This window comes from Urocitellus parryii, chromosome 11 (genome assembly GCF_045843805.1).
Source record: "Urocitellus parryii isolate mUroPar1 chromosome 11, mUroPar1.hap1, whole genome shotgun sequence".
NCBI classification, from domain to species: Eukaryota; Metazoa; Chordata; class Mammalia; order Rodentia; family Sciuridae; genus Urocitellus; species Urocitellus parryii.
Genome location: NC_135541.1, coordinates 124,889,192 through 124,959,598, shown reverse-complemented (window position 1 = coordinate 124,959,598; position 70,407 = coordinate 124,889,192). Strand labels below are relative to the sequence as shown.

Below are 70,407 nucleotides of genomic sequence, written 5' to 3'. Positions count from 1 at the left end.
GCTAGTAATAGAATAGAGTGGTTTTGATTGAGACATCTTCAAAGGGGAAAAAAACCTGATGTTTATTTATTTGGGGACATCTATGAAGTAGTGAATTTTTGAGTTTCTAAAAATCCTTTAACAGTTCTCTCCTAAGTTTCTACTTTGGGTTCTAGTTTTTTCTTATGTTCCCATTTTATGGAGCTCAGTGTAGACCACTTGTTTGCTCTGTGTTATGCCTGGGTTTCCTTGGATGCCAAAAAACTGTTTATCTTTGGCAGCAGCAGCTGCCTGCCTACCAGGCCTGTAGCCAAGGCATGTTCTGAAATAGAGGCCTCCTGGATATAGTTGTTTATAACCTTTCACCTTATAACCTGGTATTCTGATAGATATCTGTCTCCTAATTCTTCTTTTTCAGTTTTTGAGTCAAAGAAAAATATCTTGTAAATTCCTATCTTAAAGACAGGGTACGAACACTAGAGTAGAGTTTGAAGAAAAGGACAGACCCAGGAGGAACATAAAAGTAGGGCTCAGTCCATAGTTTTTAAAGTTAGGTCATATTTTACCTGCCCCTTCCTCACCCTCTTTATCCCAGTGCCAATAGGGAACTAAGTGGTGACTGTCATTCGTTGGCTTTACTGTAGATGACAGAGCCAAAGTTTTCAGGGAGGATAGTGCCTGTTGGCAGATAGAAACAAGGCCCTGATTGCCTTCTCTTCTCTTTAACCTCTGGCCTGACAAACATTTAGGACTCTAAAAACTGAGTTCCCAAAGCAAAAGAAATCCCTTCCTTTGTCCTTTTAATCACTTGTGTCACCTCCACTCCTAAACTTTTCTTTATCCTTACACACTTTCAAGTAAGTTTTGAATGAAAATGTGGGATTGAAAATTATAACTGTGTATATGGCCCCAAATCATAGATAAATAAGAATACACTAATAATTGTACAGCATCTTAGAGTAAAAAGTGACTTTAAGTAATTGTCATTTTTAAGCACCAATAAAGAACCCAGTTCTTTAGCTATTTATGTCAATATTATTTATAAATTATTTATCATTTTGTTCCAGAAAATATTTAAGGTTAGGTTATTTCATTTAACTCTCACAATAACCCTGTGACTCCATATAAATTTATTCAGGCTCAGAATGGTGAAGTAATTTGCCTGAGGTCACAGATTTTGTAAGTAGAGTAAGATCTTGAACCCAGGTCTGTTCAGTTAAAGTATGTTCTATGTTCCTTTTTTTTTTTTTTTTTTTTAGAATTTTTTTAATATTTATTTTTTAGTTCTCGGCGGACACAACATCATTGTTGGTATGTGGTGCTGAGGATCGAACCCGGGCCACACGCATGCCAGGCAAGCGCGCTACCGCTGAGCCACATCTCCAGCCCCCTATGTTCCTTTTTTTAAAATATTTTTTTTTTAGTTATGGATGGACCTTTATTTTATGTGGTGCTGAGAATTGAATCCAGTATCTCACACATGCTAGGCAAGTGTTCCACCACTGAGCTACAACTCCAACCTCATCTGTGTTCTTTTTAATGTGTTGTCCTGGCTCTCAGTGGTTTGACATGTAGTATCTTGTTTGATCTTCATATGGTTTTATAAAGGATTCAGGGCAAGACTCAGAGAATGGGGATTTTAGTAGATTGTTTTTGTTTTTAAAATCATTTCCCTTATTTTGGTTAAGTAACTTGTTTTAGGATACAGCTAGCATCTGGTGGAGCTACTCTTCAAACCCAGGATTGATTTTTTTATTTTTATTTTTTGAGTACCGGGGATTAGTCTCAGGGGCACTTTACCACTAAGCCACATCTCCAGTCCTATTTTGTATTTTATTTAGAGACAGTATCTCAGTGAGTTGCTTAGCACCTCTGTGTTGCTAAGGCTGGCTTTGAACTTGAGATCCTCCTGCCTCAGCCTCCTAAGCGATTGGGATTACAGGTGTGTACCACCATGCCAGCCTGGATTCTTAGTACTAGAATTCTTATCTCTAGGATGCCTTGTGAGTGCTCTTTGATGTTTAAATTTATCTTTAATTATAGTAGTCCCCCTTATTCAGGGGGAATATATTCCAGTACCCAAGTGGATGCCAAACTAGATCATACTGAACCCCATATATATTGTTTTTTTCTTATACATACCTATGATAAAGTTTAATAAAAAATTAGGTAAAGTAAGAGATTAACAATAATCATACATAGAACAATTAGAATGGTAATATACTGTGACAAAAGTTACATGAAAGTGATATTTCTCTGTTTCAAGATACCTTATGGTGCTGGCACCCACCATTCTTGTAATGATGAGATGATACAATGCTTAAATGAGAAGAAGTGGGGTGAATGACAGAGGCACAATAACCACAGCATTAGGCTACTATTGACCAGTGACTGTACTTATTTCAGACCACAGCATGGTTGTTGGTGGGTAACTGAAATTAGGACTAGTAAAGCAGGTCTATTGCATTAAAAATACCTCATTTGGAAGTCCACATTTCAGATTTAATTGAGGTTCTTTTGGGTTGTGTGGGGCAGGGGACAATGGTTGAATTCAGGGTTGCTTTCCACGGATCTATATCTTCAGAAGGGTCTGTTTTTTATTTTGAGAAAAGTTCTTGCTAAGTTACTGAGGCTAGCTTTGAACTTGGGCACCTCCTGCCTCAGCTTCAGAAGCTGGGATTACAGGAATATGAGATGGTGTCAACTATTGTCAAATTTCTACAAGAATAACCTATACCAGCTTTCTCTGTTGACTAAACTTATTTTTTATACTCTGGCTTCTGTTACCCCTAAAAGGTTTTCTCCAAACTTTGGAGTTTTTTTTTTTTTTTTTAAGGCCTTGTTCTCTTTTACTCCTGTATAATTTGAAAACTACCATCTTTAAAAAATTTAGACAGACATCTTTGCTTTTGTACTTCATGCTTTCCTTCTGTGCTAGCAGTTTTCTCCTTCCTCTTCTACTCTTCTCCTTCCTCTCCCTCCTTCACCTCTTCCTCCTCCTCCTAGCTTTTCTCAAGGGCTTCTCCTTAGCCCTCCCCTTTTCTTTCTTTTTTTTTTTTAAGTTTTACTCTTCATTTTACCCATCACTGTGTATAAATAACATTAAAATATATACAGGGCTGGGGATGTGGCTCAAGTGGTAGCGCGCTCGCCTGGCATGCGTGCGACCCGGGTTCGATCCTCAGCACCACATACCAACAAAGATGTTGTGTCCGCCGAGAACTAAAAAATAAATATTAAAAATTCTCTCTCTCTCTCTCTCTCTCCTCTCTCACTCTCTCTTTAAAAAAAAAAATATATATATATATATATATATATATATATATATATATACAATATCTTTAGCCTGTTTCCAAAGTTCCAGCTAGCATCTCAAATTCAATGTGTCCAGTAATTAATTCACAAATATTTCCCCTGTCCTCAAACTCATTTCTTTTCCTTTAAGAAAAAAAATAGAATTCCCCTAGTCATCAAGTTAAAATCCAGAAATTGCCTTTGATTCCATCCTCTTTGATATTTGCCCACCCAATCAACTGCCAATTTCTTTCTTTTTTTTTTTTTAAGAGAGAGAGAGAGAGAGAATTTTTTTAATATTTATTTTTTGGTGGATACAACATCTTTGTATGTGGTGCTGAGGACCTGGGCCCTACACGTGCCAGGCGAGCGCGCTATCGCTTGAGCCACATCCCCAGCCCCCAATTTCTTGTAGAGGAGGTCTTTCTAGAATCTATCTCCTGTTTCTTATTCCACAACCACTACTCTTTATTACTTTTGCTTAGATTATCTTTTTTTTTTTTCTTTTTGATACCAAGAATTTAACCCAGGAGCTCTCAACCACTGAGCCACATCCCCAGCCCTTTTTATTAGTTTAATTTTTTATTTTGAGACAGGGTCTGAGTTGCTTAGGACCTCACTAAATTGCTGAGGTTGGCTTTGAACTTGTGATCCTCTTGCCTTCAGCCTCCCAGACTGCTGGGATTATAGGCATGTACCACTGTGCCCACCTCTAGATTACCTTAATAGCTTTTGACTCATCTTTCTGTTATAATCTATAGACTATACCTAGATTAGTCTAACACAATTTTATTCCTGTCTGCTCCTGTGATACCACAAAAATCCCTTACTTACTGAATCCTATTCAAATGCTTCAACCTGGCATTTAAAGCCTTCACAAAATGACCTCAACCAAAATTTCCAGCATCATTTTCTACTACTTCCTCATGTATGTACCCTATACCTCAGCCAAACCTGAGTACTGAGTATTCCCCTAATATATCCTTCTCTGCCTTTGTGTCTTTGCTTATTCTTTTCTCTCTTCCTGGAATACCTGTCCTTCCTTCCACAGCTCTGCTTTTAGAAATCCTATACCTGCTTCTGAAGATAGCCAAATGACTTTTCCTCCATCAAATCTTTTTTTTTTTTTTAAGTTGTAGATGGACAAATACTTTTGTTTATTTTTATATGGTGCTGAGGATCGACCAGGGCCCCACACGTGCTAGGCAAGCAAGCACTCTACCACTAAGCCATAATCTCAGTCCCGAATCTTTTTTTTTTTTAATATTTTATTAGTTGTTGGTTATTTATTTTTTATTAGTTGTTGTTATTTATTTTTATTTGGTGCTGAGAACTGAACCCAGTGCCTCACACATGCTAGACAAATGCTTTACCGCTGAACCACAACCCTAGCCCCTCTGTCAAATCTTGATTCCCAGACTTTTAATCTTTTACTTCACAACTAAATATGATTGCATTCTCTCCTTCTTTTCTCTCTTTTTTGGTATTGGGTATTGAACCCAGGGGCACTTTGCCACTGAGCTACATTTCTAGCCTTTTTAATTTTTTTTAATACCTTTATTTTATTTATTTATTTTTACGTGGTGCTGAGGATCGAACCCAGGGCCTCGCACATGCTAGGTAAGCGCTCTACCGCTGAGCCACGACCCCAGCCCCGCCCCTTTTAATTTTTAATTTTGAGCCAGGGTCTCACTAAGTTACTCAGGTCCAATCCATGTTGTCTAATGGCATGAACTTGTGATATTCTGGTCTCAGCTTCCTGAGTCAGTGGCATTATAGGTGTGTACCACAGTGTCTGGCTGATTCAACCTTTTTTGAATATTTCATAGCATGTTATTTATATTTCTCATATAGCACTTACATATAAGTTGCATTTTCTTTCTAGACAATGAATTCCTAGAGAGTAGGAGCTATGTCCTTTTTTATTTTTGTGTTCTAGCACCTATTAAAGTACATTTCACAGAGTAAATATACATTGAATTAATAGGTGTCTTTGGAGTACAGTATGTCACTAACTCAGAACCTAGAATTGTTTTGTGTTAGTGTTGGGCTTTAAACCCCAGTTTCAGTTCCTTCTACTATACCGTAACATGTATAACCAGTTCTCTTCAAAGCCAATTGCCCAATTATGTATCAGAGTTAAGGGGCAGTAAGAGAAGATGGTTTGTTTTTCTACGAAGGGAAATTGGACTGTGTTGATGTTTATAAGTGTGAGGGACATTGCGTACTCAGCCCAACTTCCCCTTTTCTGAGAAATTCTTTCTCCATCAGTTTAGGAATCCAGTTGGCTCAGCCCTGCCACTCAGTGGGTGGTTTAATGTACTGTCAAGATCCTTGTCCAAGAATTTTCTCAAACACACAAGCTTTTCTGAAGACTGGTAAAGATGATTCTTAATTATAAGAAGATACTGATGAAGGAAATATAGTACTCATAACTGAGAGAAAGAAACTATATATTAAAACAGCTTTCTATTTTTTAAAAAATCCAGAATAACAATCTACAGTACTTTCTTTGTTTACTCTCTTTTTCTCAGTTATAAAGCAATTGCACAAATATTTGATTCTCACTAAGGGACCAAGATAGTTTGCAGAAAGAAATGCAAATGCTTAAGTGACTCACGCAGCTTGAACAAAATCCTATCTGACTTATGGTTCAAAGCTCTTTCCACTAGTGCATTTCTGATTCTTGAGGGGGTGGGGAGATCCTCTCTTTTGTAAAGCTTTCTGTGATTTCTTCAAGCACATATAATTCCCACCTTCTTTGTATTCTGACAGCATGTTGTACACACTTCTGTTTATCATATTGTCTTGTGTTTACCTGTTTCTTCACATTAAACTGAACTCTTCAAAGATAGGATCTTTGTCTTATGACCTGGCATAATTTAGGGGCTTCAAAAATTCTAAAGAAATGTCAAAATTAATCAATAAAATTATTTTTAGTTTGACCAGCTAATGTGTTAGTTATATAGCCTATCCCCTTGCTCATCCTGATGGTGGTTTTCTCTCCAACCCTGTTGGTATTCACCCCAGGCTGTAGGCTTGGTTGTGATAGATAGAGGGCTGTACATTGCCCCATAAAGAGAAAATAAAACCATGACAGAAACTTTCTGTTTCAGAGGCTGTAGTTTTAGCAAAGAGCCTTTCAGTTTTGGGCTGGAGTGAGATGAGGTGGGAGGGCAGGATGGAGAGACTTATTAACCTAATTAAAAATATATATATATAGATAGATAGATAGATAGATAGATATGACTTAAATATCTAACAGTAGGAATAGAAGTTCTGTATCAAAGACACACCACATGAAACCCTTGCTATTAAAGACATTTGTTCTGGGGCTGGAGTTGTGGCTCAGTGGCAGAGCGCTTGCCTCACACATTGAGGCACTGGGTTTGATCCTCAGCACCACATAAAAATAAATAAACAAAACAAAGATATTATGTCCATGTATAGCTAGAAAAATATATATAAAAAATGTTGGTTCTAGTCTAGTCTTATGCCTTAACAAGAGCAGTTTCAAAATAAAATTTACAAAGGGCTGGGGAGGTCCCTTTTCTTTCTGAGAAGAACCACCCTCTCCCTTGAGAGTGTCCCCTTTCCCTTTTCCTGTCCCTTCAGTAAATTCATGCTTGTTACGAAAGAAAGAAAGAAAGAAAGAAAGAAAGAAAGAAAGAAAGAAAGAAAGAAAGAAAGAAAGAAAGAAAGAAAGAAAAGAGAAGAGAAGAGAAGAGGGCTGGGGATTCAGGAATGTAGCTCAGTGGGAGAGCACTTGCCTACCCCTGAGTTCATTTCCCATTTTGGGTTGTGGTTGGGGTTGGGGAAATCATTCCATGAACCAATAGCAGAGAATGATTCCACAATAGCTTTGATGGTAGAAGCAGAATCTAGTTATCCTTCCTGATTTCTCTTTCGCTTTCTCAAAGCCCACCCTCCATTTATAACCAGTTTTATCTCAGGAAACATATGTAATGTATTCCTTCCTACTAATTGTTGTGCAGATGGTGAATAATTTGGTTTGGAATTAGGCAAAAAAAAAATGAGAAACGCCTTTTACTTTCTAATGTTCTGCCTTTTTTCCCTTCCTTAGTTCTGGTAGTTTTCTGGCACTGGTTTTTAGAATTGTAATTGCTGGGCCATGGATATTATCTCTGTTTCCTTAAGAAGAAACGAGGGAAGGAACTTGCCATGAAAGTATGAAGAGCTGGGTGGAGTGGGGAGGGAGGTGTTTGGTTGATCTGAGAAATGGTGGAGGTAGAAGTAAGTTTAAGAAGTTAAGGGGAGGATCAGGGATGCCACTCAGTGGTAGAGCAGTGGTGGGAGGCCCTGAGTTTGATCCCCAGCACTTAAACAAACGAACAAACAAAAACATTAAAGAGAAAAGTTCAGACCAAGGTAGAAATGCCTCACCCCCTTTTTTATCAAAATAATTTAAAGTAATAAAAAATTACACAATGTTAAGTGTTTATACAAAACAATGCAGTTCTCAAACCCTTCTACTGAGATTCTCTTCTAGTTTGTTCAGCTTTTCCTCCCTTGTTCAGACATTTTATTTGAATTTGATAATGATGGTTAGTGATTTGATTGAGATGCCTTATAGAGAAGTAACCTCTCTTTCAGCTTTTTCATATGGTGTTTGCTTCATATTTCAAAGTAAAAAGTTTTCTTTCTTTTTTTCTTTTGAAACAGGGTCTTGCTAGGTGCCTTGGGGCCTTGCTAAATTGTCTAGGCTGACATGGAACTTGGGATTTTTCGTGCCTCAACTCCTGAGTAGTTGGGATTGCGGACCTATGCCATCCTCTTTAAAAAAAAAAAAAAAATTAGGAATATTGGACATATCTACCATATTTTGATTATAGACTGAAATTTTAACATTTCTTTTTTTCTTTAATTCTTTTTTTTTTTTTTTGGTAATCCTAGGGGTCAAGTCCAGGGCCTCTTACATGCCAGGCAACTGTTCTACCACTGACCTTATCTCATCTTCCCAATGGAGTTATACCATAGTTTTTGTTAGGCCAGTAGTGGCTGTTCATATTATTTTCACTGTGTAAATAATATTCGGTGTGATGTCAAGTAGTGAATTTTGATTGTTTCATGTCTTGAACAGCCCTTTGTTTTTTATGAAGTTATAATAATTAATTTAGTTTACTATGCACCAATTCTATCAAATGCCTATTAATACTTTCTCTCAAATGGCCAACGTATCAAATAATCTTTTTTAAAATATTTTTTTTTTGTAGATGGACACAATATCATTATTTATTTTTATGTGGTGCTGGGGATCAAACCCAGTGCCTCACACATGCTAGGCAAGTGCTCAACCCCAGCCCTCAAATAATCTTTTTTTTTTTTTTTGGCATTTATTTATTTTTATTTATTTTATTTTATTTATTTTTTTTTATTGTTGGTAGTTCAAAACATTACACAGTTCTTAATATATCATATTTCACAGTTTGATTCAAGTGGGTTATGAACTCCCATTTTTACCCCGTATACAGATTGCTGTATCACATCAGTTACACTTCCATTGATTTACATATTGCCATTCTAGTGTCTGATGTATTCTGCTGTCTATCCTATTCTCTACTATCCCCCCTCAAATAATCTTAAGAAATTAATTATCCTTCTGGGGGCTTGTCCCAGTGCTCTACTAAATAACTTTTAGTAACCAGCGCCATCTGCTGACTATTGATGAAGTAGAAAAATCAGAATTAAGAGTCACATGGTTAGCCTTTGGGGGAAGTGGAGAAGGCCTTGTAATCCCATAGACCTGGAAGGCTGAGGTAGGAGGAGGATGGCAAGTTCAAAGCCAGACTCAGTAATTTAGCAAGGCCTGAAGCAACTTAGAGAGGCCCTGTCTCAAATAAAAAAAAAAGGAGTTGGGGATGTGGCTCAGTAGTGCTTAAGCACCTCTGGGTTCAATCCCTGGTACCAAAAACAAGTCACAGGGTTGGTGTTTTAACTGGTAAATATCATGGTTTCTGACCTTCTAAATGACATTCTGGAGAAAGGGATATGGACCTTATGTTAGGACTAGAGAGGAAAATATAAAAATAATTAAATATTCTTTCTTCCCCTTGCCTTATCATTGTACTCTGTTTTCCTAGAAAGAAAGTCTGTGTTCAGATATTTCTTTTCTAAGCCTTCTGTCTGATCTACCAAAGGAATAAGGAAAGGTGGGCTACCATTTTTTAAAAATTACATTTTTATTTTCATATACTCAATATATGATAGATTATACATATTTAAAGGGTATAATTTCATTGGTTATCCGTGAAATGACTGCACAATCAAGATAATAAACATTTCTGTCCCTCCCCAAAGTTCCTTTTGCCTTCCATTCATTTTCTCCCCCCCTCCTTCTTCTTCTTTATAACTTAGGTGCATTTTATTAGTTTTCTTCCAAAATCCTATGAAAGAGCAAAGTTAATCGGGGTGCGGTGATGCATGCCTATAATCCCAGCAGCTCAGGAGGCTGAGGCAGGAGGATCACAATTTCAAAGTCAGCCTCAGCAAAAGTGAGGTGCTAAATCATTTCAGGGAGACCCTGTCTCTCAATAAAAAATACAAAATAGGGCTGGGGATATGGCTCAGTGATTGAGTGCCCCATTCAATTCCCAGTACCAAAAAAAAAAAAAAAAAAAAGAACAAAGTTTAAAACCAAGACACTGGCAAGCAGATGAGAATCCTTCCTCACCCCAGAAGCTGTCCCCCATTCCCGTGTCCCCTAGTTGTGTCACTGCTGTAGTTCACAGGGGTGAAGCACTTGCTACTTTTGCCCATCATCAAACCCCACAGGGGAAAGAACTACTACCCATTTTCTTCATCCCAGCTCCACAAGCTGATCCAGGTGCAGAAAACATGGTAAGAACTATTGAGATCTAGCAGGAGTTCTGAACCCCAGAGGGCCAGAGTCAGGGCATAATCTGTGAAGAAAAGCACATCCTCCTCTGGCTTGGTGGCCCCTAAGAATAATGCTGGGCCTAGTACCTCACTCCCAGAAACCAGTTGAACACTGTTAGGTCAAAGAGGACCAGAGGCTGGGGTTCACTGGAAGCTGGTATAGATAGATGCAGTCAGATTTGAAAGGGCAACGGCCACTCACCTTCCCCCATCCCCCATGAAGAACCGGCAGCCGATCTGGCTGTTCTGAGCCTTGAAATTTCTATTGAGCTGCTCCTTCTTGATTCTCCCCACCCCAGAGCTTGTGGGGAACTATGTAGCTGGAATGGACTTGGCCCTGGGGACATGACACTGACTTGATGATATCTAGTGGGAAGTCCTGAAGGTTCTTCTGCCAGGTACGTAGGCAGCCCAGGCAGTGAGCATGGGTACAGCTGAGCAGGATGCCAAACACCATCTGAGCTTCTGGCTTGTCCCATACTTTATCCATGCAGATGGCACACACCACATCCCAACTGCCCTGCTTTCTCTGCCACTCCTCAAGGCTCAGGCTCTGAAGTGAGGCTGTCAGCTCCCAGACAAAGTCAGACTGTGGCTGAGATTACTGGAAGTGGCTGTGATGCTCATCAGCAGATGATAGAGACGGGCTTCCTGGAACTGCCACTAACCTCCTGTAGACCAGGCTCCATGTCCCAGCAGGTCCCAGCCCAGGCCCAACCTACAGCCATAATCATGGAAGGCAGGTAGGTGGACTTGGAGCCCCTGGGGGTGATGGGGTGGCTCTGAATGGCAGAGCCTTCCAGCTGGGGCTCTGGTGGGGTGATGTGTGGCTCTGAATGGCAGCGGTCCTATTCTGGGGGATTAGGTGGCCTTAGGTGCTGACAGCTGCTTTGGTCTCCATGGAAGCAGAAGCCCCGCTGGAAGTACCTGCAGACCTGGGGCACCTTTCTGTCATAAGCATGGCAACTTGACCCCCAGTGATCATCCCTGAATGGCAGCTGGGAACGGGGCTTGCTCTCCCTACCATGACTGTAGTCATCCTACCCTGCAGCATCCATCCCAGCTGCAGGTCCCTGTGAGCCTCCATTCGTTTTCAAACACCCATTGATCAGTTTGCATTTTATGTGATTTTATATATATAGAAACATACAGCATGTTCTCTGTTTTGGTTTGGCTTTGCTGTATGGTTTGGATGTGGCTTGTCCCCAAGAGTTCATATATTGAAGGCTTGGGTCCTTAGTGTGGCAGTGGTGAAACAGTGGGACTTTGTAGAGGTAGGGCCTTGTGGAGTGTCTTTAGGTTATTGGGGCTTTGCCACAAGAGGGATTAAAGTAGTTTTCCTGAGACCTGAGTTAGTTCTAACTAGAGCAAATCACTCTAAGAGAGACCAACCTGGAATCTCTCTCTGGCTTCCTATGTCTCTCCATGTGATCTTGCCCTCTCATATTGCACTCTCAGCATTGTGATGCCCTCTGCCACAAGTTCCTCACCAGAACCAAGCCAATGCAGGTGCCAGACCCTTGAACCTTCAAAATTGTGTTAAATAAACCTCTTTTCTTTATGAAGTTATCTAGTCTCTTGAATCTCACTAGAGTAACAGAAACAGAATACTACATGGTTTCTTTCACTGTGTTATTACTTTGAGATTCGTCCATGTTGTTGTGTGTGTCAGGAGTTTATTATATTTTATTGCCAAGTATTATTCTGTTGTACAGATTTATAACAATTGGTGTATTCTTCACTTGTTCATGAACATTAGGGGTGTTTCCAGGTTTTGGTTATTACATATAAAACTATTATAGACATTTGTGTACAAGTTTTTGTGCAGACACACATTATCATTATTTCCGAGTCAAAACCCAGGAGTGGAATGTCTAGATCGTATGATAAATTTCCACTTACCAAACTGTTTTGAAAATAACTGCCAAACTGTTTTATGAAGTGCTTGTGCCATTTTACATTCCCACCCTAGTGTGTGAAAGCTGTACATCTTGCCAACATGTGATATTGTCAGTTTTTTTATTGTAATTTTTAAGTTTACAGTGTTTTTTTCATTATAGTTTTAATTGGATTTGCATTTCCCTAGTGACTACTGATGTTGAACATCTTTTCATGTGCTTTTTTTGAGCTATCTGTTTTAAAGTACTTCCTAGGTAATAGGGCTAATGCTTAATTCTCAGTGAAGGATGAGTGTTACACAACAAGTGCCATGAAAAAAATCTCATTCACCAGTTGACTATGACATTTTAAAAAATTCACTTGAAATTCCCATACCTGAGGGATACAGTTACTCTTGAATTAAGAGCTCCAATACAAGAAGTTCTTTGAAATAAGTTTTGCATTAAAATGTGTATATTATCCCTAAATTAAGGGTCAGCCCAGAATAGAGTACTCCCTCTTCCCCATTTTCTTCCATTAGAACAGACTGTTTTCTAGATTTGCTAAAGGTTATTTCAGAAAACACAGAATCTGTGCTTTAAGGGAATGGCTGAGGTCCTTAGAGAAGGATAAGTAGGGGATGAGGAATTGCACAGGAAAATGGAAATAGCAAACTTGTTAGGACACTTGTCTGGTAAACAATGGGAAAGTGTTCAGGGACGTATTGTCAGGCAGATGGGACTGAGAGAAGGTGGGGAGGATAGTGATGAATACATGCTTAGATCCCTGAGAGCAGGCCCCAGATGAAAGAGGACCTGAAGGGGCAACAGGAGATCAGTCACTCAGTAAGATACTAACTATACAAGTAACTTCTTCATAATTTTGTGCAGAGAAGCAGCATTCTTAGAATACCTGCATGATGGGCTGGGGATGTGGCTCAAGCGGTAGCACGTTCGCCTGGAATGCGTGCGCCCTGAGGTTCGATCCTCAGCACCACATACAAACAAAGATGTGTCCGCTGAGAACTAAAAAATAAATATTAAAAGTTCTCTCTCTCTCTCCTCCCTCACTCTCTCTTAAAAAAAAAAAAAATACCTGCACGATGACGGCTTCTCTTCTCAGTCTTTTTCTAGGAACTAGATTCCCCCCACATTGGGCTTTTTCTCCTTTCCCAATTCTTGTTTTTTTGGATTCATATGAAAAAAAAAAAAAAAAGAATGGCTTTTGTCATGGCCTCCACTGCCTGAGCTCTCTTTTTCTGTCCACCTCCACAACCAACATTTTTAACTGTTCTGTTTCCTTATTTGGTGTAGTGGTTGATAGTTAAGTTTCTGAGCTGGGTTCAGTGGCTCCGATGTGTAATCTCAGCAATTTGGGAGGCTGAGGTAGGACAATCACAAGTTTAAGTCTAGCTTGGCAAGACTTTCTCAAAATTAAAAAAGGGGGGATTTGGGGGGCAACTGGGGATGTAGCTCAGTGGTAGAGCAGTCCTGTGTTCAATCCTAGTACTGCAAAAAAGGAAGAAAAAGTTAAGTTTCTGGATTCTAACTGCCTGGATTAGTTTCTGGCTCTGCTATTTATTAGCCATGTAGCTGAGGGAAAGTCAATCATCTGTATCTCTATTTCCTTATGTAAAAATTGAGAAAAGAGCCAGGTGTGGTGGTGCACGCCCATAATCTCAGCAGCTGAGGAGGTTGAGGCAGGAGGATTTCGAGTTCAAAGCCAGCCTCAGCAACTTAGCAAGGAAGGCCCTAAGCAAGTCAGTGAGAACCTGTATCTAAATTTAAAAATTTTTAAAAAGGGGTGGTGGCTGGGGATGTGGCTCAGGGGTTAAAATGCACCCTTGGGCTCAATACCCAGTACAAAAAAATAAAAATTGAGAAAATACTACTACTTTCCTTAGAGAGTTATGTGAATTTTGTTATTATTTTTGCAGTGCTTTGGTTGGAACCCAGCGACTCATACATATTACATATTAGATAATACCCTAACACTGAGCTTCATTCCCAGAACTAAATGAATTAATATTTTTAAAGTGTTTAGAACATTGCCTGGCAGAGTTTCAAGCTCTCAGTAAATTTTAGCTATTAGTCAGATTTTAACTGTTTGACCCCACTTTCTTTTCTTTTTTTGGTACTGGGGATTGAACTCAGGGGCACTCAATCACTGAGCCACATCCCCAGCCCTATTTTGTATTTTATTTTAGAGACAGGATCTCACTGAGTTGCTCAGTGCCTCGCTAAATTGCTGAGGCTGGCTTTGAACTTAAGATTCTCCTGCCTCAGCCTCCATCGGCATGTACCATTGCACCCTCTTTGACCCCACTTTCAAGGTGCTTCATAACCTCTATCTAAACTTCTATCCCATTACTCCTGTCTACTTCACTTGAATTTTACTGTTTTCCTCACCAAACCATGAACCTATGCATAACTTCAAGTGGAAAGCCCTCAACAATTCAAATCCTACGCAGTCTTCAATGCTGTCTTTATAAGCCATCTCCTCTATTACCTTTTACTACTTCTTATTACTTTAGTTCTTATCAACTATCTTCCCATCTGAATTCACAGCACCACAGAATTTAATGAAGAATCACACATTCATGATTCCTTCGTGTGAATCAGTTGTTTCTCCAATAGCTTATAAACTCAAGGAAGATAGAAAAACCAGCTGATAACTTCTGAGCCCTCTTTCAGTGGAGTGAATACATTTTCTTTATTCCATTTCATGAAATCTGTAGAGAGGTTCAACAAAGCAACAGAGGGCAGTCTGGGAAATTTATAGCTTTAATAGTAGATTGATTGGAAGTGGGGTGAGATAGCTTCTGTCCTAGCTGTGCCATTCTCTAAACGTCAGCTTTCTTCACCTAAGGTCCAGACAATGCCCACTTCATCTATGAACAAAGAAAAAAGAACACACTTTATCCATATATATATTCATTAAATAGAATAGTTTCCTCAGATATTTTCTCTTGAATTTCTTTTGGATAATGGTCATGTTTTTCTCTTTCAGTTCTTGCCTCTTAGAAATCTCAACCTTTAAATTCTTTACTGGCATTTAGCACCCCCATAATGTCTAAGCTTATAGGAGTGATCTCATGAGTAGATGGATTGGAATAATCTGCTTACTCTAAGTGGGACTGGGAAAAATGGTGAGGAGCCCCTACTGAGATCTGAAATGCAACAACCTTGCCAAAAATCCTTATTCTGTGATCATGTCAGCCTCACTGGAGCTTCCTCTGACTGGATAAATGTCACTGTTCCATGTATCTCCTAGTCCCCACTGTTTCCTTTAGCAATTCTTTGTGTTCTTCCATGACAACATTTAGTCCCAAATAATTTCTAAACTAGTCATGGGATTGCTGGCCTACTTACTGAATGCAAAACCACAGAACAAAGAGTCCTGAAAGAAATGAGGTTAGGAAGGTTGCTAGGGAGAGAGGAGCCCCTGCATCTGAGGGGAAAAGATGCAGCTTCTCTAAGTCTGGCAGGAAGGCTCGAGCATCCTCCAGAGCTGCCTGAGCCGTCACAGTAAAGTTGGGGTCACCAGAGATGGAAACATCAAAGACACAAGATTGGAAGTAAGCATCTTCAACTGGAAGCCCTTCCTTGCACAGCTGTCTGGCAGTATCTACAGTTATTGCTCCCCGGCGGTTGCGCTCTAAGCGAGAGAGTCTCTGACTTGGAGGGCACCCTCCAACACAGAGCTGCAGGTCCTGTTCAGCTGAGAAGGCCCTGGCCACATCTTCTGCTACCTTGATGGAGAAGGAGAGCTGCCCAGCTGTCTGCCGAATGATTATTGTTGTGCCAATATAGGCAGCTCGGATCTCCACATGGCTCCCAGGGTTGGCAGTTTGAATGGACAAACTTGAGCCCCCAGGCCGGGCACCTCCATTGATAGAACCATCTTCAAAGGCTGCAGGAAGATTGTCCACCTCAGCCTGATAGACCTTCTGATCAATGCATTCTTGCATGTTCTTAAATATGATGGTAAGCTGTGAGGGCAAGACGGAAAAAAGAGTTCATTTGGGGCTCAATGCATCCTCCCCACAATCAGACCTTACAGACAGTCAGGGATCTGACCCGAGCAGAGATGCAAGGTAGCCCCAATCCTAATCCCTTCTGTTATGTTCCACCATTGCTTCATCCCTATTCAGTCTTTCTGTCACAACCTCAACAACTACCAAAGAGAAGAAAAGTATCCCTTCTGAAATTCCTCAGCTCTGCTACCCCCAGTTTTCTCTTCAGTGTTTCCTGCATTTAATTTACGGGAAATTAATTTACAGGAGCAAATTTTGGTAGGAGGAAGTGATTCAGGATGGGAGAGTGGTGGGCGAGGAAAATAGGAGCAATTCTGTGAAATAGTAGGGATGGGGAGGAAGTGTACCCTGGGGTGACCGTGAGAGGATCTCAAGAAATGGAAGCAGGGCGGCGGGGAAGGGGGGTTGACTCCCTGACCTTCCGTGTGGTGGTAGCGTTGGCCCCCGATGCCACGGGGGAGCTGGTGGCCTGAACAAAAAGGAAGTCATTATCCAGCAAGGGCCAAGCTCCTTGGACACGGCACGTGTGAAAGTGGTGGTGGAAGCTGCGCACGTGGGGGTCTCCAAAGGAGGCGCAATGCAAGAAGCCCGGGGGGCGGCCGTGCAGCCTCGAAAACCGGCCTTCATAGTCACAGGGGTCTGGGGCTGGGGTGCCAGGGCCAGCGCCTGGAAGGGCGGGGCCCCGGGGTGGAGGAGGGGCCGTAGGGCCCTGGCGGGAGCAGTTGTGCTGGATCATTAGGTCTTCTATTCCGTGTACCGCTGAGTGGAAGGCAAGGTCCCCACGGCAGGTGCGGGCAGTCCGGCGAGTGCAGAGCGCGTAGGAGCGGAGGGCTCGGCAGAAGCCGCTGGAGCCCACTCCTCCACCCCGGCCTCCTCCTCGAAGGGCTCCTGGTGAACCCCCACCTCTAAGGCTTAGGGTGGATGATACATATTCAGCATTGCAGCGGAGGATCTTGCACTGAGAATGAGCTGAGGGCAAGAAGGGAGACGATTGTGAGAAGGTCCCCAGATGCACCTCTATCAGTTATGTTCTTAACTCCCCTAAATATAATCAAGGAATTCCAGTCGGTCCTATAACCCAATTAAAAGCCTTCCCCAGCCCCCAACCCTCAGCTCCCTAGGCCTGTCCTCTTTCAGGGTAAGCCGTTAGGTCTCTTCTCCCTACCAGCCAAGGGACCTTCTCCAAGTTGAATGGGAAATAAAACATGCCTATTTGAGAGTGGGGCAAGTGTCTGGGACTCAGTACCCATTTCTCCTCACTCACATGCTTACATGCCCACCCCTACATAGCAGCCTACCCTCTAGATTCCCCCAAACCCTTCCCTGGCCCTTCCTTACCATGTCCACAGAGGAGCAGCAGGAGAGTGAGAGTGCTTAGAGTTGGGGGACTGCCATGGGGGGGCCGGGGACTAGGGGACTGGCCTGGATCCCCCATACCTATCCAGCCAGGTCCCCCCCAGGCGCTGGTTCTTCCCAGATGATGACCCTCCTACCTAGTGAATTTTGACAGGCGGTCCTGGAAGTGACTGGAAAAAGAAATTTGGCTGGGCATGGGAGAAGAGAAGAGTTGGAGATTGGTCAGGATGCTGTGAAGAGGATCTGGGGAGAAGAAAAGGGTAAGCAGGCTGGAATTGGGGAAAATGAGGTTCCCCAAACCATACGTGTGGCTGGTAAATTCTGTGCCTTGCTCCCAAGGCCATTTTCAGGTCCCTTGTGCAATCAATACTCCTAAGTGGGGGCGGAGGGGAGGTGCAGTGAACTGGTGGGCAGAGTCCACTGTATTGCCCCATCCTGAACTACCAAATAGCAGATATGTAAAAATTGAGGAATCATGGGACAGGTCAGACATCAATCATCCTAGTGGGTTCTCCAATAGAATTAGGATCTGAAAATACTTCAGAAACATACCTCTTGTTTGTCCCCCAAGAGAAGACACCCTCCAGGAGTCATTCATCTCTTTTCCTCCTTTGTGTCAGAAGAACACAAAAAGGAGAAAGGTGGAATACCTATGCCTTCTAGAACATCAATATTCAAATGTAAAGGGAACTGGTCTCCTTCATCTGCTCTAGAGTGTTACAATTATAATCTCTTTGGAGAACAATGGAATGCAAACCAAGCATGCAAATATATTTTTTTCTAAGTCAGTACTTGTATTGTTCCAAAACTAACTGAAGAACCACTCTTTCCATTATTCTCCCCTTCACAAAGTCAGAGGTTCCTCATCTTTTGAGGAAGACAGGGATTTGGAAGAACCTAACTCCTTCCCTCCCTCCTGCCCAACTGCCCTCTTTTGTGGTAAAAATGATTGCGGGAAGAGTCCAAAAGAGGTAGAATAAGATAGAGGGATTAGAGTTGTGAGGAGAAATAATTTACAACAAGAAGCTCCACCCTGGGAAGCCCAACAAAAAGGGCTGCTGAGTAGGTAGGGTAGAAGAATGTCAGTGACTAATCATCTGATTACCCATTTGGTCTTGGTGAGAAAAGTACAGAATAGAGGGTGTAGGGAACTCCTAAAACGTCAAAGTCTTGAAGTGAGTTTTGGGGTACAACTCAGTGGTAAAGTGCATGCTTAGCTTGCACAAGACTCTGGGTTTGATCTGCTAGCACTACCACAATCTAAACCAAACCAAATCAAAATAAACAAAAAACCAGAAATCCTTAAGGTATCACAGGTAAAGAGGGAGCTAAGACTTCCAGAGGAGAGACAAGAGTATTAAACTTCAAATGGCGGGAGATCAGAGACCAAAAAGAAATGAGACCAGAGAAAGGGAGGTTGTGGCACCCTTGGTAGGGAGAGATCCTAGCTTTGGGACTGCAGACACACAAGAAGCTATCTGTAATTCTATAAAAGTCAATCCAGAAGCGTATTAAAGCAGTTGCAATTTCATTTTGACTTACTGTTTCCAGAGGTCAAACATTACTCTGCTATCCAACTCTCCTGCCATGGTTGCCTATTCTGTCAGTCTGCTGCAGCCAGGGGGTCCCCTGTCTCTTTCTCCATGCTCCCCATGTTCCCCAGACAGGCTACAATCTCACTGAGGTCAGGGAGTCAGTCAGAGAAGGTTTGGTGTTGGGGGAAGGGGGAGTATATGGCTGGCCAGAATATTGGACAGCTGAGCGGGGGAGGGAGGTGGCTACTGAGTTGACAGTTTTAAAAATAGCTAAGTCCAAAATTCCAGGAACGTGGGTGGCAGTAGGGTGTGGGAGTGGGGGCAGTGAGGAGGGTAGGAATATTAGACAGAATATGGATACTGGGTGCCAGGTAGGGGTAGAGAATAGAGAAATAAGACAGATAAGTCAGATATCCAATTCCAGCATATGTGACTCTATAATCACTGCCTACTCCAGGCAGCCCTCCAGCATTCTTGATAATGAACTCCTGGCCTTTATAGTGGGCAAGTGGATACCTCTCATTTCCCACCCTCATCCCTGCTACATTGAATATTACATTTAGTTTCTATATATAGTAGCTAAGGGGTAGCTGACTTTAAAGATCACCAGCATAAGTAGTTCACAGCTCCTCCCCCATCCTTGCAGAGTATTTCAGAAACTAAAAAAGCCAGCTGTCCAGAGAAGAAATCTGATCTCTGAGTTGTTTAGGATGAGGGTTTGTTCAGTCTATTCAGTTCAGATTCTTGCAGCTGTCTATCGCCCTACTTCTTCCATTTTCATTACCTTAGTTTGGATAGCAATTCCTTCTCCCTCCCTAGTCAGTCCAAAAAGTAAGCTGCTGAGTTATTGGGAAAGAAGGCTAACAAAGCCATGGGGGTGAAGAAGGAATAGAGAAAAAACTTCTGAAGGCTACTGATCCACAGGGGAGGGGAGTTGGAGAGATAACTGAGAGAAAAAGATTTAGAAACATGTTTTGTAGAAAAACATAATCTTGAGACATTTTAAGATATTGCCACCAAGGAATTTAGCCATGTTATGTTTTTGCAGCCATAGGCATAGCTGGATCATCAACTTATAGTACTGGCCAAGTAAAATTAACACAAGGATTGACTGCAAATAGTGTCACTAATGCATCTGTACATCTGTACCAGTCCACTCTACATTTAATTCAAAATCTTTTTTTTTTTTTAAAGAGAGAGTGAGAGAGAGAGAGGGGGAGAGAGAGAGAGCATTTTTAATATTTATTTTTTTTAGTTTTCGGCAGACACAACATCTTTGTATGTGGTGCTGAGGGCCGCACATATGCCAAGCGAGTGCGCTACGGCTTGAGCCACATCCCCAGCCCTCATTCAAAATCTTGAGGCCCATACAAATACTCTTCTCAGATATACCCACATACATTCACATTTTTATGGCAAACTTAGTTTTTCTCTCAACCACATGAGGCCATATCAAAGAGAAATTTATTTAAAAATGTAAAATTCCTCCAACCCAATTAATCAGGTGACTTTTTTTTTTATACTGGGGATTGAACCCAGGGGGCTTTACCACTGAGCTACATCCCCAGCCCCAGCCCTTTTTATTTTGAGACAGGGTCTCACTAAGTTGCTTAGGACCTTACTAAATGTTTAAGGCTGACTGTGAACTTGAGATCATCCTGCCTCAAGGATGGGATTACATGCTTGTACCACCATACCTGACTTGAGTGACTTTAAAACAGTAGTTTGTTACATATAAAGTGAGATATATTTTTTTAAATATCTTTTTTTTAGAGAGAGAGAGAATTTTTTTAATATTTATTTTTTAGTTTTCAGCGGACACAACATCTTTGTTTGTATGTGGTGCTGAGGATCGAACCCGGGCTGCATGCATGCCAGGCGAGTGCACTACCACTTGAGCCACATCCCCAGCCCTAAAGTGAGATATATTCTAATTACAAAAAAATAAGTGCAGAAATATTTTTAAATAATCATTAGTGGTAGTATTGGTATTGTTCTGAAACTATTGTGAGATAAAACAAATGGGTACTAATGTTGGTATTTTTGAGAATCAGGATTAAAGATAAAGAGGTACTGATTTATGTTGATGAAGTTAAATGAAAACTCTATAATTTAAAATTTAAATTGCAAGGCTAATTGAGTTCATGCTATATTTTATCCAAAATGTTTTCTTTGCCTTATCTTTTTTTTTTTTTTTTTTTTTTTTTTTTTTTTTTTTTTTTTAAGAGAGAGTGAGAGAGGGATAGGGAGAGAGAGAGAATTTTTTTTTTTAATATTTATTTTTTGGTTATCAGCGGACACAACATCTTTGTTTGCATGTGGTGCTGAGGATCGAACCCGGGCCGCACACATGCCGGGCGAGCACGCTACTGCTTGAGCCACATCCCCAGCCCCTCTTTGCCTTATCTTGAAAAGAACAAGAAACAATGACCCAATAATAGCAATGAATGCCTCCAGTGTCCAGATGGTGATATTTAAACACTATCTCCAAGTATTTCCTACTAAAAGGGACTCTAGGACTCCTTGGAGAAACAGCTGATTCCAGATTTGGAATTGTCCAAGATAAACTAGGAAAAATACAATATAATTTTAATAGTTTTTTAAAACTATTTTTTTAAGTTTTTAAAAATAATTCAGGAGGCAACTAGAATACAATAGTTACTACCAACCAAAGATGAGACAATTTGATTATCAAAATGGATTGAGACACTTCAAATACATTTAAGTCCATGAGTTCACAATGATACTTACAAATATAAACTCATTGATCATTTTTGGAAAATATTAGCAGATCATCTCATTATTTTGAAAACTGCTAGTATTTGGAAATAATCAAGTATTTATCCTGTTTTTCTTATGGGAACCATATCTGAAGATGACAGGAAAATTTCTCTTTATAGAAGTATTCCAGAAGGAATAACATAATTAGAATACCAGCATTTATAACTTTAAATGAGTTAGTATATCTAGGTCATGAACAACAATGGCTATTAATTCATCACAAAAAGAGAGGTAAACATTATGTCCTCCTGATTATAGGTGCAGTTCACAACTCCACCTTGAGTGAAGTAGTAGCCTTGCAAAAACAAAACAAATTAAAAAAGACTTCAGTCTGAATTTGATTAACCCCTAGTCTAGAGCTGACTAGTAATTCACAGGAAATGCTGGAGACATCAAATGGCATCTCAGAGGTTCAAATTCATATTGGGAGAATAGTATACAGCACAAATGACCTGGATTCTTAAAACAAAACAAAAAACCAAACTTGAGACATCAAACAACTGCAGAATAATGGACTTTATTTGATCCTAATTCAAGAAAGCAAAATAAAATTATGAAACAACAGGAAATTTGAATGCTGATGAATATTTACCTCATACTTGATGATTTATAAGGAATTGTTGGTTTGAGGCCAGTGATATAGCTTAGTTGGTAGAGTGCTTGCTTTACATGCATTAAGGCCCTGGGTTCAATTCCTGGCACCCCCCAAAAAAGTTGTTGGTTTGAAAAATGGTGCTTTTTTTTTTTTTTTTAAAGAGATAATATATTGAAATATTGCAGATGAAAAATTTGCTTCCAAATAATCTGGAGTAAGGAAGAAGTGGGTGGGGTAATAATAAATAAGATTGAAACCTAGAAACATGAAATTGATAATTGTTGAAACTGTCAGCAAAATGAAAACAAACTGACAGGATGGAAGTAGATTATTCTGATATTTTTCTAGATCTTTGAGTTATATATCAAATCTAGGGCTGATCATTCCACACTTTCTTAAACCTGCCTATGAGATTCACAGTAATTTTCCTCACTCTGTAATCATCAATGATTTCAAATACACCAATGTAATCATGGACAATGACTTTGGAGCATAGCCTAAGAAGAACCTGGTGTTTGCCTCCCTTTTTGGAATTATTGGTTTCTTGAGAGCATCAGCCAAGGCATTCATGAGCTCTGTTATGGCAGCATGGAAAGATGGTGGAAAGAGCTAATATATATTCACATATAAATATATGTAAAGAGTTAAAATATTCATATCTATGTATATATAAACACAAAAAATGCACACATGCATACTTTCAGAAGAGAGGTTATTTGGTCATTTTTGTGATTGCAGAGTGGGTCTTGACTTGATCATTAAGAACCCAGTTTTAGGGCTGGGGATGTGGCTCAAGCAGTAGCACACTTGCCTGGCATGTGTTCGGCAGCACCACAGACAAAGATGTTGTGTCTGCCGAAAACTGAAAAATAAATATTGAAATTCTCTCTCTCTCTCTCTCTCTAAAAAAAAAAAAAAAAAAAAAAAAAACTTGCAGCTGACTGGCACCTGATCCCCCAACCTAAAGGGTCAGCTGCAAGTTTCTTAAAAAAAAAAAACAAAAAACAAAAAACAGTTTTAGGGGCTGGGATTGTGGCTCAGTGGTAGAACCTTTGCCTAGCATGTGTGAGGCACAGGGTTTGATTCTCAGCACTGCATATAAATGAAATAGAGGTCCATTGAAGACTAAGAAATATTTTTAAAAAAGAAAGAACCAAGTTTTAAAGAAAAGAAATACACACACAATCCTTTGTAACCCCTAAAACAATGGTCTTCTGAAAGATTGTTCCTATTTGTTCTGATCTGAGCAGAATCACAATAGGATCAATTTTGTATAAATGTCTAGACCTTTTTTTTTTGTATTTTGTATAAATGTCTATCTAGCTAGAACTCACACTTTTCAGGCAATCAAACCTTGTACATAAGGATAAAAATCAAAGAACTGTCAATAAATGCAGCAACTTTGATATTTCTATTGTATTTTTCTAGAAGAGAATGAAGAGGATTACAGACATCTGTGAAAGAATAAGCTTTGCTTCATGATTTCTGTTCCTCACTTAAAAAAAAATGCTTGACTATGAAAACTAAACTGGTAACTTGAAAATCAACTACCTGGCATATATTTTAAGACAATTGTTCAATATAAGAAGGCTAAGTTTGGAATAGGTAAGACTGGTTTTTTTTTGAAATATGGAATAAATTATACTAGTAATAATTACCAAACTTAGACTTCTATTCTCAGATAAACTATTGTTCCAGATTTAAATATAAGTAAAACATGTTCAAACAAACCAAAACTTGAAGGCATTTTCCACCAATAGATCCTTACTAAAAGAACTGTTGGGAGCTGCGCATGGTGGCTCTCACCTGTAATCCCCACTACTTGGGAAACTGAGGCAAGAGGATTGTAAGTTTGAGGTCAGCCTTAGCAATTTAGCAAGAACCTGTTACAAAGAATAAAGGGACTGACATACATGTGTATGTTTGTGAATATGTGTATGTGTGTGTGTGTGTGTGTTCTGCTGTGTCAGAATATATATATATATTTGAGCTGAGTCTCATTATGTTGCCCAATCTGGCTCCAAACTCTTGTGCTCAAGGGATTCCTTTGTCTCTACAGGCACATGCCAACTCATCTAACTAAAGAGATTGTTATTATTTTATTGAGGCTTTTTGATTATGTTTGGTAGAGCCAGCTCACCAGTGGCTCCTGGGAGCTACAGACCTTAACAACATCTGAAAAAGAGTATTATTCCTTACTGATGAGATCTTGATTGTGAAGGTGGAATGTGAGTACCTGGTAAAGGTACTTGGCAGTGAAAATAATGAGAGAGAGAGAAACAGTAGGGTTACTTAGAATTCAGTTGTGGCAGAATATATTGAGATGTGTCATGGAGTCCTTGAATATAGAATAACCCAAATCTTTAGGCTTTCTTGTCTTCAGGGTTCCTCAGTTGGGCCCCATTGACATTATGGGAGGGACAATTCTTTGTTTACCATGCAGAACATTTAGCATTCTTGTCCCCTCTCCCCCACCCAGTGCCAGCTGCATGTGCAGACACTGTAAATTTTAAAAGTGATTCAATATAGCTCTTTTTTTTTTTCTTTTGGCACTGGGGATTGAACTCAGAGGTGCATTATCACTGAGCCACATCCCTCGACTTACTTTCTTTATTTATTTTTGAGACAGGGTCTCACTAAGTTGCTTAGGGCTTCGCTAAATTGCTGAAGCTAGCTTCAAACTGGTGATCCTCCTGCCTCAGCCTCCTGAGCCTCCTCCTGGGATTACAGGCGTGCACCATTGTGCCTCATTGATTCTATATATTTCAACCTACCTACCTGCTTGAAGAAGTTAATACCACTCAATAGAGGAATACTACTAGCTATTGTTAATCCTAGATTTCTCACACTGTGCCCTAAACTGGCTTAGTAGAAGTTTTTTCACTGTATGGAAGACTTTAGAGGCAGTTTATTCTTTGAACTTTAAGGGTATGACCTTCCAAATACTCTCACATAACAGAGGTGGTTATTCCTCTTAATTTATATACTTGGCTTCTCTCTGGAGCCGCTCCAGAACAGGACCACACAAAAGTAAACTTCAGCCTCTTTACCTGTAGAATCTGGTTTTATTAAGAGCTCTAGGACTTTCTTGCACCCTAGTCCAACCATAACAGCGCTGCTTTGAGCTGTTTGACATTTTGGGTGTTGTGGTATGAATTCATATTAGGAAAAGGGGCTTTATCACTAAAATGGATTGAAAGCTCAATGGATTTAATATATAATTCTTTTTAAAAAAATATTTATATTTTAGGTGTAGATTGTCACAACACAATACTTTTATTTTTATGTGGTGCTGAGGATCGAACCCCAGTCTCGCCTGTGCGAGGCAAGCTCTTTACTGCTGAGCCACAATCCCAGCCCTATAATTCTTTTTTTAATATTTATTTTTTAGGTGTAGTTGGACACAATACCTTTATTTAATTAATTATTTTATTTTGGGTGCTGAGGATCAAACCCAAGGCCTCGCATGTGCTAGGCAAGCCTTCTACACTGAGCTACAACCCCAGCCCCAATATATAATTCTTGTTTGTTTTGTTTCATGGTACTAGAGATTGAAACCAGGGACTTTCACATGCTAAGCAAGCACTGAGCTACATCCTTAGCCCTTGTTAAGACTGGATGTCACTAAACTGCACAGGCTGGCCTTAAACTTATGATCCTCTAGCCTTAGCCTCCTGAGTAGCTGGGATTACAGGCATGGGCTACCAAACCCAGAAGATTAATTGAAGGTACATTTTTGGTGCCAGAGTCTTTTTTTTTTTCTAAATATTTATTTCTTGGTTGTAGTTGGACACAAAGAAGAAGAAACTTTATGCTGTCTTATGCTTTAATGAGAGCCTCTCCTTAAGCTTTTTATTTTTCATGGTTTTCATGGTTTTAGTTGTAGATGGATACAGTATTTTTATGTGGTGTTGAGGATAGAATCCAGTGCCTCACACATGTGGCTCAACCACTGAGCCCCAGCCCCAGCCACAGCCCAAGGTACTAGAGTCTTTATAATGCAAGTACTTCTCCTGTGCCCTCATCTCAGAAGAATTCATATTATCTTGGAAGTTGGGTGGGCATAGAAGACATCTAGGCTGTTAAATCACACAGCAGGATATCCGCTGAATATGTCAGGCATTTTAGGTTCCTTGGATATAGATTATTCCAATTTTCAGAGTCTATGAGATACAATGAGGTGAACTCCAGCCTGTCGATTACCACCTATTGGTTTACTTGCTGAGTTTTTAGTTATATGGTATAGAATATATCCACCCAGCCATTCCTCAGAAGGACTTTGGGATTTCAGGACTCCTGGGTATATACAGTCCTGTTCTCTTGGAGAGTTCTTGATAGACTTATTATAAGCTGTGGATAAAACAACCACATCAGACTGGCAAGAGAAACTGCATGAATAACTAAGGCCATTAGAATTGACCTCTAATGCTTTTTGGTTTTTTGCCCCCATTTATTGCTAATAAGAAAAATTTGTGTTATCTAGGACTGTATGTTAGCCACTATTAGGAATAGTGTCTGTCATTCTCATCAAATGTTGGTTTTTATCTTGTGTTCCACCTTAGATGTGTGTGTATGTGTGTGTGTGTGTGTGTGTGTGTGTGTGTGTGTGTGTGTGTGAGAATTACTGGAGATTGAACCCAGGGATTGAACCCTTTTGTTTTTATTTTGAGACAGGGACTTGCTAAATGGCTGAAGCTGAACCAGAACTTGTGATCTTCCTGCCTCAGGCTCTCCAGTTGTTAGAATTACAGGTAGGTACCACACTGCTCCCAGCAGACTTGGACTATATTAGTTAACCAAAATTAACTTGGATCTTGGTGCCATTCTAGGAACATTCTATTAGTTGGCCCAATTCAATCCTGCAAATGTTGGCCAATCACTGAAAATTTGCTAAAAATATGTAGCAAGAGTAACAGAATTAAGGCCTTTCAGGATGTCTCAATCTTTCCATGGAGACAAAATAACTCAACAATTGAATGTGAGACAAAAGTAATAATAATAGTGCTTCCTGGAAAAAATACACTTTTTTTTTTTTTTTTTTTGATGCCAGGGTTCAAACCCAGGGCTTCCATGCATGCTAGGCAAATATTCTACCAATAAACTATACCCCTAACTCCCTTCATTGTTTTTTATTGTGTTTTAAAAACATGAAGTTCACATTTTTAACTGTTTTAAAATGTATAATTCAATGACATTTAGTATAATGAAAATGTTGTGTAACTATCACCATAATATTTTCATCACCCCAAAACAAAACACTGTATTCATTACTTTGTCACTCTACAACCTCTGGCAACCACCAATCTGCTTTCTCTATATATAGATTTACCTATTCTGGACATTTCATATAAATGGAATTATATAAGAAGTGATATTTGTGTCTGGCTTCTCTCATTCAGCATGATGTTTCTGAGATTTATCCAAGTTGTAGTTGGATCACTACTTCATTCCTTCTTATGGCTGTATAATATGCCATTGTATTTATGTAACAGTTTGTTTATCCATTCATCACTCTTTCTCTCTCTTTTATTTATTTTTTGTATTTGGGATTGAGCCTAGGGGCACTTTACCACTGAGCTACATCCCCACAGCTTTTTTTTTTATTTTGAGACAGCATCTCTCTAAATTGCTGAGGGTCTCCCTAAATTGCCCGACTAGGCCTTTAACTTGGAATCCTCCTTCCTCGGCCTCTGGAGTCACCAGGATTACACGCCTTCACCGCCTTCACCACTGTGCCTGGCTCACTCATCTCTTTAAGAACATCTGGACTGTTTCCACCTTTCAACTATTAGTAGTAGCACTGTTGGAAACATGCACATACAAGTGTTTGTTTGAGTACCTGTTTTCAGTTCTTTGGGGTATATACCCGGAGTGGAATTACTGAGTCATATTCTATATTTAGTTTTTTTAGGAACTGCCAAACAGTCTTTCAGGCAGCTGCACCTTTTATATTCCCACAAGTAGTACACAAGGTTCTAATTTCTCCTTATCCTCATTAGCACTACTTTCTATTTTTTAATTTATAGCCATCTTGGAAGGTATAAAGTGGTACCTTATTCTGATCTTATTTTAATTTCTCTAATTCCTGAACTTCTTCTCATCTGCTTGTTGACCATCTGAATGTCTTTTTTTTTCTTTGAAACAGGGAAAAAAGAACACACAAAATTTATTACATGCCTAAGATATGGGAGTATTAAATTCCATTTGAATATACTAAATAGACATTGGGAAAATGTCTACTAAAGCCCTTTGCTCGTATTAAAAGTCAGGCTGGGGCTGTGGCTGTGGCTCGGGGTAGAGTGCTTGCCTGGCACTGGGTTCGATCCCCAGTACACATAAAAATAAATTATAAGGTATTATGTCCATCTACAACAAAACATATTTTTTTAAAAATCAGGCTATTTGTCTTTTTGTTGGTGAATTATTTTCTCTTCATTCTTAAAAAAATATTTTCACTATATCTAGGAATCTAGGTTGACAGTCTTTTCTTGCAGTACTTGAAAAATTTTGTGTCTTCTGGCCTCTATGGCTTTTAATAAGAAATCTGCTGTCATTCAAATCATTTTTCCTCTCAGTGCTTTTGACATTTGTTTTATTACTTTTAGCTTTTGACAGTTTCTCTGAGGTGCATCCATTTGTTTGGGGTTATTCTGTTTGGGTTTCACTCAGTTTCTCGAACCTGTAGGTTCTGTGCTCTGCCAAATTTGGGGAGTGTGTAGACATTATTTCTTTCAGTATTTTTATCAGCTTTGTTCTCTTTAGTTTCTCCATCTGGAAATTTGATGACACAGATGTTAAATCTTTTGTTGTAACCTCACAAGTCCCAAAGTCCTTTTGCTCTGTTTTTAGATTGGATGACATCTATTGTTATGTTTTCCAGTTCACTGATTCTTCCCCTATCCCCTCCATTCTGCTTTAAGCTCTTGAATGAGGATTTTTTTTTTGGGGGGGGGAGGAGTTATGACTTTAACAATTAGTGGTTAGTTCTCTTTTCAAAGTGGTAATCGGTACATAGGCAACTAAAGTATAGAGTTTGGTGACTCTTCATCCTCATTACATTCTCTGGACAACTGTACAAAGAAACTGTGGGACATTCCTTATTACTTTGGCCCAGACAGCTTTGTTGAACCTGGTATCAGTGCACATTTTGAGTCCCCATCTCTTTCTTGAGAAATTTCTGGATCCCCCGCCTCTTTTTTTTTTTTTTTTTTTTGGTACCAGGGATTGAACCCAGAGATACTTAATCACTGAGCCAAAAACCTAGCTTTTTTATTGTTAATTTTAAGACAGGATCTTGCTAAATTGTTGACTCTGGCTTTGAATTTATGATCCTTCTGCCTCAGGCACCGTAGTTGCTGGGTTTACAGGTGTGGGCCACCACATCTGCCCCTGCCCTTTTTAAAGTCACCCTTCTTTTGTGGAGCCATTCTGCAGGGTCCAAGTTGGAAAGCCATTGAGGGTGTATTTTAAGTCACTGTACTTTTCAGTTCTAAAATTTCCACTTGATTCTTTTTTATATCTTTTGTTTCTTGAGAGAGAGAGTTTTCGGTGGACACAACATCTTTGTTTATATGTGGTGCTGAGGATTGAACCCAGGCCGCTTTTTTTTTTTTTTTTCTGTACTGATATTTTTATATCTTTGCTAGAAACTTCTATTTTTTTTTCATTTGTTTCAAACATTCAAGCATGCTCATAATTGTTTGTTGAAGCTTTGTTTTTCACTTTTGTTTTCCTGTGCTAGGGATCAAACACTGAGCCTCAGTCATCCTAGGTAAGCACTCTACCACTAGGTTACGTCCCAACCCCTGCTGAAGCATTTTTATAATGACTGCTTTAAAATGTATGTCAGTCCATTGTGGTGGTATACACCTGCAGTCCCAGCTCCTTGGGAGGCTGAGGTAGGAGGATCATGAGCCTAGGAGTTTGAGGCCAGCCTGGGCCTTGAACTAGACCCTGTGTCAAAAAAGAAAAAAAAAATTCAGATAATTCTGTCATCAGTTTGAGATTTTCTTCATTGTTATTGTGATGAATGCTTTTTGAATGAAACCTGGGCGTTTTGGGTATTATTAAAACGCTGGACCTCATTTAAACTTTTGTTTTGGTTAGTTTCTCTGATATTGCTCAGACAGAAGAAGGATGGTGTGCTTGTGCCAGGTAGGTAGGTAGAAATCTAGCAGTTATTGTTCAAATGTTTTCTTTTGCTATGTTGCCTCATTTGGCTAGAGAGCTTTTGTTAGTTTTTTTTTTTTTTTTTTTTTTTTTTTCCTTTTGGCTGTTCCTTTTGGTACTTACAGGTTGCTGTCTTCTTCAGTTCCAAATCTGGAACACGAGGAAAAAATAAAGCCAGGGAAAAACGCATTATGTCTTTCCTTGGATTCTGAGGCCCCTAGCTCGTCTGCAGTCTCTTTCCACCTGAGGTGATTTTTTTTGGGGGGGGGGCGGGGGTTGTTTTGTTTTTTGTATTTTGTGGTCTTGGGGATTGAACTCAGGGGAGTATTACTACTTAATTATATCCCCAGACTTTTAAGTTTTATTTTGAGTCAGGATTTTGCTAAATTGCCCAGGCTGGACTCAAATTGAGGATCCTCCTGCCTCACACTCCAGAGTAGATGGAATTACAGGCCTGGCACCTCATGTGCAGTTTATGTTTTTATATGTTATGTTCAGGTTTTTTACTTGCATTAGTAGGAGGAGTAGGGAAAAAAACATCTACTCAATCTTTCCAGAGCTATTCTCTTTTGTTCATATTTTTTTCACTAGCCTTTGAGCTATGTAATATCTATTCTAGCAGTGATCCAACTACAACTTGTTTGAAACCAGGACAAAAAGAAACAGGATGCAGAGTGAAATAAATTAATCATTCATTTCTCCCATCCAGTTTTTGGTATGGTGCCAAAAAGAAGAAGAAACTTTATGCTGTCTGGTGCTTTAGTGAGAGTCTCTCTTTAAGCTTTTTAATTTTAATTTTTTTTTTGTTTTTAGTTGTAGATGGATACAATATTTTTATTTTATTCATTTATTTTTAATGTGGTACTGAGGATTGAACCCAGTGCTTCACACGTGCTAGGCATGCGCTCTACCACTGAGCCCCAGCCCCAGCCCAATCTTTTTTTTTTCCATATTTTTTATGCACTATAGTTGTACATTATGATGGGACTTGTTACAAGTTGTACATGCACACAATGTAACAATATAACTTGGCCAATATCACTCCCCAACACTTGCCCCTCTCCCTCTCCGCCTCTAAGTAAACCTTTCTTTCTTCTTTTCCCCTCTTCTTCTGGTGCTAGGGCTTAAACCCAGCCTAGCACTTGCCAGGCAAGGCCTCCACACCCAGCATCCGCAGCCCTCCTGACCTTTGGTGCGGAGAAAGGCTGAGAGCCGGCTCTCCTGAGTTACAAACTTACCGGTAGGCGGAGATAGCCGATGAAAAGGCACTGCGGACCAAAACAGGCTGTTCTGCCTGTGACAAAGGGGAATAAATCCCACTGCACGTACCAACCCTAAAACGTTGTTCTGGAGTTGGTAAAGCCGCCACCCCCACCGCACCATGACACCGCCTCGCTCCGACTGTGGCAGGGTGGCTGTCCTGCGGAACGGTGGGGTGGAGCAGGAGCTCTGTGGACTCCTCGGAAGTGGGGCTCTTGGGCTCCCTGAAGACAGGATTGCAGGAGTCTTGAGTGTTTGTGGAAAAAATGTGCACCATTCAGTTACTCTTCCCCCTGATTTCCGGCATTTAATCTAAGGCCATATGTAGAGATTGCATGAATGAAATATTTTTAATATTTTAACACTGATACGTTAAAAGTAAAACAACAAAAAGACCCCCCCCCATAATCCTACATATCTATGGTCATTGTTTTGTATCAGGCCCTGCAGATCTGTACACATCACTGATGATTCAATTTTTTAATACTATTTTTTATTCATTATCAAATTATTTTCTGGGTGTCAGTGACACTTTAAAATTTTTCTGTTTGAACTGGAGCACAGAGATAGTCACTTTGTGGTCATCTGACATTACACATACAGAGCACAATTTTTCATATCTCTGGTTGTATACATAGTGTATTCACACCAATTCGGGTCTTCATACCTCTACTTATAATAATCAAGTTCTTGTTTTTAATTTTTTTTTCATCTACAGGGAAGTTGGAAGTATTATATGATTATGGCACACCTTTGATCCATTGCCAACATTTTGTCACATTTGCTTCTTTTTCTCTCAGAGAGTTGACTGCAGTTCCTTCAGTTTGGCACACTCCCGAATATTCTTTCTTCCCCCCACTCCCTTTCCTCCTGGAGCTCAGATACAATGTATTCTCTTAGTTTTCTGGAGTTAGAACTTTCTGGGAACCAAGAGCCTTAGGCTTAGGCTGAAGGACTTTCACTTATTCATTCACACCCAGGATTGGACTCAGGGCCCTTAAGAGCCGCATCCCCAGGCCTTTTTATATCTTTTAGACACAGGGTCTCACTGAGTTGCTTAGGGTTTCGCTTCAGTTGCTGAGGCTGCCTTTGAACTCTCCATCCTCCTGCCTCGGCCTCCCGAGCCGCTAGTTTACAGCTGGGTCTAAATTCACACCGCAGGAAACCAACAGCAGTAGTAACGACGAACTACAGGAGGCCCGGGGTCCCGGGCTGCTCCCAGGACATCCCTTCTGTGCCCCGGTAGTTTTAAGCAGACACAACGGGGGAACCTTGCTTTTCCGTGGAGGAGCTGGAGCTTTCTCTCCAGAGTTTTTCTCTCGGTGGTCTTGGAAGCTGGATCTGGGTCCGCAGTGCTCTCCTGAGTCAAGTGAGGATTCTCTCAAGGGCTTTACTACTTTAAGTAAAGTGGCGCGGAAGCAGCCTCCAGGCCCAACCCTCGCAGCTCGGGCCAAATAGGAGGCTGCCTGAGGGCGTAAGCAGGAACATGAACTTCCTTAGACTCATATAACCCCGCTGGCTACCAGCCTCCCTGGTGGTCTAGTGGTTAGGATTCGGCGCTCTCACCGCCGCGGCCCGGGTTCGATTCCCGGTCAGGGAAGGAGCTGCTTTTTATTTCCTTCCTCGGTTTCTTGAAGAAATTTGAATATTATTTCTTCTAATCACTTCTCCCATCTACCAGAAGCTTAAATTTTGAAAATGTACAAAAAACGCAAAGGAAACCACAGCTTATAATTCCACCAACCTGAAACTGTGTTTAATACCCAGTTTAGGAAACAGAAAACGAAGAATTTGTGCTGTATAGGTAATATTTTTATTACCTGCTATTTTACAGTTAACAATGTATTTCTAACTTGCCAGTAGAAATAAATATTCAGAAACATATTTATCTAAGTTTTGAAAAGATGAAGTGTTTACTAGGTTTGGAATTCAAATTTACACAATAAACCTGACTTTCAATCTACCATCTATTTTCCCTCTGATAATGCAACCACTGTTAAATTTCCTGATTATGTCACAGACTTTGTGCAAATGTTAAGTTCGTGCATATATACATACCTACGTATATATTTACATATCCTTTTCCCTCTTGCACAAACGGGAGCATTCTATCCACATTTCTCTGCACTTTGTCTTTTCTATTTAATAATATATTTTAGAAATAGATAAACTTTGTGTATATCCCTATATATTCCTTAGGATGAATTTCTTATGGTATATAGCATTTCATTGTATGAATATTCCATAAGTAATTTAACTAACTTCCCACTGATGCACACTTAGGTCATTTCTAACTCTGTGCTATTACAATAACAATTTGCATATAATTTTGTACATATGTGGAATAAATAGCCAGAAATTGAAATGCTGGCTCAAAAGGCATCTGCATCTGTGTATAGATACAATTTTCCTTAATAGTTGTAATACCGATTAACACTCCCACCAGCAATGTACAGTGTAAAAGTAAATTTTTTTAAAAAAATTATTGGTTTTAAAATCAAAATGAATTTAATCAATCTTATTTCTGAACTTTCAGGGTTTCCCCCTAAAATTTTGGTTTTACAAATAATATTTTGATGAACATTTTCATAGATAAACTTTGTGTATATCCCTATATATTCCTTAGGATAAATTTCTAAAAGTGGAATTACTACCTCATACCACCTATTCCATGGTTAAAGAATTAAACGCAAAAACAAACTATTTTAAAAACTACAAGAAAACATTGGAGAATAACATTTTAAATTTAGGCTAGGAAGGACTTTTTCAAGATAAAAGCAAAGCAGAAATCATAAAGGACAAAACGAATAGAATGGCCTATAGAATAGAAAAATTTGCCTATCTAAAAATATCATAAATAATATTAAAAGACAAATAATAAACTGTAGTCAGTAGAGAAAGCATAATACCCAATAGAAAACAGGCAAAATACATAACAAATTTCAAAGCTGATACAAATAACTGGTAAGCTTATGAAAAATCATCAACCCTAGTAGTAATAATGCAAACCAAGGTAGGAACCCTTTTCAAAGGTGAAGGAAAGACGAAGCCTTGGAGGAATGTGGTGGTGCATCCTGTCTCCGCGCACCGAGACCTGGGAAGGTCTCCCCGCAGCCTTCAGTCCCAGCGTCGGGCTGAGGAACCTTCCGAGTGGGTGGGGCGGCCGCAGAGCCTCGGCGGGTCCGCTGGATTTCAGATGCTCCCTTCGCGAAGATGGAAGGAACTGGGATTGACTTTCCTTAAATCTGTCAAGTTTCTCTTCGCTTTTCTTTGGCTTCCTAGTGGAAATTCCTCTTAATGTCAATCTCAAAATGAACAGGAAATTGCGGAGCAAGACCGTCCCAGGGAGTTCTCATAGGGCGACCAGGGAGTTCTCATAGGGCGACCAGGGAGCGGAGGCGCCAGAGCGCGTTGGTGGTATAGTGGTGAGCATAGCTGCCTTCCAAGCAGTTGACCCGGGTTCGATTCCCGGCCAACGCAGCCTTTCGCTTTTCCCACTCGCCCCCACGGCCCCAGCGTCGGAGCGAACAGCAAACTAGCGGGCAAAGCCATTAACCTCCTTTGTCCTTGTCCCCTGTCCCGGGCAAGCTGGCTGAGCCACAGTTCTCCTAGGGCCCTCCGTGGGGATGTGTCTGAAGCAGTTTGTTTTTCTGACTCTTTGGAGGCGATCCTGATTCACTAAGGGTCAGGGCAAGTCCGTGGGCACAAGTGCTCAGGCCCGGGAGCTCGGGCGCTGCTTGCCAAGGTGAGGGCGGGAACCGGCGCTCTAGGAAGGTCCCCGCCTGCCCCGCGGCTCACCAGCCGCTCTCCTTCCGATGCCCCCACCCAGGGCACAGGCCTGGGGCTGAGTAGGGAACTGCGGGCCAGGCGGCTGGCTCTTTGGAGAGGTAGAGGAGGGGAGCTTCTCCCTCCCGAGCCTCAGTCGGTCGGGGTCTGCGGCTGCCGCCTCCACCTCAGATCAGCACCTGGGGGCGGCGGCCCCGCCCAGGACCTCAGAATCCTGCTGGATGTCGCAGCAAGACCGTTGAAGAGGAGCTGCCAATGCGCGGAGGACTCGGCGGGTGGGGTGGAACCGCGGGGGCAGGGCTTATATTTCAAGGAGCGCTAAATCTGGCCCCAGTTCGCTGCCTCGAGAGTGGCGCGCCGTGATCGTATAGTGGTTAGTACTCTGCGTTGTGGCCGCAGCAACCTCGGTTCGAATCCGAGTCACGGCAGGTGGGCGTGTCCCCAGTTGGTGCGAGGCAGCGAGGTTTTTTTTTTCCCCTCCTTTGATCAAAAAACCACTCAAGATTGTAATCACTCGAGGGCCCTTTACTTGACAGCAGGACCCGACAACGCAAGCAATGCGGTAGCAGAGGAAAGACAGACGTCCCTGCACCCGCCCCGCCCGCCTCCCAGCCCCTGAGTTCCCACAGCAGAGTCTGGGAGGCAGGCAGGGCCGCCAATCCGCCACAGCTGCGGGCTCCTTTCCTTCGCCGCCTCCTGGCCTCAGGGCTCTCAGAGGGACTCGGTTTCAGGATTTCTTCCTATGCCGCCTTCAGGAGGACATAAGCAGGAAAGGACGCCCAGGCGCCCGGCTAGCTCAGTCGGTAGAGCATGAGACTCTTAATCTCAGGGTCGTGGGTTCGAGCCCCACGTTGGGCGCGTGGCCTCCCTTTTTAGCAGGGTCAGCTGCTAAGGGTATCTGACTGTGAAGCCCAACCTCAGCACAGCCCCTGTTGTTTTGAACTTAATTTCGCTATTGTCCACAGATCGCCTCCACCTGCCCCAATTTCCTCAAACTGGACTAGATGCCCCAACTGCAAAGACCTCAGTGCCCCTGCACATCTGGCCTCGGGGGAGGCAGGCGGGGCTGGCAGCCCGGCGCCCTCTGCCCCGCCCTGGAAGGCCGGGCTGCGCGCCCCTTCCGCGGTGGGAGCCACACGTTCTTCACCACGTGATTAGGGGAGGCGCTCAGGTGAGGGCGCTCCTGGGAGCCAGCGAGCCTTGGTCCCACGGGAGGGAGGCTGCGAGGGGAGATTCGCCCGCACCGTGTGTGCGCAGACACGGCTGGAAGGGTAGGAGGTCCACTGAGAGCCCAGCGCTGGGGGAGCAAACCAGACTTCAGGAGAGGGGACAAAAGGAGTCCCCCGGACTCTACGGGACTGAGCCACGCTTAACGCCGACAGCCGGGACTCGGGATGAGTCGGGCATTTCCACGGTCTTGGCAAGAATCGACCCACGTCAGACAGACTCGGGTTTCTTGGTCTGTGGCGACCTAGGGGACAGCATGTGCTGTGGGGAGCCAGGGACAAGTCTGTTCCAACGCGGAGCCTTGGTAGAGACCACCCAGAGGTGGGAGGAACACTACTACGTGCAACTGGGCGAACCAGCAGCCATCGTTGGCGCGGCAGGGGCGTGGCCGCGTGCGGCGCGGGAGGGGCGTGGCCGCGTGCGGCGCGGGAGGGCTCCTCCCTCTCAGCAACTTGGGAAATAAAACCAGGGTTCGCGAACCTGGGCGCAGCCATTTCCACCTGACTGTCTAGGGAAGGAAGACGTTTTCGGACCTGAGTGCCCCGCAGTTTGGCGTCTTGCCAACCTTTACAGAAACTGTTGAAAAAGAAGGGGTGAGCGAAGCCCACTGGCGATCCGTGAAGCCGAGGTTCTGACCACAGAGGCCGAGGCATCCCGACGGGTGGCGAAGCCCCGAGAAGTACGTGACAGCTCCAGGGAGGCTGAGGACCGAGGTCCCGACCCGAGCAGAGGTCTCTTAGGGGAAAAAGTACGGTTTCATTGTGCTGAGTGCAGATTTACAGAACTGGGAGAAATTGGTTATAGTTTGATAAAATAAATACCTGGGAAACAGCAAATGGAAAGTCAAGATGATTATCACTGCCAAGGGAGAAATAGTGTACAAAAAGTGATGTGGTTCATCTCTTAACATAATTTAAAAGAATATATGTAATTATATATTAGTGTATTTAAAAGTATATCAGTATATTAACATAACAATGTGGGATGACACAATATTAACATGTATGATATAGTAATAGTATAAGCATTCATTGCATCAAAATTATAAGTTTCTTAGTACATTAGAGCTCTTGATAGAAACCCAACTCATAGTTTATATGTATTGGAGAGGGAGGGATTTACTTTAAGGAATTGGCTTACATGATTGAGGAGGCTGGCAAATCCAAAATGTGCAAGGGTGGGCCAGCAGGCTGGAGACTCAGGGAAGAGCTGATCTTAAAACTTGAATCTGAAGGACGTCTAGAACCAGAAGTGCTTTTTTCTTAGGACATCTGTCTTTTTCCCTTTTAAGTTCTTCAGCTGAATGGATAAGTCCTGCCCACATTATAGAGGATAATCGGTTTTACTCAAAGACTACTAATTTAAATATCAACCTTCACAGCAACATCTAGACTGGAGTTTGGCCAAATATTTTGGTCCCATAGGCTGTCAAGTTAACACATAAAATTAACCATCAGAATTGGGAAGACAGAAGAATGGGAAATGTATATGTATATATGTAGTGATAACTGTATGAGAAGCATACAAAAGAGATAAAAGTGCCTAAAATTAGAACACCCAGAAGTAATAATAATTATTTTTAGAGTTGGAGATAAATAACCAGTTACTGACACAAATAATTTAAAGTGGTTCCCCCCAAATTAAAACTAGAGTGGGATGTCGCTCAGTGGTAGAGCACTTGCAGTATGCACAAGGCCCTGCATTCAATCTCCAGCATAACACACACACCCAGATTAAAAATAGGACTACCATATGATCCAGCAATCTCACTACTGGGTATACATACAAAAGATATTAAATCAGTATGTCTAAGAGACATCTGTACTCTTGTGTTTATTGCAGTACTATTCACAATAGTTAAGAAACGGAAAACTTAAGTATCCATCAACTGATGAATGGAAAAAGAAAAGGTGGTACATATATACTATAGAATACTATTCAGCTATTAAAAGAACAAAATCCTGTCATTTGTAACAATAACACGGCTAGGACTAGAGATCATTATGTTATGTGAAATAAGTTAGGCATAGAAAGGCAGTACCTCATGATCTCACACTTATGTGGAATCTAAAACCTCTCATAAGGGCTGGGGATGTGGCTCGGTGGTAGAGCATTTGCCTAGCATGTATGTGTGAGGCACTGGGTTCAATTATCAGCACCACATAAAAATAAACAAAATAAAGCTGTTGTGTACATCTACAACTAACAGTGATTTTAAAAAACAATTTAAAAAAACCTCTGATCGAAGTTGAGAGTAGAATAATGGTCACCAGAGGTTGGAGAAAGTATGAGGGAGAGATGGGGACAAATTGGTCAATGGGCATTCATTTATAGTTGGGAGAAATAAGTTCTTGTATTTCATAGAAGCACAGTAGGGTGAATACAGATAACAATAATGTACCATGTGTTTCAAAAAGCTAGGAAAAAGGAATTTTTTTCTTTTGGAACAGGGGATTGAACTCAGAGGCACTTGACCACTGAGCCACATCCCCAGCCCTATTTTGTATTTTATTTAGAGACAGGGTCTCACTGAGTTGCTTAGGGCCTTGCTGTTTGCTGAGGCTGGTTTTGAACTCACTATCCTCCTGCCTCAGCCTTCCAAGCCGTTAGGATCACAGGTGTGCGCCACCACACCTGGCTTGAATTTTTAATTTTTAACAATGACAGGATAAATATTTGAAGAACGATGTGATGCTTCAGAGTTGTATTGAAACATCACATGGTGCCCCATAAACATGTACAGTTTTTATGTGTTAATTGAAAAAATAATAATAAAGTAGTTACCTCAAGGGAGCAGGAAATGGGTAAGGGGATCAAAAGACAGTTGGTTTCCATTAAAAGCTTTATAAGAGTGTTGGGTTCTCTAAACCCTATGCTTGCATAAGCCTGATAAAAAGAAATACTAAATAAAATAAGCATTTTTTGTATGTTGTGGTTTTTTTCAAGTTATAGAGATCCAACTTGACATGAGTATGACCAGTTTAGTCATAACCACCATCTTGCTCACTAGATGACCCTCATACCCATTTCAAACCCTATAGGATGAACAGGCATTAAGATAGCCCACAATTTAAAAGAAAAAAAAAAGAGCCCAGATCCCAAGCACCACAGATAACAATAACAACAAAAGAGTACTTTACAGTTTGTTGTCTTTTGAATTTCACAGGGGAATGGCTGTGTTGTGATGCCAAGTGACCTCTTCAGATTCACATTCACATAGGCCATGAAGGCAAATGTTCAGACTGAAGCCATTTGAGTCTTACTACCCAGTCTACAGTACTTTATTATAGCAACCCAAGATGATTAGGACACCATCTAAAACTCTGAAAGGATCAAAATAAGACTTCATTTATTTTTAGCTAAATCTATTTGAGAATCTAACCTCCACTTCTGTTGTTGTGTGTGTGTGTGTGTTACTGTGGATTTAACACAGGATGATCTACCAGGGAGTTAGAGCACTTGCCCTGTTTTTTTTTTTTTTTTTTTTTTTTTTTTTTTTTTTTTTTTTTAAGAGAGAGAGAGAGAGAATTTTTAATATTTATTTTTTAGTTCTCAGCAGACACAACATCTTTGTTGGTATGTGGTGCTGAGGATCCAACCCGGGCCGCACGCACGCCAGGCGAGCGCGCTACCGCTGAGCCACATCCCCAGCCCCACTTGCCCTGTTTTTAATTTTTATTTTGAGACAGGGTCTTCCTAAATTGCCAAAGCCAGCCTTGAACTTGCAATCTCCCCACCTCGGCCTTTAGAGTGAAAAACACCCCGTTAATGAAAGACCCCCGTTTCCCTGTCCAAGGAGAATCACACGAAACACAAACGCACGAGGTAGTTTATTGGGACACAGGCGCCTGCGGGTGCCCAGTAGAACCTCAGCCGGAGCTTTGGTGAACTGGCACACCGGGCTTGGGGATACAGAGATTTTTATAGGGTTTGGGACAGGTTTCGCGCGCGGGGGAAGCAACAGGTTTCTTATTGGTTTGTTTAAATCTAGCATATAGGCCACCTAGGGGGTACAGGTCTGCATTCTAATCTTTCTGTTCCTGCTTATCTGTTCCTGTTTATTCATTCATGCCTCAGGATGTGGGTGCTCTGTCCTCTCTCAACCGGTTATGTGGAAAGCACATCTGGCGCCTGAGCCTGTTTATGACCAGCCCGGTATCTTGATTTCATATCTTGGCCTTAAGTAACTGGGCTAACTGGGCTAGGGTCTTTCAAGAGTAGCTGGGACATGTTTGTGTCTGTGTGCCCAGCTTGGCTTTGTCTTGCTTTTCTTTTTTTTTTTTTTCTTTTGAGAGTAAAGTAGATTTATTCAAGGAGGGCTATGGCAATAGTTTTAGGGACAGATGTAACAGAATCTTCCAGTGAGGTAAAGAGATTGGACTCAACTCCATTTACTTTTATTTACTATGAAAAATTCTCTTTGGCTTCTTGCCCACCTTGCATTTCATAGCAAATACACATATCAGCATTGTTGGGTGCAGAGCAGGCTGAACTGTGTTGTCTGCAGGGCAGGCTGAACAGATGTTGGCTGCAAGATAGCCCACGCACTCAAACCCCCCTCTATCTGGTCCTTTATCACCTGTTTGCCTCAAGTCTGAACATTCAATCCCGCTCAAGGCTGAACACTTAACCCCCCCTTGGGCCAACAAGGCAGCTTGCAGACCCAGAGGCCCCATTAGATTTGGGCTATAAAAACTCCCTCCTACCAAGCCCCCCCTCTCTCTTGCTCTCTCTCTCTTGCTTTCTTTGTCTTTCTTGTGCAAGCTCTCTGTCTCTCTCTTGCTCTTGCTCTCTCCCTCTTCATCTCTCTTCTTCTCTCTCTCTCTTCTTTCTTTTCTCTTTGTTGCACTGCTGCAATAAAGATCTTTTGGTTGCTTTGAGTGTTGTGGTCACTTCTTTCAAGCATAGACCAAACAATTCCCTAAGAGCAGTAGAGTCACTGAGTCAGGAGAATGCAACTCTCCCTCTTGTTGCCACAAGAAAATAAGGAAAACATCCATTATCTAAAGTCTCAAAACGATGAAAAGTTAAAGTCTTCTCTTTCCACATTTTATTTGGCTCAGGATTGACCATGAAGGTCACACTCTGGAAGGTGAACTGGGTCTGGGCTCTCTGTCACAGGCCCAGAGGTGCAAGGTTACCTGGGGAACACCTCTATCAGCCACGAGACCAGCACGCTAGCTTCATAATAGAGGTTCAGAACATAAAATTAACTAGTGAGTTTAAAATTAAAGAGATGTGACTCTCCATACCTTATTGCCCAGCTCAGAGAGGCTCCTCCGAGCTCCTCCAGCCACCTAATGCGGTGGGTGGCGAGGTTAACACAGAGGCCAGGGAGAGAGAGGGGACACGCCAGGGAGTGAGCTTTTATTGGGGAACAAAAAATCCAAGGGAAAATTCCATCCCATGAAGGTGGAGGGGGGCAGCATTCCAAGGTCAGGGTCAGTGACTGGACTTCAGGTCAGTGGTCAGGCACAACCCCACACGGACAGGCCCTCACACCTGGGACAGGGAGGGGAAGGCCCTGACTCAGCTGTGCGGGACCGGCCTCCCACCCTCTAGGGTCAGAAGAATGCGACCTCCAGTCTTGTGAGCCACTTTCCCGATTCTCCGGGATCAGAGGACAGGAGCGCACAGCAGCCCTCCCCGGAAGACGGAGAGCGAGTGGACTGGGGGCAGTAGCACGTCGGGCTTGCTGTCTGTCGTCGCATAGATGAGGAGGCATAGAGCCTCCGGAGTGGGGCCACGCGGCGGCCGCGCTGGAGATGGGGACACAGTGCCTCCATCGGGAAGTCCCACTCGCAGGCTGGCCCGGGTGACGGGGCGACGGTAGGAAGATGAGCTCCGAGTCATTACAACAGTGGACGTCAGAAGGGGTCTCACGTCCTCGGTGGAGGGACATTCAGACACGCGGGTCCGCCGGAGCCAGGAAATGACACGCGGCGAACCACGCTAACGCTGATGCTGCCGCCGAAAAAGACGACCCAAGTCCTGGGGCGTCGCGGAGCCGGGGTCCACGCAGGGGGACGCACAGCCTGCTCCGGGCGAGTCCTGACTGACCCGGGTCCAGAGGACTCCGCCGCTGAATGTCGTGGACAGGTGACCTGAGATCCCCTTTATCAGAAAAAGGGGCCGTCCCTGGGTGGGCTCGAACCACCAACCTTCCGGTTAACAGCCGAACGCGCTCGCCGATTGCGCCACAGAGACCCGGGGCTCCGCGCGGCGCGTTCCTGTCCCCATCTCGGAAATGCGAGCTGCCCCGGGTTCGGGACCAGCCCCCGCGGCCGCCGTGCTGTGGCCCGTCCGGACGTGGCTCCGGCCTGCGGTCCCCCGGGTCTGGCTGCCGGCCGCCGGCTCGAGGTCCCGCCCCGCCCCCCGCGGGCGCGCCTGGCCTGCGGGGCCGAGCCGACCGGCAGCTGGAGAGGCGGAGGAAGGGGCAGGAGCGGGGACCTCGGGTGTGCGTGGGGCCGGAGGGCGGCCGAGGCCCTCAGAGCAGGGAAAAGGCCGCCCGCCGCGCCTCCTCCCCGACGGCCTCGGCCGCGGCGGGGTGGCCGGGGCAGCGCTGGCCCCGCTCCTCTTTGACCACGAGGAGGCGCTGCCCGGGTGGAACTCGGAAGCCGAGCCGTCCGAGTGACCCGAGCCGGGCTGATGGCACAGACCGCGCGAAGGACAGGGACGGCGGTGGCTTCGGTGCGACGTAACGGAGCCGACCGTCTTCCAGCGCTGGGGACCGTCCTGGTTCCGAGAGGAGCGCGGCGAACCCCGGGCGCAGCCGCAGGCGCCTTCCTCTGGGCCCAGAGAAGAGGCGCAGAACCCGCGGGGCTGAGGCTCCTGGGCCGCGTGGCACCGCGTTGCCCGGCATCTGCGTGGACGGTCACCCGGGCCTGGGGCCTCGGAGAGTAGCAGCCGCTAGTAAGTGACTTTGTAGGAATCTAGCTCGACCTGACTCAGTCATCTTGGGTGCACCTGCCACTCTGCTGGTTAGGTGACCCTGGTACGCATTCCAAACTCTACAGAATAAAAGGATTCGTGTGACACCCCGACGCCCCACTGTTCCTAACTGACCTTTGACCCACCCCTGGTTTTGACAGACAAGGCCCCCTTTGTCTAGCTCAGCAGATCAGTCCCCTCCTCCTGCCCGAGTCCGGGGTGCGCCTGGTCTTGCTGCTACCCAAGACGGTTCTGTGCCTAAGAGTCACACCTTGTGCGAATCTGCACCCGTCGTCCTCCTTCTTCAGTCTCCAGCACCTTGTCCGACACCAGGGTTCCGGAAAAGGCCGTGGCAGGTGGGACCTCTGGGGGTGGGGGGTGAAAAAAGATCCTTTTATCCTGGATGTCCCTTCCTTCTTGGTTTCTTCTGGGAGGAGAGAAACAAGGGGAGATCCGGGAGAGGCTGGAGTGGCTTCCCCAGCATCTCACTCCCTGCAGCAGTTTTTACCCACTTGTAATCAGAGCCTGAACCTGGACTGAATGCCATCGGCTCCAGGAAGGAGGGACTCGGTTTAACTCCGCAATTCAACAATGACCTGAGGAGGTTGCCTTCAGTCTTGACTCGGATTCTTTACATTTGAACAACTGATCTCGTGTTTCTAGGGAGAAGATAGGACAAGGTTTTGTTTCATCCTGCTCAGTTTAAAGCTCCAATATCTTGTAATTTCAAGATTTTGAGCATTGCCCAGAGTTCAGGGTATTTTTTTTTTTCAGATTGGGTGCTGAAATTGTAGGGATCCCCGTGGCCACAAGGAGGCGTGTGATCCTTCCTTTGGAACTATGCTCTCAGAAAGTATTAATTAGCTAGTAATGATGTCCAGTAGTTGCAGTTTCCCTGAGGCCAGGGAAAACCTAAAAATAAATAAATAAATAATAATAATAATTATTATTATTATGTGTGGGAAGCCATTCTCGCACGTGATTGGGCACCTCCCTGACTGGGTGTGAGGCTAAACTGTGTCAGAACTAATCCCCACCCTTTCTAGGTGCGAGAGCCCATCCGTGTAGGGGTGTGACTGACCATTGACCCTGAGACCGATCACTGACCCTGATCTTGGAATGCTGTCCCCTTCGACCTTCATTGGATGGAATTTTCCCCTGAATTTCTTGTTTCCCCAATAAAAGGCCACTCTCTGGCGTGCCCTGCCTCTCTCTCCTGTTAGCCCTGAATAAGCCTCGCTGCCCCACCGGGTGGCTCCAGGCAGGAGCCAGAGGGGGAGCCTCTCAGACCTGGTCAAAGAAAAAGGTAAATTGAGTTTTGTGTGTTTATTTTGATCTCACTAGTTAACTTCTATGCTTAGAACCTCTAGTATGAAGCTAGCAGGCTGGTCCCATGGCTGAATTTTGGTGCCAGGGATTGAACCCAGGGACGCTCAACCACCAAGTCACATCCCCAGTCCTTTTTATATATTTTTAAAATTTAGAGACAGTCTCACTAAATTGCTGGGGCTGGCTTTGAATTTGTGATTTTCCTGCTTCAGCCTCCTGAGCAGCATGCGCCACGGCCCAGGCGGAAACCTAGAATAATTATTTTGAATCACCTCAACTCTAGAATCGTCTAGGGTCAAGGCCCGAAGGGTTGGTGTATGAATTCAGCCTCTTCCCTCTTATTCTTCCTCATTCTTTCCACTGTGGCCTATGAAAGCTCCACAGCTTAAAGAGTACTCTATTTCCTTTGTAACTCTAAGCATTCTACTGGTTAAAACCACTATTTGGGACTGTGGATGTAACTCAGTGATAGAGCACTTGCCTAGCACCTGTGAGGCACTGGTTCAATCTTCAGTACCATAAAAAAAATACATAAAAGATATGTAAAAAAAAATTTTGGGGGCTGGGGATGTGGCTCAAGCGGTAGCGTGCTCGCCTGGCATGCTGCGGCCCGGGTTCGATCCTCAGCACCACATACCAACAAAGATGTTGTGTCCGCGGAGAACTAAAAAATAAATATTAAAAAAAATTCTAAAAAAAAAAAATTTGGACTGGGAGTGTAACTCAATTATAACACTATGTAGCACTCACAAGGCTCTGAGTTTGATCCTCAGCACCTCTTTAATTTTTTCCCCTGTGGGTCATGCCTGTAATCCCAGCGCCCGGGGAGGTTGAGAAAGGAGGATTATGAGTTCCAAGCCAGCCTCAGCAGTTTAGCGAGACCCTGCCCCAAACAAACAAAATTCTGACAGTTGTTGTGAAGGCCTCAGCAGACTACCAAAGGGGTCCTCTGGAATGAGGATATGCGCACATGGGGTAGATTTGAAAGACTTCCGGGACCAGACCCTGGGCTCTGTGGCTCAGAGGAGGAATTGTGCCAACTTTCAGAATGCATTATTCCACATTAAGGTATTCATGTAGCACTGCTTCTGACCAAGAACTCACTGACAGTTGTAACGGCTTTTGCCCATTGGTTTTATCCTTAGCTACATGGGATGGTGGAATGTCTTCTTGAAGAAGATTCAATTTCAGAACCCAGTTGGATGACAATACCTTGAGGACCTAGGTACTATCCCTCAGGATGTAGAATATGCTCTAAATCAGTGATAAATGTTCAAAATCAAATGGTGAAACTTGAAGCAGTTCTCTCATTACCACCAGTGACACATTAATGGAAATTTTTTTCCTATCACTCTTCCCTTGGCTCTGCAGATCTAAGAAAATCTTCGGTCTCAAGAGGGAAAACCCTTCGACCAGTAGATGCAATAATGGTGTTTAAAATGGGCGTTGAGACTACCATCTGGCCATCTTGGACTCCCTAGGACAGGGATTAGATTTCTTCTTTTTCTTTTTTTAATGTGGTGCTGGACATTGAAGCCAGGGTCTTGTGAATGCCTAGGAAAGCACTCTACCAAAAGAACTATATCCCCAGCTCTCACAGATTTCCAGCTATGAATATCCAGCTATGTCGGTGACGACTGCATAAATGAGGACTGTGGTGCAATTATATTGTGTTAAGTTTGCTAAAATGGAGGTAAATTCTCTGTTGTAGGGACAGACCAAGCAAGGCACAGAAGGACAGCAGGAAAGAGTTTTATTTGGCTGCAGCCAGGCTCAAAGGGCACAGATTTTGCTGTAATCAATCAATCCCCTGAACCCCGAGTTCAGGTAGTTTCAGAGTTTTATACCCAGTGTGTAAGGCGACGGGTTCAAAAGTTCACAGTCTGAGAAGTTCACATAAAAGCAGCTTTTATCTTTCACTGTCTGGATAAGTTAACCCTTCATGGACAACACCTGAGAAGGAGAGTTTCCTCCCCCCTCCCTTTCCTCCCTTCCTGCCCCCCCTTCCCTCTCCTCCCCCCTCCCTTTCCTGCCTTTCCCCCCTTTCCTCCCCCCTCCCTTTCCTCCCTTTCCTCCCTTTCCTCCCCCCTCCCTTTCCTCCCTCCCCCCTTTCCTCCCCTCCCTTTCCTCCCTTTCCTCCCTCTTTCCTCCCCCCTCCCTTTCCTCCCCCCTCCCTTTCCTCCCCCCTCCCTTCCCTCCCCCCTCCCCTTTCCTCCCCCCTCCCTTCCTCCCCCCTCCCTTTCCTCCCCCCTGGCCTTTCCTCCCCCTCCCTTTCCTCCCCCCTCCCTTTCCCCCCCCCTCCCTTTCCTCCCCCCTCCCTTTCCTGCCTTTCCTGCCTTTCCTCCCCCCTCCCTTTCCTCCCCCTCTTCCTCCCCCCTCCCTTCCTGCCTTTCCTCCCCCTCCCTTTCCTCCCCCCTCCCTTTCCTGCCTTTCCTCCCTTTCCTCCCCCCTCCCTTTCCTCCCCCCTCCCTTTCCTCCCCCCTCCCTTTCTCCCCCTCCCTTTCCTCCCCCTCTCCTTTCCTCCCCCCTCCCTTTCCTCCCCCCTCCCTTTCCTCCCCCTCCCTTTCCTGCCTTTCCTCCCCCCTCCCTTTCCTGCCTTTCCTCCCCCTCCCTTTCCTGCCTTTCCTCCCCCTCCCTTTTTCTCCCCCCTCCCTTTCCTGCCTTTCCTGCCTTTCCTCCCCCCTCCCTTTCTCCCCCCTCCCTCCTCCCCCCCTCCCTTTCCTCCCCCCTCCCTTTCCTCCCCCCTCCCTTTCCTCCCCCCTCCCTTTCCTCCCCCCTCCCTTTCCTCCCCCCTCCCTTTCCTCCCCCCTCCCTTTCCTCCCCCCTCCCTTTCCTCCCCCCTCCCTTTCCTCCCCCCTCCCTTCCTCCTTCCTCCCCCCTCCCTTTCCTGCCTTTCCTCCCCCCTCCCTTTCCTGCCTTTCCTCCCCCCTCCCTTTCCTGCCTTTCCTCCCCCCTCCCTTTCCTCCCTTTCCTGCTTTCCTGCCTTTCCTCCCCCCTCCCTTTCCTCCCCCCTCCCTTTCCTCCCCCCTCCCTTTCCTTCCTCCCCCCTCCCTTCCTCCCCCCTCCCCTTTCCTCCCCCCTCCCTTTCCTCCCCCCTCCCTTTCCTCCCCCCTCCCTTTCTCCCCCCTCCCTTTCCTCCCCCCTCCCTTTCCTCCCCCTCCCTTTCCTCCCCCCTCCCTTTCCTGCCTTTCCTCCCACCTGCCAGCTCTTACCATGGAGCCCAGTTGGTAACTTATCCTAGAAATATATAGCTAAACAAGAAACACTGACAGTTGAAAAGCGGAATCAAAGTGGCTCAAATTCTTTACCTTGTTGAGCTTCTCCTCATTCTGGGCCTGGGGAGTGTTCTGGCCCTTGACGAAAAAGCGCCCCCTGCCAGACTCTCCTTTCATCAAGGATGGAAGATCCGGAAACGGATGTGAGAAAACCAGTTTGCCCCGACGCTTGCAACCCACCCCATCGTCCGCAGAAGCGTCCGCCTAAAGCGACAAGCAGGTATTCTTACGTCCCACCGGGACAGTGAACACAGCGGAAAACACCAAAGTAACTTACGGTAAGCCTAGAAAACTAGAGCAGAAGTGTAGGAAAGACAAAGAAACGACACCCGGCGAAAGACAAGGGAAGACTAGCTAAAGACAACAGCTGCTTTTTGGTACCGTAAACGCCAGGGGAAAGCGCGAACGCAGTCCCCCACTACCACAAATTATGCAGTCGAGTTTCCCACATTTGGGGAAATCGCAGGGGTCAGCACATCCGGAGTGCAATGGATAAGCCTCGCCCTGGGAAAACCACCTTCGTGATCATGGTATCTCCCCTGCCAGGTAAGTATGAGTTGCTCGCCTTCTCGCCCACCTCAGCCTCACACGCCCTTCACTGTACACTCACGGTCACTTTACTTCACGCACTTCCGGGCTCTCTTGGCCCTTACACACAGCGGATACGACCCGTCTCGAGCAACATTCCTGCACTCGCTCCCACAACACGGGGAAATGCACCGCGTTTAAGCTTCAGGTGCCCAAACAGCAGCCCCTGCGCTGTCTCATCTACATAAATCACGCCCTATCTATGGCGTCACGCGTGGCGCCCTGCCCTACGCTACACGCCCCGCCCCTCGTCCGCTCCTCCCTCTTCCGAGCGCGCAGCTCCGGGCCGGGCAAGTGCCTTCGGCCTCAGCCTCTTTCCCTCACGCCCCGCCCGGTGTCAGGGCGGTGCGCGGAGCCCGGGCCTGGTCTTCCGGAACTGCGGGGAGGACAACTCCAAGACTCTGAGCTTCCAAGTCGTGATCAAAAAGATCGATTTGAGCCGGGCGCAGAGGCACACGCCTGGGATCCCCGTTACTCCGGAGCCCGAGGCAGGAGGATCGCTCACTCGGCGGCGAGACCCTGTCTCAAAATGAAAAGGGCTGAGGATGTTGCTCAGGGCCAGAGCGTCCCGGGTACGATTTTCGGAACTGAAAACACGCACGGTTTTTTTCTGCCCGGTTTCTTAACCCGTGTTTGGGTGAAGAGCGTATTGACCTCTTGCCAGGCACATGGTAGGCAAAGGCTGTACCACTCTATGCCCGACCCTTACCTCCCAGGATTCTTGCTGAAAAACAGACAAGTTCTCAGACATCATCTAGCCTAACGCGGAGGAAGAAGAAACGCTTCTATAAATAAAGGGTGCTCAGATATCAATTGTTGGAAATTCTGTCCAAACTTAGGATGATTCTTGCTAAAACTGACCGATAGAATTGAATTGGGGGGGGGCTGGGGATGTGGCTCAAGCGGTAGCGCGCTCGCCTGGCATGCCTGCGGCCCGGGTTCGATCCTCAGCACCACATACCAACAAGGATGTTGTGTCCGCCGAGAACTAAAAAATAAATATTAAAAATTCTCTCTCTCTCCTCTCTCACTCTCTCTCTAAAAAAAAAAAAAAAAAAAAAAAAAGAATTGAATTGGGAAGCGCAAAAGCTAAAGAGAGTTGGGAAGAGGATTAGAAAGCTCCAATAGAGCTGGTCTCAGTGGCACAGGCCTTTAATCCAAGCTGCTCGGGAGGCTGAGGCCAAAAATCACAAATTCAAACCAGCCTCAGCAAATTAACTTGTCCCTGTTTCAAAATAAATAAAAGGTTGGGAATGTGGCTCAAGTTTAAGCACCACTGGGTTATAATCCTTGGTACCAAAAAAGAAATAAAGTCAAAAACTTGAGTAGAATTTGGTTAACGTGAGAAGCTTTTGGATTAGGTCTGGAGCTCAGTGGTAGTGTTGTATCTGCTTTGGCATTTGAGTCCTCAGGTTCTGATACTGGTTTTGGAGAACAGAAACTGGTCCCTGTTCCCCAGTGTTGAAGATTGAACACCTGAGAAATGCCAAGTCAATCAGAGAAAGCAAGTTTTATTTAAGAAAGAAAGTGATAGTGACAGACTCTTCCAAGAGAAGGGGCCCAAGAGCTGGGTGTCCGTGGGAGGAGGAGCATCTCACTATTTTGTAGACCCTGGAATCCCTCTTTTAATTATTGTCTTCACTTTCCTTTTCTGGGTATGTGCCTAAGAGCGGGGAAGCAGAAGTTAATTGTTAGCATTTTGGAGTGCCCAGGAGCAGGATCACAGAAGCTAAAAACCCATGCTCCTGTTTGGTAACCAGTGATGATCACTCATCATCCTCTCTGTGTTACGGCTGTTTACCGGTGACAGTCCTTGCTTCCCCAATGTTGAAGTATAACACCAGAAAAGCACGCAGAGGCAAGGTCAGAGTGGAAAGTAGAAGTTTAGTAAAGGACAGCAGAAAAGACTTCCCCGTGTAAAGGTAAAATTTCTAAGCTGATTCTAAGCTGCAAAAGTCTGAGTTAAAGTGTAAAAGACCGGGCATTGTAAGGTTTCTAAATTACAAGGCTTGGGCTAAAAAATAATAGACCAGGAATTGTTAAAATTCCTCTGCTACCCCCGGAACCTGTAATCTCTGTAGCTGTTAGGACAATACCTGAACTGCCCAGTAAATATTTCCATTGATTCCCCGGTTGTTTATTAGCTAAGGGCTCCAAATAGCTCAGCACGTAAGCATCCAGGCCACAAAACCAATCAGTTTAAATGTGTACCCCGCTCAGGAGTGACCAATCACCCCTGCCCAGACTGTTCCCGCCAATGAATGTACTAATCATGTCTCAAAGTTGTTGTTCAATTTTCCTGCGCCTCAAGATGATTTGTTCTGATGTATGCAAAGCCCCCCACCCTCTCCAAAAAGTGTACTTAAGCTCTGCTTGACCTCTGCTCTGGGCTCTGGGCTGCTCTCCTTTCTCCAGTGGGCTCGGAGCCCTAGCATGCTGGTTCAATAAATCCCCTTTAGCCAATTGCATGGAGCTAGTCTCTTGTGGTCTCTTCCTCCGACGTTTCGCCGGTCCCTTACACCCAGAGGAAGAAGAGGACCCAAGAGGTGGAATTCGTGTCTCCCCTTTTTATTGCTAAAGACTTCTTTAGCTTTCCCGCATTTGGGTCACATTCCTGTCCTTTGTTCTGTCAAGGGTGGGGCCCAGGTGAGCCAAAGGGGTAATCTGGGCAGGAAGGACTTTTGGGTCAGCATCTTCAAGTTTGCTGGGAGCTGTTTCATTGACACTTCTTTGGGATGGGCTCTGGGCCTTGGGGACATTAACATTCCAAGAATTGTTCTGCTCCCCCCCCCCACTTCATTCTCAACATGGCCTCCATTTTGGATCTTACTCGATATTAGACCCGATTTACCTAACTACACTGACTATCTTTAAATCTGGCTTCATCTGGACCCTCCATTATACCTTAGCTACCCTGACTGGCATTGGTCCTCAGCCCTCAGGCCAGGAGGAGGTACGGAGACTGCTTTGGGGCAGAGAAAGCATGTGGGGGTTCCACACAGTAGGCTCATTTCACAGATTCTCTGAACTTCGTGTTCCCACCATTCTCTTCTACCCGTCTTCTTACAGTTGGATGCTGTAAGAACATAAACAAACTCAAAAGACCCATTTTGGGGAATGCTAATTCTAGGGGCCTAGAATTCATTGGCTGCTGGTGAATTCCAAGTGAATAAAACCGTGCGTGTTTTCAGTTCCGAAAATCGTACCCGGGACGCTCTGGCCCTGAGCAACATCCTCAGCCCTTTTCATTTTGAGACAGGGTCTCGCCGCCGAGTGAGCGATCCTCCTGCCTCGGGCTCCGGAGTAACGGGGATCCCAGGCGTGTGCCTCTGCGCCCGGCTCAAATCGATCTTTTTGATCACGACTTGGAAGCTCAGAGTCTTGGAGTTGTCCTCCCCGCAGTTCCGGAAGACCAGGCCCGGGCTCCGCGCACCGCCCTGACACCGGGCGGGGCGTGAGGGAAAGAGGCTGAGGCCGAAGGCACTTGCCCGGCCCGGAGCTGCGCGCTCGGAAGAGGGAGGAGCGGACGAGGGGCGGGGCGTGTAGCGTAGGGCAGGGCGCCACGCGTGACGCCATAGATAGGGCGTGATTTATGTAGATGAGACAGCGCAGGGGCTGCTGTTTGGGCACCTGAAGCTTAAACGCGGTGCATTTCCCCGTGTTGTGGGAGCGAGTGCAGGAATGTTGCTCGAGACGGGTCGTATCCGCTGTGTGTAAGGGCCAAGAGAGCCCGGAAGTGCGTGAAGTAAAGTGACCGTGAGTGTACAGTGAAGGGCGTGTGAGGCTGAGGTGGGCGAGAAGGCGAGCAACTCATACTTACCTGGCAGGGGAGATACCATGATCACGAAGGTGGTTTTCCCAGGGCGAGGCTTATCCATTGCACTCCGGATGTGCTGACCCCTGCGATTTCCCCAAATGTGGGAAACTCGACTGCATAATTTGTGGTAGTGGGGGACTGCGTTCGCGCTTTCCCCTGGCGTTTACGGTACCAAAAAGCAGCTGTTGTCTTTAGCTAGTCTTCCCTTGTCTTTCGCCGGGTGTCGTTTCTTTGTCTTTCCTACACTTCTGCTCTAGTTTTCTAGGCTTACCGTAAGTTACTTTGGTGTTTTCCGCTGTGTTCACTGTCCCGGTGGGACGTAAGAATACCTGCTTGTCGCTTTAGGCGGACGCTTCTGCGGACGATGGGGTGGGTTGCAAGCGTCGGGGCAAACTGGTTTTCTCACAACCGTTTCCGGATCTTCCATCCTTGATGAAAGGAGAGTCTGGTAGGGGGCGCTTTTTCGTCAAGGGCAGAACACTCCCCAGGCCCAGAATGAGTAGAAGCTCTATTAGATCTTAGATCCAGAAGGACCTGCGGTTGGTCCTGGCCTAATGCCCCGCCCCGCCCTGCCCTTCCAGGGTGTAAAGAGTAGGTGGTTTGGGCTGGGGAGGTGGCTCAATCGGTAATGCGCTCGCCTGCATGCGCGGGGCGCTGGGTTCGATCCTCAGCACCACATAAAATGAAGATGTTGTGTCCACCGAAAACTGAAAAATAAATATTAAAAAATTGTCTCTCAAAAAAAAAAATGAGTGGGCGGTTCGCAGAAGCCTGAATTTGCGCAATGGGCGGTACTCTGTAGTGCGGTTACTTGGTCTTTACTACAGCATATGTGATTCTTGCAATGAGGGGGACACGCCCATCTGTAGAGACTTCAGGAACATTCCGAAGTCCCCAGGGCACAACTAATCTAGTTGAGCAAAGCAGAATCTGTATCTAGAAATAGTTGACTTTTCTTGGAAAGAAGGTATTGACTTGGGATACTTGCAGTGATTGTTCTAATAGTGGAACTAACAGGTTCATCATGTGTACAGGAACAGCTCCGCCCTGATATCTTGCCATCTTGCTCATATTCTCAGGACACCCGGGTCACAATTCTCTGCTGTCCTCTCAGGAATATCTAATAGGAACTCTTGAACAGGAGCCAGGACCACATTCATCTCCTGGGGCTTCCACTAGGGCAGTTTTCCTACCGACCTCCTCCCTTTCGTCAGACTTCAGTGATGGCTGCCTCGCTAGCACATCCTGTGTCCTTTTCGGAAATGCCTTTCAACATCATTCTAAACCATCCTTTACACCTAAAGCCACCTCTTCAAATTTAAGGTTTCTTTTTCCTTCCCATCCCCAGCCCTTGCTTATTGCCTTCATAGTCAGAAAGGAGTGCTACCCTCTCAGTCTCATTTTCCCCTGACATGCATCAGTGGCCTGACCAATTGTGGATGTTCCTTGGTATCCCTTCCCCTCAAATGGCAGTACAAATAGTAAACAGTTATTGTTAACTGTCGGAAGTCTTTTTGGGGGGTGAGGGTGGGGGTGGGTGGGAGCTGGCATCCTGGCTCATGCCTTATGCCTATAATCTCTTTAAACTCCAGAGGCTAAGGCAGGAGGATCAAAAGTTCAAAGTCAATATCAGCAACTTATGGAGGTCCTAGCTAACTCAGCCAAACCCTGTCTCAAAATAAAAGGGCTGAGGATGCGGCTCAGTGGTTAAGTATCTCTGGGTTCAATCTCCAGGAAGAAGGAGAAGGAGAGAAGAAAAAAAGTATTGTTTTTTTTTTTTCCCCAACTGAAAATGCCTGAGGGGTCAGCTACACTTCGGTGTTGGTGGATGCCAGCATGTTGTCAACCTCTCTCAGGTGTTTGGTGACCCCCTCCTCACTGCTCTGAAACCTAGCCTAATGGGAAAGGCATGACCATGGCAGGAAGGACTGTGGTGTCCCCCGTGCCTACTCAAGTACCAAACTCAGGTCTGCAAAGTCCCAGAAGGTTCTGATATCCTGGCAGAGCAGGAGGCAGTACTAACATCAGTAGTCAAAGAAAATCACTTAGAGTCACAGGAAGCTCAGCAGGTATTTAGGACATTGCCAGTAGAAGCCATGAGTCCTACAAACTGATCTGGTGTAAGGGTTCTGGCTGTGGAAACGTACAAGTCAGAGAATTCCATCTGGTGAGCAAATTCCCGAGGAATCGCAGGTGTTTTGTTTTCCACTGTTGGAATATTCTGCAGTTTCTCCCAGGAACTAGTAAGATAACTAATGCATGTGCAATGCCTAGCTGCTGTGGCAATGCCCTCCATGAGGAGGCTCAGATAGAGTCTTATCAGCCTCAAAACCTTGATCTCAAACACTCAGCTCCTGGGAATAAAGGAACTCTCTTGTTAGACAACCATATGTTTCACTGTGTCTGAACCTGTCCACATAACAGTAACTTTATACAATGGACATTATTGAGAGCTACACAATGCTCCTAACATTGCACATTGCAGTTTAGTATGTACCTAAGGAATAAGCTGTATCATGTTGCCAACTCTGTGACCTGCTTGGTGACATAATGAACAATATGTACTAAGGATGCCAGTGACTGAATGTAACCTATTGGTATGAATACGGCTGGCTCCTGGGGGGCAGCTTTGCTTTGCCTCTGCACTTTGCTTCTCTCTGCCTCCTTTTGCTTTCCTTGCAATCTAGTTTGATGAAGAGCCATCTATTTTTCTCCAGCAGCAGGAGGAGGCTTCTTTGCTCAAATGTAAGATATATAAGCCACAGCTGAAGTCAACTTTTACTGCCTTACCAAGAGGAACAGTTTTTTAGAGTGTCAGCCACAAATGCCGTGGCTGGGAACTGCGTGGATACTGGTTTCCAGGCCTATCGGACCAACGAATATTATGACAAAAACATTAGGTTTTGTCTGCCTTTGGTGATCCTGAACCACCAGTTTCTTCTGTTTGACCGTGGACTGACTCTTTCAATTTGCTAGGCCTCAATTTCGCAAGTGTCATTTGAAAAAGAATATCAATACTTCAAAATTGTTGCATAAATCAAATGAGACAATATAATAATACAATTAGCCTAGTGTATGCCGCCTATACTAAAGATAGGCTAAAAGGAAACTAACCAAGATAAAATTTTTCCCTTTAATTATGAAATATAGAGAAAAGTGCAGAGGGTTTTCAAGATGAAGGAATAGAGGAGATTGCTTTCCTGGCTGCTCTGTGGTGAAGCCAAGAAGACAGCAACTTCTCAGCAAGTTAGGTACTGGAGAGCTTCAGGGACACCAAGTCCCTGGGGTAGAAATTCTGCTGCCTCAGATCCACACTGTTAGATGGGTGGACACACAAACAACACGAAAAAGCAAGGGAACAAATCACCCCAAATAAATCAAGATATTCCAACAACAGAATCCATCAACACCCCAGTGGAAGAAGAGTCAGAGAAGGAGTTTAGAATGTACAGCGTTAAACGACAAAACCAAGGTTGGTACAAGGAGTGAAATCAGAGAAAATACAGGAAGTGAACATCACTTCAATAAATAGAGATTCTAGGAAAACAAAAACAAGCAGAAATCCTTGAAATGAAGAAATCAATAAACCAAATTAGAAATTCAATGGAAAGCTTTGTCAACAGACTAGATCACTTGGAAGACAGCGTTTCAGGCAATGAAGACAAAATGTATGATCTTGCCAGGCATGGTGATGCACACCTGTAATCCCAGCAGGTTGGGAGGCTGATGCAGGAGGATTAAGAGTTCAAAAGCAGCCTCAGTAACTTAGTGAGGCCTTAGGAGACTCAGCGAGACTGTCATGTTTACATAACATGTAAACCAAAAAGGGCTGGGGATGTGGCTCAGTGCTGGTTCGGGACCAGCCCCCGCGGCCGCCGTGCTGTGGCCTGTCCGGACGTGGCTCCGGCCTGCGGTCCCCCGGGTCTGGCTGCCGGCTGCCGGCCGCCGGCTCGAGGTCCCGCCCCGCTCCCCGCGGGCGCGCCTGGCCTGCGGGGCCGAGCCGACCGGCAGCTGGAGAGGCGGAGGAAGGGGCTGGCACAAGAAAAAAATGCATATATATATTTATATATATTTAAAACATTTTTTACTTGTTGATGGACCTCTATTTATTTGTATGTGGTACTGAGAATTGAACCCAGTGCCTCACACATGCTAGGCAAATGCTCTTCCACTGAGCTACAACTCCAGCCCTATGCATATATATATATATATATATATATATATATATACTTTATAAAAAATATGGTTTATATGTGTGTGTGTGTGTATATATATATATATATATATATATATATATATATATATATATCTTGAAAACAAAGTTGACCATGGAGAAAAGATGTTAAGAGACCATGGACAGAATGGCTTAGAAATATGGAATAAGGGCTGAGATTGTAACTCAGTGATTGTGTGAGGCACTGGGTCCAATTCTTAGCACCAAACATAAATAAATAAAATTAAGGTCGAACAACAACTAAAAAAATATTTTAAAAGAAATATGGAATAAACTGAAAAAACAAAATTAAATATTTATTGGGATAGATGAAGGCTCAGAGATACAAAGAAAAGGAATGCACAATCTTTTCAATGAAATAATATCAGGAAATTTCCTAAAACTAAGAATAAAATGGAAAATCAAATACAGGAGGCTTACAGGACCTCAAATATACAAAATTACAACAGACCCACACCAAGTCACATTATTATGAAAATGCCTAACATACAGAATAAGGATAGAATTTTTAAAGACTTCTAGAGAAACACAACAGGTAACATTTAAAGGAAAACCCAAGACCCTCAACCCAGACCCTCAAAGCAAGCATGTCTTAAATACCAATCTCTGAAAGAAAATGCCAGCCAAGAATACCCAGAAAAAATAAGCTTCAGAATTGATGATGAAATAAAAACCTTCCATGATAAGCAAATGTTAAAGAATTCACAACTAGAAGGCTTGCACTATGAAACACCTTCAAGATATTTCATGAAGAAGAAATAAAAATTAAAAGTGAAACCAGCAAAGAGAGGAACTACACTAAAAGAACAGTCAATGATAAACTAATTCAAATTAAAATAAAATGACAGGGAATAAAAATCATATCTCAATAATAACATTAAAAGTAAATGCCCTAAACTCATCAATCAAAAGATGCAGATTGGCAGATTTGATTGAAAAATAAGACCCAAGAATATGCTGTCTCCAAGAGACTCACCTCATAGGCAAAGACAACCTCAGACTGAAGGTATAAGGATGAGAAAAAACATTGCCACAAAGAATTCTTAGCAAATAAAAAGAAAAGAGGGAGGGAGGGAGAGAGAGAGAGAGAGAGAGAGAGAGAGAGAGAGAGAGAGAGAGAGAGATAATACCTTTCATCCTATCAGATAATGGAATGAAATTAGAAATCAATGATAAAATAAAAAAATAAAAATAAAAAATAGAGGGGCTGGGGTTGTGGCTCAGTGTAGAGTGCTTGCCTAGCATGGGCAAGGTCCATCCTCAGCATCACATAAAAATAAATTAATTAAAGTTATTGTATCCAACTACAACTAAAATAAAATAAAATGAAATAAAATAGAAGCTACCCTTAACACCTGGAGACTACAAAATACACTATTGAATGATCAATGGATAGCAGAAGAAATCAGGGATGAAATTAAAAAATACTTAGAGGTAAATGAGAATAATGACACAACATAGCAAAATACCTGGGACACTATGAAGGCAGTACTAAGAGGAAAGTTCATTGCACTGAGCACACTCATTAAGAGAGTAGAAAGTTGGGGCTGGGGTTGTGGCTCAGAGGTAGAGTGCTCACCTAGCACGTGAAAGGCCTTGATTGATCCTCAGCACCCCATAAAAATAAATCAATAAAAAAGTATTGTGTCCAACTACAACTAAAAAATAAATATTAAAAGAAAGAGTAGAAAGTCAACAAATAAATAACCTAACATTATATCTCTAGAAAAAGAATAAACGTCACCAAAAGCAGAAGAAGACAGGAAATAATTAAAATCAGAGCTGAAATCAATGAAATTGAAATAAAAGAAATAATTTAAAAAATTAACAAAACAAAAAAGTGGTTCTCTGAAAAAGAAAATAAAATTGATAAATCCTTAGCCAAACTAACAAGGAGAAAGACAGAGAATATTCAAATTACTACTATTTGTGATAAAAAAGGAAATATCACAATGGACACTACTGAAGTAAAATAATCTATTATTCAGAACCTATTTTGAAAATTTATACTCCAATAAAATAGAAAATCTTGAAGACATAAACAAATTTCTAGAGACATATGATCAACACAAATTGAATCAGGAGGACATAGAAAATTTAAACAGATCAATTTCAAGCATTGAAATTGAAGACACCATCAAAAGCCTACCAAGAAAGGAAAGCCCAGGACCCGATGGATTCTCAGCTGAGTTCTACCAGACCTTCAGAGAAGAACTAACACCAGTCCTCCTCAAATGATTCCATGAAATAAAGAGGGAACCATTCCAAACTCATGCTATGAAGCTGGTATTACCCTGATACCAAACCAAACAAAGACACATCAAGGAAAAAAAATTTCAGACTAATATCCCTGATGAACATAGACGCAAAAATTCTTAGTAAAATACTGGCAAACTGCATACAAAAGCATATTTAAAAGATAGTACACCACAATCTGTGGGAAGCCATTCTAACACGTGATTGGGTGGCTCCCGTTAAGGGTCTGAGGCGCTCTGGCTGTGTCGAAGTTTTCCCGACCCTTTCCTGATGAGAGAGCCCATCCATGTGGGGGTGTGCCTGACCACTGACCCCGGGGACCCAATCACTGACCCTGACCTTGGAGTGCAGCCCCCCCTCAACCTTCATTGGATGGAATTCTCCCCTGAATCTCTTGTTCCCCAATAAAAGGCTAGTCCCCAGCGTGTTCACGCTGTCTCTCTCCTGCTAGCCCTGAGTAATCCTTGCTGCCCTGCTGGGCGGCTAGAGGAGCGAACCAGAGAGGGGAGCTGTCTCGGACCTAGCAATAGAAATAAGGTAACTGAGTCTGTGTGTTTTATTTCGATCTCTTCTAACTAACTTTATGCCTAGAACCTCATTAATGAAACCATTGCGCAGGCCGCATGGTAGAACAATCCAGTGGGGTTCAACCCAGGGTTGCAAGGTTGATTCAACTTATGGAAAACAATAAGCATAATTCATCACATCAATAGACTTAAATACAAGAATCACATGGGTATCTCAATAGATGCAGAAAAAGCATTTGACAGAATACAGCATCCATTCATGTTCATAACACTAGAAAAACTAGGGATAGTAGGAACACACCTCAACATTGTAAAAGCTATCCATGCTAAACTCAATGTCAACATCATTCTAAATGGAGAGAAATGAAAGCATTTGCTCTAAAACCTGGAACAAGACAGGGATGCCTTTTTTCACGGCCTCTGCTTAACATAATCCTAGAAACTCTAGCCAGAGCAATTAGACGGAGGAAAGAAATTAAAGGGATACAAATAGAAAAAGAAAAACAAAACTAACCCTATTTGTTGATGACATGATTGTATATTTAGAAGACACAAAAATCTCCACCAGAAAACTTCTAGAACTCATGAATGAATTCAGCCAAGTAGCAGGACATAAAATGAACACCCATAAATCAATTGTATTCCTGTACATCAGTCAATGAATTGACTCACAGAGACATTAGGAAAACTATCCCATTCACAGTAGCCTCAAAGAAAATAAAATACTTGGGAATAATATTATATATTAGTATTATAGTAATGCAGCCACATGAACAAAAGAGGTGAAAGAACTCCACAATGAAAACCACAGAACACTAGAGAAATACATTGAACACTTTAGAAGATGGAAAGATCTCCCAGGCCCTCAGATAGGCAGAATTAATATTGTCAAAATGGCCATACTATCAAAAGCATGACAGATTTAATGCAATTCCTATTAAAATTCCAATGATGTTCTTAACAGAAATAGAAAAAATAGTCATGAAATTCATTTGGAAAAATAATAGGCCCAGAATAGCCAAAGCAATCCTCATCAAGAAAAGTAAAGCAATACATCAATCGATTGACTGAAAGAGACATTAGGAAATCATACCACAGAGCTATAGTAACAAAAACAGCATGGTATTGGAACCAAAAACAGAACTGAAGACCAATGGTACAGAATAGAAGACACAGGGAGAAACCCACATAAATACAGTTATTTCACACTAGACAAAGGCACCATAAACATACATTGGAGAAAAGACAGCCTCTTCAACAAATGGTGCTGGGAAAACTGGAAATCCATATGTAATACAATGAAATGAGACCCCTATCTCTCACCCTGCACAAAACTCAACCCAAAGTGGATCAAGGACCTAGGTATTAGACCAGTCACCCTGCATGTGCTAGATGAAGATGTAGACCCAAGATTCCATCATATCAGCTTAGGAACCAACTTCTTCAACAAGACTCCTAGAGCACAAAAAGTAAAATCAAGTATCAATAAATGGGATGGTATCAAACTAAAGAACTTTCTCACAGCAAAGGAAAAATTAAGAACATGAAGAGAGAGCCTATGGGGCTGGGGATGTGGCTCAAGCTGTATCGCGCTCGCCTGGCATGCGTGCGGCCCGGGTTCGATCCTCAGCACCACATACCAACAAAGATGTTGTGTCCGCAGAGAACTAAAAAATAAATATTAAAAATTCTCTCTCTCTCTCTCTCTCTCTCTCTCTCTCTCACTCTCTCTCTAAAAAAAAGAGAGAGAGCGAGCCTATAGAATGGGCCATATGCACCTCAGATAGAGCATTAATCTCCAGGATATATATATATATATATATATATATATATATATAAACATAAAAATGAATAACCCAATCAATAAATGTGCAAAGTGTCTGTTCACAGACACTTCCCAGAAGAAGACTACAAATGGGTGATAAATATATGAAAAATGGTCAAGATCTCTAGCAATTAGAGAAATGAAAATTAAAATGATACTGAGATTCCATCTTGCTGTAGTCAGAATGGCAATTATCAAGAATACAAGTGACAATAGGTGTTGGCGAGGATGTGGGGGAAAAGGTACATTCATACACTGCTGGTGGGACTGCAAATTGGTTCAACTGCTCTGGAAAGCAGTATGGAGCTTCCTCAGAAAACATGGAATGGAATCACCATTTGACATTGTTATCCCACTCCTCTGCATATACCCAAAGGACTTAAAATCAGCCTATTATAGTAATGCAGCCACATCAATCTTTATAGCAGCTCAGTTCACAATAGCTATGGAACCAACCTAGGTGCCTTTAAAGAGATGAATCAATAAAAAAAATGTGATACATATACACAATGGAATATTACTCAGTTTTAAAGAAGAATGAAATTATGGCATTTGCTGATAAAACTGGAGGCTATCGTGCTAAGTGAAATAAGCCAAACCCCCCAAAACCATCTTATATGCAGATGCTGACTCACAATAGGCAGGGTGGGTTGGGAGAGGAGTGGAGGTTCACTGGATTGGACAGGGGTAGGTGGGGGAAGTGAAGGGGGATTAGGAATAGAAAAGAGAGCAGAATGAATTGGTCATAACTTTCCTATGTTCATATATGAATACAGGACCAGTGAAACCCCACATCACATGCAACCACAAGAATGGAAAGTTATACTCCATGTATGTATAATATATCAAAATACATACTGACAAAATACTGTCATGCATAACTAAAATGAACAAAATTTAAAAATCAAAGAGAAAGAAAAGTGAATAGACTTCCACCTTGGGGTTTCATAATATTCAAATGAATTTTGTGTTTATGAATAAAATATCCATTCACAAACTAAGTTAGCATTAAAAAGAAATTTAAAATGGGATTTATAAAACGTGTCCACAAAAAGGATTTCTTGTTAATAGCTTTCTTTGTGATAGTCCCCAAACTGGAAGCAATTCAAATGTTCTTCAAGAAGTGAATGAGGGGCCGGGCTGGGGTTCAGCAGTAGCACACTTGCCTGGCATGTGTGAGGCACTGGGTTCCATTCTCAGCACCACATATAAATAAAGATCTGTCAGGAGGAGGAGGAGGAGGAGGAGGAGGAGGAGGAGGAGGAGGAGGAGGAGGAGGAGGAGGAGGAGGAGGAGGAGGAGGAGGAGGAGGAGGAGGAGGAGGAGGAGGAGGAGGAGGAGGAGGAGGAGGAGGAGGAGGAGGAGGAGGAAAGACAAAAGAAAATAAAAGAAAGAAAAAAGAAAAAAAAAGAAGTGAATGAAATCTGGGTGCAGTGATGCAGGCCTGTAATCCCAGAGTCTGGGGAGGGTGAGGCAGGAGGATTGCACGTTCAAAGGCAGCCTCAGCAATTTAGCCAGGTACTAGGCAACACTGTCTCTAAATATAATGCAAAAAAGGGCTGGGGATGTGGGTCAGTGGTTGAGTGCCCCTGAGTTCAAACCCCAGTACTTACAAAAAAAAAAAAAAGATTGGAAGAGAAAGAGAAACATATAAAGATGTTAACATAACAGTAGTTAATGGTGGGGAAATGGATATGTGGTTATTATATGTTAAGGTCCGTAAATAAGTCAAAAATAACACCTGGTATTTTGCCAGAGAAATGTTAGAGTTCGTAAACAAGTCTGGATGGTGCCTGGCAAAATGTCAGAGGGAGTGGTTTGAGAAGTAACAAAAGTGAGCCATTAAGTGTGGAGATTCCTTATTGGTTGATTGATGTATCTAGTTTATGCTAATTAAGATAAGCTGTGCAAAATGTATAAATAGCTCTGTTGCCCTACAATAAATGGCTCCCATTCCTGCTGCATCAATCTACAGAAGTTATTCGTCACCCCCCGGTTATTTTGCTGTAGCCGGACTGCGGCAATTATACACACACACATATTAGTTGTAGATGGACACAATACCTTTATTTTATTTCTTTACTTTTATGTGGTGCTGAGAATTGAACCCAGGGCCTCACACATGCTAAGCAAGTACTCCACCACTGAGCCACAATCCCAGCCCACATTGTTGTCTTCTTTAATAAATTTACATATTTTTAAAATTTAAAAATGAATGATCCATAGGGCTGGGATTGTAGCTCAGTGGTAGAGCACTTGCCTCACAAACCTGAGGCACTGAGTTCGAACCTCAGCACCACATAAAAATAAATAAAGATATTGGGTGCATCTACAACTAAAAAAAAGTTTAAAAAATATGAATGACCCATAAATGAAAGAACAGAATAGTTATGGGAGGAGTGTTGCAGGTGAGAGGAATGTGTAAAGAGGAGGGAAAACAGTTCTGGAAAGAATTTTAAGATTTTAAATTTTTTTAATTGTAGTTGGACACCATACCTTTATTTCACTCATTTATTTTTATGTAGTGCTGAGGATGGAACCCAGGGTCTGGCCGTGTGAGGTGAGCACGCTCTGCTGAGCCACCACCGCAGGCCCAGGTTGAAGACTTTTGAGGAGCAGTAACTGGGATAAGAAAGTCATTTGTAGAGAGGAAGGTGGACCTTGAGCATATTTGGGAAATTTTATTCCTGTCTTATGATTCTTCTTTTGGTGTTTATACAAAGGGAATAACATGCATAGTTCCATTTCTTTTCAAGATCATTTCTCTTTTCTTCGCAGCAGTACCACACAGTGGTTCTGAACATATCTTTTAGAGCAGGCTGCCTCAGGTTCAAATTCCTAGTTTGAATTCTTGACTCACCGTCTGAGTGGCCTGGTTAGGTTGCTTAACGTCTTTGTTTTCTCATATGTAAAATGAGGAATCTGAGGCCACTGACCTGTTGTAGGGGTCAAACGATGGACTCTGGTGTACAGTGCCTGGGCTGTGACGCGACAAGGTCCTCTGCACATACTCACTGGGCGTCAGCTCTGGCTCTGTGGGTGGAACAGCATACTAACATAGGACGTGATAAAAACCGATCGTTAGTTGGCATCTGGAACGTCCCCAAAGGCTCGTGTGTTGAAGGCTTGGCCCCCCAAAGCAGTGGTGTTCAGAGGTGAACCAATTTGGGGGAAGTGACTGCATTTCGAGGGCCCTAACTTCAGTGGATGGATCCATTGATGGATTCATCATTTAATGGCATTATTGGGAGTGGTGGAACCATGTATGCCACAGCCCGTCTGGCTGGGCAAAATGACCAGGGGGGTGATGAATAACTTGTGTTCCTTGATACAGCAGGAGTAGGAGCCGTTTATTGTAGGGCAACAGAGCTATTTATATATTTTGCACAGCTTATCTTAATTAGCATAAACTAGATACATCAGTCAACCAATAAAGAATCTCCACACTTAATAGCTCACTTTTGTTACTTCTCAAACCACTCCCTCTGGCATTTTGCCAGGCACCATCCAGACTTGTTTAGGAACTCTAACATTCCCCTGGCAAAATGCCAGGTGTTATTTTGACTTGTTTACAGACTCTAACACCTGTAGAAGGTGGCACCTAGTAGAAGGGAGTGAGTCCTTGATGGCATGCCCTTGGGGACTATGTCCTTGACAATTTCCTGTTTGTGTTTGCCAGAGGGTGAGCAACTTTTCTCTGCCTCACCTTTCTGCAGCAATGATTCTGCCTTCTTCAGGTTAAAAAAAAAAGAAAATCCACAGACCTCGGACTGAAACCATCACAGATCCTAAAAGCTGACTAACACGATGATTTTGTTTAAGTTTCATCACTTTTCTAAGGCAGGGGATTTCAAAGGGAGAGGACAGTCCTCCTCTCTGCGCAGCAGTGATCTGCTTGCAGGAAACCCCTCAATGTAGGGTAGGCTTGCTCCTCCAGGGAGCTGCAGATTGCGAGCCTTAGAAACCACGTGTCTCGCACCTGGAGAAGGCTCTGCGCAGTGATGGGGTCCGCCAGGCTCCAGGCTCATCTGCCAGCGAGAAGGAAGTCGCCTTCCCAACCTGCGCGGCCGGACGCATGCTCTCCCTGGAGCCCAGCGGCTGCGCACAGAGGCCTGCAGACCGCGGGCGAGGACTTCCACGCCACCGCTCGCTGGAGGGGTCCCGCTTTGTGCCCAACTCGGACCCGGAGTGAGATTTCCGGGAGTCACCTCCACAGCGGCTGTCACCGCGACCTTCGATGTCCACGGGGACACCGGTGCCGACCAGTGACCGCCTGGAATAAAAGCAGCCTCTGGGTAGAGCACAGGCCTCGGAGCAAAGGCCCAGCCGTCCACCCTCCGAGTGCGAGGCGCTCCCCCGGCGGAGCTGACCCGTCGTGCCGAGAGCGCCCCGGGCTTTCTCGCGGGGTGGTGGCCCCCGCCTTCTCAGCGCAGCAGGGTCCGCCGACAGGGCTCGTGCCGGGGTCCTCTGTGGGCTCCCTCGGAGGGCCTCCAGGTCTCCCTCTAAGCCGCGGTCCCTGCCCCGGTGGCCAGTTCCCCTGCTGAGCGGGGACTGCTGCACCGCCTCGTTTTCCTTCTTGGGCTTTCCACGTTTCCACTGCCCAGGGGACGTCCTGTCCGACACGAGTGGACTTCCTCGTCCTGGGCCACACAGGACCCGGGCCCTCCGGGAAGAGACAAAGGGTCACCGAGGAGGGGCGGTGCCAGGGAGCCGCTTGTCCTTCACATCCTCGGGCGCAGGTCGGGGTTGGGGAGAGAAGTTCTATTACAACGAACCCACGTTCCGGGAGAAGGGGCTCCGCGCACCGCCCGAGCCCCCGGCGGGACGCGAGTTAAGGAGGGAGCGACCGCGCACTTCCCGCAGCGGCTGCGGGGGCGCAGTTGGGGCGAGTGGACCGCTTAGGGCAGGGAGCGGCGGACGGACCCAAGGCGAGGCGCAGGTCCGGGGCGGGGCTCCTTCTGTGACGTCACCACGAGGGAGGGCGTATGTAGATAAGGGGGCGCGGGGCGGCAGAGCCGGCACCTGCAGCAGAAAGGCGATCCATTTGGTGTGCGGTGGGAGCAACGCACGACTCTACACAGGGTCCACTCGCTGTGCGTGAGGGCTAAGGAGGCCCGGGATTGCGGGTGTGAAGTGACCGTGTGTGTACAGTGGAGGGCAATGAGGCTGTACATCGAGGGCAGGCGATCAAGTCATACTTACCTGGCAGGGGAGATACCATGATCACGCAGGTGGTTTTCCCAGGGCGAGGCTTCTCCATTGCACTGCGGAGGTGCTGACCCCTGCGATTTCCCCAAATGTGGGAAACTCGACTGCATAATTTGTGGTAGTGGGGACTGCGTTCGCGCTCTCCCTGTCGTGTTTGTGTCTGCAAAAGGTAGATCTGAGATTCTTTGATTGGTACGTGGTTCACCGTGCAGCGAATCCTTCTGTTCTTGTTCTCCTTTGGTTTCTAAAGGAGTTTCTCCCTACCAAAACGAATACTAGTCTCCTCCCAAGTTTCTGGACTTTCCTCCTTTTCCTTCATTTACTGAAGATGGGGCTGCATCTTTGTTGATCAGTCTTTCTGGAGAAAACCCCCAGCGCTATATGCTGTCTGCTGTCGGTTGGTCATTCTCTCTTGTAAATGACTGATGGTCTGTAGACTGATTCCTGTAGTTCTATCGAATACAAATTACCTGCCCAGTGGAGGACACTCTACAAAGTCGCGTTCTCTACCACACTCGTGCCACTCTGGGACCAATTCCAAGACCTTCAAGCTCCCAGGTAGTCCTGATCCGACTTAAGTGGCTAAGGTGGCAGCGCGGCTCTCTCTGCACATTGCTTCCCCCCCCCCAAAAAAAAAAAAAAAATAACACCATCACCCCAAACCTAGATGCCCGGCGTTACCAGCGGAGTATTCAGAACACTGCAAGTACAGGTCTGGAGTTCTACATACAGACTGATCTAGTTTGATGAAAAGCCTTCTCTACTCCTCTCCAACAGTGTGGAGGTTTTCTTCCTCATATAAGATTCGTGGACCACGGTAGGTCATCTTTTAGCGCCTTACTGAGAATACTTGAGTTTTAAAGTGTCTAGGAATTTCCTTTTCTCAAGGCTCTTTTCATTACTTAGGCTCTAGATCCTTGATGGAGGAGCTTCTGAACAAAAGCAGCCTTCCAATGCAGCCGCTGGAAATGGCATGAGTAGCACCCAGTGTGGGATTGGGTTCCCTAGAGTCTTAGGAATTTGAAGAATGAAATCCACGCGGGGGGGGGGGTGACAGCAAAGTAACAGGATTTATTCGCAGTAGAAAGAAGATGGAGCTCACAAAGGGATGGGGGTCCCAAGAGAGGCATACCAGAAAATGGCTATTATCCAGTGGTTTATGTGAATCTACACGAGCTATTTGAGCTAGCCCCCACCCAATCCTGAGTAAGGCATTCCGTGTCCATGGCCTCCTCACCTGTTCTTTGACCCAGTCAGGTTACTGTGAGTCCCTTTGTGATGGGGGTCTAGGAACCAGACAGCAGGTGTCTTACCAGTTAGTTTGTTTCACTTTTCTCCTGGCCTGGATGAAGCCTGCCTTGTGTCCCTAGTTTCTCAGCCCTGCTGAATAAAAACCTGACCTCGAAGGAGTCCAACTCTCCTACCTGCCCATTTTAACCCTTTCTCCTGCCTCACTAGGATACTGCCAGACAAACTGACATTACTACAAAAGCATTGTTTTGTCTCCCTTTGGGAAGCTCATTCTTTTGGTCCTGGATCCACCAGTGGCCCATGGGCTGGCTCTATGAATGTGCTATGCCTCAATTTTCCAAATTTTTATGAAAAAAGAATATTAAGTACTTGGTGGATTTGTTGCATGACTCAAATGTGATAATTTACTGCAGCCTGCATTAAACCTAGGCTCCCACTCATGGGTGAACACTCATACCCACTCAGGGGTGAGCACTCCGCTCCCACTCAGGGGTGAACACTCATCCTCACTCAAGGGTGAACACTCAGCTCCCACTCAGGGGTGAGCACTCCGCTCCCACTCAAGGGTGAACACTCATCCTCACTCAAGGGTGAACACTCAGCTCCCACTCAGGGGTGAACACTCATCCTCACTCAAGGGTGAACACTCAGCTCCCACTCAGGGGTGAGCACTCCGCTCCCACTCAGGGGTGAACACTCAGCCCCACTCAAGAGTGAACACTCATCCCCACTCAGGGTGAACACTCAGCCCCATTCAGGGTGAACACTCAGCTCGACTCAGGGTGAACACTCAGCCGCACTCAGGGTGAACACTCAGCTCCCACTCAGGGGTGAACACTCAGCCCCACTCAGGGGTGAGCACTCTGCTCCCACTCAGGGGTGAACACTCAGCCCCACTCAAGGGTGAACACTCAGCTCCCACTCAAGAGTGAACACTCATCCTCACTCAGGGTGAACACTCATCCCCATTCAGGGTGAACACTCAGCTCCCACTCAGGGGTGAGCACTCCGCTCCCACTCAAGGGTGAACACTCATCCCTACTCAGGGTGAACACTCAGCCCCACTCAAGGGTGAACACTCAGCCCCACTCAAGGGTGAACACTCAGCCCCACTCAAGGGTGAACACTCAGCCCCACTCAGAGCAGAACACTCATCCCCACTCAAGGGTGAACACTCAGCCCCACTCAAGGGTGAACACTCAGCCCCACTCAAGGGTGAACACTCATCCCCACTCAGAGCAGAACACTCATCCCCACTCAAGGGTGGACACTCAGCCCCACTCAAGGGTGAACACTCAGCTCCAACTCAGGGGTGAACACTCATCCCCACTCAGGGGTGAGCACTCAGCTCCCACCCAGGGGTGAACACTCATCCCCACTCAAGGGTGAATACTCAGCTCCCACTCAGGGGTGAACACTCATCCCCACTCAAGGGTAAATACTCAGCTCCCACTCAGGGGTGAACACTCATCCCCACTCAAGGGTGAATACTCAGCTCCCACTCAGGGGTGAACACTCATCCCCACTCAAGGGTGAATACTCAGCTCCCACTCAGGGGTGAACACTCATCCCCACTCAAGGGTGAATACTCAGCTCCCACTCAGGGGTGAACACTCATCCCCACTCAAGGGTGAATACTCAGCTTCCACTCAGGGGTGAACACTCATCCCCACTCAAGGGTGGACACTCAGCCCCACTCAAGGGTGAACACTCAGCTCCCACTCAGGGGTGAGCACTCTGCTCCCACTCAAGGGTGAACACTGAGCCCCACTCAATGGTGAACACTCAGCCCCACCTGTCTAGTGCAATGGAAATCCATATCTGACCCCCGCCCCGCTCCTTCTCTCCCTTTCTTTCTCTCTCTCTCCTGTCAATCAGACCCCACCCCAATAAAGACCTCCTGGTTGTTCCAAGTGTCATGGTCACTTTCCTTTCACAACATTTGAATGAGTTTGTATTTCTGAATGTAATATTCATTCACAGTATTGAAGAATAAGGAATTTAAAATGGAGTTTACAAAACATGCCCACAAACAGGATTTCTTATCAATACATGGCGTGTGTGTGTGTGTGTGTGTGTGTGTGTGAGAGAGAGAGAGAGAGAGAGAGAGAGAGAGAGAGAGAGAGAGAGAGAGAGATATGCTGGAAGTAACTTAAATGTTCATAGAGAACTAATGGTTACACTGTGATGCATCCAGCCAGTGGAACACAACCATGCAATAAAAGAGATTAATGAGACATTCGACAACGTGGATCCCAAAACATCACAAAAAGAGTAGATTTAGTGTGCTCCATGGAAGTGAACGGAACATCACTTTTTCTGAGATTTCCTGGAGTCACTTCCACAGCAGCTGTCACCATGGCCTTCAGTGTCC

At 44.1% G+C, this 70,407-nt stretch overlaps 1 protein-coding gene, 1 long non-coding RNA gene and 8 other non-coding genes across 16 annotated transcripts; 7 read left to right on the top strand and 3 right to left on the bottom strand.

Annotated features, from left to right (window-relative positions):
- Positions 1-10,473: 10,473 nt before the first annotated feature.
- On the top strand, positions 10,474-11,680 carry LOC113176494 (uncharacterized). Its single transcript, XR_003300075.2, has 3 exons — positions 10,474-10,568; positions 10,665-10,913; positions 11,036-11,680. It is a non-coding gene; the product is annotated as an uncharacterized LOC113176494 (long non-coding RNA).
- Positions 11,681-14,813: 3,133 nt separating this feature from the next.
- On the bottom strand, positions 14,814-19,155 carry Hjv (hemojuvelin BMP co-receptor). Of its 7 annotated transcripts, none has more exons than XM_026380959.2 (5): positions 18,983-19,155; positions 17,423-17,628; positions 16,503-17,053; positions 15,420-16,039; positions 14,814-14,938 (listed from the first exon to the last, which is right to left on the bottom strand). In XM_026380959.2, the coding sequence occupies exons 2-5, from the start codon at positions 17,517-17,519 to the stop codon at positions 14,935-14,937; spliced, it is 1,272 nt and encodes a 423-aa protein (XP_026236744.2). In that variant the 5' UTR covers positions 17,520-17,628; positions 18,983-19,155; the 3' UTR covers positions 14,814-14,934. The 7 variants fall into 7 exon arrangements, with proteins under 7 accessions (XP_026236744.2, XP_026236749.2, XP_026236745.2 ...); XM_026380964.2 differs by adding an exon at positions 17,993-18,049 and having other exon boundaries at positions 14,814-16,039; positions 17,578-17,628; positions 18,983-19,154; XM_026380960.2 differs by having other exon boundaries at positions 14,814-16,039; positions 17,423-17,683; positions 18,983-19,154.
- A 14,153-nt stretch (positions 19,156-33,308) lies between these two features.
- On the top strand, positions 33,309-33,380 carry Trnae-cuc (transfer RNA glutamic acid (anticodon CUC)). The gene has a single exon. It is a non-coding gene; the product is annotated as a tRNA-Glu (tRNA).
- A 1,808-nt stretch (positions 33,381-35,188) lies between these two features.
- Trnag-ucc (transfer RNA glycine (anticodon UCC)) lies at positions 35,189-35,260 on the top strand. The gene has a single exon. It is a non-coding gene; the product is annotated as a tRNA-Gly (tRNA).
- Positions 35,261-35,922: 662 nt separating this feature from the next.
- Trnah-gug (transfer RNA histidin (anticodon GUG)) lies at positions 35,923-35,994 on the top strand. Its single transcript has one exon. It is a non-coding gene; the product is annotated as a tRNA-His (tRNA).
- A 357-nt stretch (positions 35,995-36,351) lies between these two features.
- Trnak-cuu (transfer RNA lysine (anticodon CUU)) lies at positions 36,352-36,424 on the top strand. Its single transcript has one exon. It is a non-coding gene; the product is annotated as a tRNA-Lys (tRNA).
- Positions 36,425-42,926: 6,502 nt separating this feature from the next.
- On the bottom strand, positions 42,927-43,000 carry Trnan-guu (transfer RNA asparagine (anticodon GUU)). Its single transcript has one exon. It is a non-coding gene; the product is annotated as a tRNA-Asn (tRNA).
- Positions 43,001-48,717: 5,717 nt separating this feature from the next.
- LOC144249422 (U1 spliceosomal RNA) lies at positions 48,718-48,881 on the bottom strand. The gene has a single exon (XR_013342219.1). It is a non-coding gene; the product is annotated as a U1 spliceosomal RNA (small nuclear RNA).
- A 3,846-nt stretch (positions 48,882-52,727) lies between these two features.
- Positions 52,728-52,891, top strand: LOC144249419 (U1 spliceosomal RNA). The gene has a single exon (XR_013342216.1). It is a non-coding gene; the product is annotated as a U1 spliceosomal RNA (small nuclear RNA).
- A 13,877-nt stretch (positions 52,892-66,768) lies between these two features.
- On the top strand, positions 66,769-66,931 carry LOC144249425 (U1 spliceosomal RNA). Its single transcript, XR_013342222.1, has one exon. It is a non-coding gene; the product is annotated as a U1 spliceosomal RNA (small nuclear RNA).
- Positions 66,932-70,407: the final 3,476 nt, after the last annotated feature.

Coding starts and splice junctions, on each gene's coding strand:
- Hjv (XM_026380959.2), bottom strand. CDS start 17,519: ATGGGGGATCCAGGCCAGTCCCCTAGTCCCCGGCCCCCCCATGGCAGT. Junction 17,054..17,422: donor GCTGCTCCTCTGTGGACATG/GTAAGGAAGGGC, acceptor TCTTGCCCTCAG/CTCATTCTCAGTGCAAGATC. Junction 16,040..16,502: donor ACGCTACCACCACACGGAAG/GTCAGGGAGTCA, acceptor TTGCCCTCACAG/CTTACCATCATATTTAAGAA.